This window comes from Pelmatolapia mariae, linkage group LG18, assembly GCF_036321145.2.
Source record: "Pelmatolapia mariae isolate MD_Pm_ZW linkage group LG18, Pm_UMD_F_2, whole genome shotgun sequence".
In the NCBI taxonomy this organism is placed as follows: Eukaryota; Metazoa; Chordata; class Actinopteri; order Cichliformes; family Cichlidae; genus Pelmatolapia; species Pelmatolapia mariae.
This window is the reverse complement of record NC_086243.1, coordinates 32513297-32574244: the sequence shown is the minus strand read 5'-3', so window position 1 is coordinate 32574244 and position 60948 is coordinate 32513297. Positions and strand designations below refer to the sequence as shown.

At 40.9% G+C, this 60948-nt stretch overlaps 1 protein-coding gene across 5 annotated transcripts; it reads right to left on the bottom strand.

The window, feature by feature from the left end:
* Nucleotides 1-309: 309 nt before the first annotated feature.
* On the bottom strand, nt 310-53120 carry basp1 (brain abundant, membrane attached signal protein 1). 5 transcript variants are annotated; one of them, XM_063462138.1, is made up of 2 exons: nt 52966-53120; nt 310-4522 (listed from the first exon to the last, which is right to left on the bottom strand). In XM_063462138.1, exon 2 carries the CDS (start codon nt 4504-4506, stop codon nt 3856-3858), a length of 651 nt encoding a protein of 216 aa, XP_063318208.1. In that variant the 5' UTR covers nt 4507-4522; nt 52966-53120; the 3' UTR covers nt 310-3855. The 5 variants fall into 5 exon arrangements, with proteins under 5 accessions (XP_063318208.1, XP_063318209.1, XP_063318210.1 ...); XM_063462139.1 differs by lacking the exon at nt 52966-53120 and adding an exon at nt 10111-10356; XM_063462140.1 differs by lacking the exon at nt 52966-53120 and adding an exon at nt 10141-10356.
* Nucleotides 53121-60948: the final 7828 nt, after the last annotated feature.

Here is a 60948-nt window from a genome sequence, read left to right as displayed (position 1 = left end):
AGATGTAGAATGAGTGTTACTTTGTAAGCTTGCTTGAGGATAGCTTGAGATAAGTTTAGAATCATTATTAAGATGCTCTGTCAGTCGAACAATGAAATATGGCTTAACTGACCTTTTTTTTTTTTTTTTTTTTATCACATTCACAAATGTACTTTCACTTTTTAATTTCTTCTTCTACAATAGTCCTAACGCTGCATTAAATTGTTTGTTCAAATGCTACGATGTAACAATAACGTATCAGCCTCATTGGCAGGTGTGACTCTGATGTGTCTGGAGTGCATTTGAAAAAAATTGCATTGCACAGAATCCTCAAGTCAATTTCGTACATTTTATTACTGTTGCACCATTTATACAAGTACATATAATTTTGAATGCATCAATTTCCATATCATCTTTTTGTTTGTTTGTCTGAACGTGTGGTGTGGAAGTAGCAGTGATGAAACATGGGATGAAAATATCAACTGTAGTTGCCATGGATGCAGACTGAAAAATTATTATTATTTTTTTTCCACTTGACCAAAAAGACAGGACTACAGGTTCACCCAACCACGGACATGCAAGTTACTGAGTCAAGAGAGGAAGAAAAAACTGAGCCAAGTGACAAGCGGCGCTCCTCGAGTGTTTTTTCTGCTACGGTTTGACGAGTGCTGGGAGGAAAACGCTGAACGTCACATGGATGGAACTGAAAAGTGGCAGATGGATGGCTGAGATGACTAAATATATATACATATACTTACATACATGCAAAGGTGGAAAGACGAATGTTGGTTTGAATAAGCCAAGCACAGTTTTGGGTTGCTGGTACCTTACTTGACTGTTTTGTGCAAAAGCATTTAGCTCGATAAAGTCGTACTACTTCCTCCACTGTATTCATCATGAAGTACAATCTAAAATCTGAGCTTTCTTGTCCTTCACGTTCTTCCTTCCATCTGTCCTGCTGGTTTTCTTTCACTGTCATTTCTTCCTTTTTCATCTCATATGATAATCATCAAAATGTTTCTACTGTACTATCAATGATAAAAATCCCTCTTTTGTTTTTCCTGGGCCGGTGTATTCTATTTTCACTTGTTTGCACTGAGAGTGCTGCATAACTGCACTGTGCTAAAGACACAAGCAGCATGACGCACATGCACGCAGGTTTAGTACAAGACAGAGATTTGGGTTACACTTAACCAGTGCATTTAAAAGTGATGCTATGGGGTCCTTAAACGTCCACATGTGACAAGTTAGAACTGTCTCAGTATCACCGTAAACCTGGTGCACATGTGTGAATCTGAATGGGCTGGTTTTTGCTGGTTGCTGAGAGTTTAAGGATGCTCAGCTCTGTAAAACGCTGTAATGTCACCTTAACTTTTTTACCAGGTAATTCATTAGTAGCGGAGGATGGGTGGGGTTAACATCATGCCGAACAACCGCCACGTCCTACTCGCACAAGTGATGAACACGACTGAAAAACCAAGAATGGAGTCAATACCACAACTGCTGCTTTCTGAGCATCCATCTCTGTGCAAGATTACTCCCACTAAAAACCCTTAAAGGTCTCCATACATGCAATTTGAGCCACGCTGTGCAATGTGGATCTAATACACTTGGGTAAGACGTCATATTTGATGCAAGATACTGTTGTTGGCATACCCACTGGATCACGTGCCATTTATTTCTCTTCTACTTTTTTCTATGCTACATCGTCCTCCCCTCGTCCAGCCGCAACTCAACCTAAGTCTCTCCTTTGCTGGAATCCTAACGTTTTGCTGTGGATTTTTAGTCCCAAGCTATTTTTGTTTGCAGGACTCCACTGCCATGACCAAAGATATCGTCATGATTCTTTCAAAGTCTCACACTGTTTACGGTTTTACACCAAAGTGTTTTGGCTTTTAAAAAAAGTTCCTCAAGCGGTGGAAGCTGGGTGTTTTCAAAAGTGTGCTTGGTGTTTACAGTAAAAATAAATTTGGGTGGAGACATCTATCAATATTGCTAGTTTTTAATGTATCAAAGGTGTACTTTAGTACTTTTCCTTCCACCACTGCACAGATGTACATACATGTAACCTATATTTCCAAACAGTAAAGGAAAATGCACAAATGGCGATAATGACTAAATCAGAGGCTCCCTTCCATGTGCAAGGCCTTTCCATCCAGCCTTAGAAAAATGGACCATATTACACTAAATTGGTTGCTGATGGCTCTGATCGTTTGCTGAAATCCTGCCTCCTGCCTGTTCTTCAGTGGTATCAGACTGTTAGTGGTGGAAAGCTACACTGATTCAAAACCCAGTAAATCAGACCTGGGTCAAACAGCATTGTGAGCGCTCTCGCTTAAGGTCTTTTCACTGCTTTGATACCAAAAGGGTGAGCTTTGCTCAACAGGGCAGACTGCTTTAGTGCTGTAAGGTTTTCTCTGGTAGGCCCATTAAACTTGAATATTGAATATGAAACGGCTGTACTAGTTGGATAGTGTCTTTTTTAACATAATTTGGTTTACTGACAAAGGAAATTTCCGTGTCAGGAGATTGTATGTGAGCATGTAACAATTTTATTTCAAAGTAAAAGAATCCACTGTTGACTTTTTCCTTTCAGAAACGTATTGTGCTGCTAATACTTGAATCGAAAGTGTGTCTTGCAGTCAGTTTTATGCCCTTTTACTTTCGCTAAGGAAATGATTTGTCTTCCAGACAATCACAGGATGTTTGAGTGCCAGTCTAGTCTATTTAGGTTACAAAGGCACAACTGAGCATTCACTAAATGAGCTCTACCCATGAAGGAGCAAACATCACCTTCTTGGTATTTTAAGCAGGTTCAAACAACCTCTAAGATGTGACCGTACTGTCTACTTCACCCAGGTCAGCAAAAGATATCTTTTCAAACAAACAAAAAAAAAGTATAATTTTTACTCTAATTTGTCTTCAGATTTTGCTCGAGGACGAGAGGCTTGCATTGAACTTTCTAAGAACATTTTTGAGATCTTTTCAGCGAGGCTTTGCAGATTATCTAAGCAATACAAATGTTAAAAAACCCACTTAGTTTACTAACAATATAGCTAAGGGTTTCAGTACAAAATGTAGAAGTTTATCTGAAAAATCCTACAACTGTTTAATGTCTAATGTTGTTTTTTTCTCTGCAAAGCCCACCTTTACCAACCTTGTGAAATGCCTTAGAAAGCCTGAAAATTCCCAGTCCTCACAATGAATCTCCAAGTAAAAGCTCTTCAAAGAAAGTGGGATCCTTTTAGAGAGAAAAATAGGAAGCAACACAACCCGACAATACCACACACAATCACGCACGACCACAACCACGACTCCACAGCACTGAAAAGCTGGAGGTACCAGGCCAGAGCCAAAATCACAATATTCTGACGAGGAGGATGAGAGGAAGAGGGAGAGCTGAAGAGGGGACAGATTCGACTTGAGTCCAGCTGGTAAGGTGTTTTCTTAACCTCTCCCCTTCCCTCCATCAGAACCCCAAAATTTAGACGTCCACAGATCGAATGCAGGAGCCTTCTGTGGGCTGACGTGGGAATCAGGCCAAACTTTGCGGGACTGTATGAGCGAGAGGAATGGCGGATAAATGGCGAGGCGTATGGCCAACATACACTCGTATCAAAGTTCAAATACTACAGCAGAAAAAAATAGAATAAAACGTAACAATAATAATAGCAATAATCATCTGCAGCGGTGGGAAACTTCTCCAGGTGGTTGCTTCAGTCCTCCTTGATCAACAAATCTTCATCATTACAATTATTATTATTATTGTTATTATCATAATATGGGTGGACTAGTAAATTTCTTTCTTTCTTTTTTAATCTTCATCGTTGTTGAGTTAGGTAATTTATTTCTTCATTTCCGAAAAGTGGCTGTCCATTAATCTTGAACTGCTACGGTTTGATCCTTGCTTGGTGCCTCTGTGGCGTTTGCCTCCTTGGGAGGTTCGGCGGCTGGTGTTGAACTAGGAGCAGGGGTGGCCTCCTTGGCCTCCGGGGCGGGAGCTGCCGCTGCCTCTGTAGGCTTGGGGTCAGGGGAGGCAGCGGGGGCCGCTTCGGCTTTAGCTGCTGGTGCCGCAGGGGCCTCAGTCTTTTTGGCGTCGGCCTCATCTTTGCTCTCGGATGCAGGGGTGGGTGCCGCGGCCTTAGCCTCGGCTTCCTTCGCGGCCGGGGCCGATTCTTTGGCCGGGGCAGGGGCGGCTGGTTTCTCCTCGGCCTTGGCGGGCTCTGCACTCTTGGGCGCCTCCGTTTTGGGCTCAGCGTTGGCGGCAGGTTTCTCTGCCTCCTTTGCGGCAGGAGCTGCGTTCTTTTCCTCCTCTTTGGGTGCCGCGGCATCAGCTGCTGGCGCCTCCTTGGCTGCCGTGTCATTAGCTACCTCCTTAGCATCACCGGCAGCTGGAGCCCCATCCTTGTTGTCTTTCGGTGCTTCGCTTTCCTCTGCTGAGGCCCCCTCTGCTTTGGCATCCTTGTCTTTAGCCTTGTCATCGTTTACACTGTACCCCTTCTTCTTTTTGCTGAGCTTGCCTCCCATTTTGTATCACTGGCCTCTGAAAGAGAAGAAAAAAATAAGACTTATAGTAAAAGTAGATATTATATCACAGAGAATGCATTCGGGTGAAAATGCATTAAAGCTATAGCAAAATGGATTAACAGCATGTCAAACAACCGCTATGGCATTCTGTCTGAGACGTATGTGTGTTGTGTTGGAGAGATATCGCCTTAAGTTAAAACTAGGCTGGGTTGCACTTTCATGTAATACCATGTTAAAACACTAGGAGGTGCAACGAGTCACATTTCCCAGAAATCCAAAATCATGCACACAAAGTTTTATTCAGGCTAGTCTTAGCTCAATGTTTGTGCACTAACAGGAACCACAGAACTGCAAATGGAAGAAGCATGGATCTGAGGCTGATCTGCATATATTAATGATAGGTGTGAATGGGTGGGAACCCAAACCCTAACCCTGTAGTGTTGGAAGGCATATAATCAAAGACCTGGAAGGGAAATATGAGGCGTGCAGATGCACTGATTGACCAGCCAAAGACCGGAAGTTAGATCAGATTCACATTTACTTTTTAATTGGAGTTTTTATTTTTAGCATTGAAAAATCAAATATTTAAATTTTCTGAAACTATATTTGTTTGGCATGTGGCTAAAATGCAATCTAACCTGAGTCCCAAGAGGTTTGCCAGAATCTGGTGGACATTGAGAGGTTATGAGCTAATCTTCACAAGCTATTGGCCACTGAAAGGTTGTTGTTTTGTTGCACCATCAGTCTTCACTTTTTATTTGAGACAAAAAGTGTAAAATCTGGACCGTGTAATGTGTATGCAGAACCCATGCATTTCTGGAAAACCAGCTCTCAAATTACATTTTTAATGCATTCTTTCAGCATGACCCACATGCCCCCCAGAGAGAAGTACAGCATGATATTTTCATTTCCCACATATTACAACAGAGAAAAAACTAGAAGAAGTAATAGTCATCGGAATAATTGATGTTCACTGTAAGAAAAATGCAGAAGCCTTTAAACTACAAGTCCAAAAAAGAGACCTCGCTCATGTATTCCATCATCCTGGACAACAGAGAGTAGGCACATCTAGTTTCTCAGCTTTCAGATCAGGAACATCTAATTATAAGTGCACAAAAGAGCTTTCAAAGCTCAGATGCCAGCAGTAAGAGGAAATTCAAATAAGTTACTGAGACAACACTCAAATCAAACCGTCTCTTAAGTTCCTCAAATGGCCGCCGAACATGGCTAATTAAATTCTTATCTTGGTTGATGGGAAAGACTATTTTTGCAGAGAAGTAGACATAAAAAAGATCTGTGTTCGACTGGGTAAAATAATAGTTGCTGTTTTAGTGTGCAGAATGGGATTTCTGGGGTTAAATCTTCTCAGTGCAGAGATTAGTATCCTATGGGTAGTGATAAAGCGAGAGAACCGATACCATGAGTTTCTGTAATTCTGATTAACACGAATTAGCCATACAAGTTCTGCAGTATGTCTCCCACCTGACTGAAATGTTTTCAGTCTTTAGAATGACCAATCAGTTCATTAGCCTCATAACCTTCTAGCCGCCTGAGTAAGATGTTATCATCTTAGTGGCTCCATGTTGTAGTGATTAATGCATGCACCTTACTCATGGCAGATCCCTGGTTTAAGACCAGGGAGAGACACAAACCCAGCCTCAGGGGGTCACGAGACAGTATACTCCTGGTGCTGATCCCAAGACCGGAGTAATGGAAAGGTTGTGTCGGGAAGGGCAGCCAGTGACAAATCAGACAAGTTAATCTGTCCCCTGTGCTGACTTCGGAAATAAGTGATCAGCTAAAAGTTAACTCTTTGTAGGATGTAATAATAAAAAAAGATTCTTGAAAATATAGTTTTGAAACATCCTCAATACCTGGAGAAGAAGCTGTCATCTTTTCCTAAACCCAACCAACCCAAAACCCGATGCAAGATACTGGATGTCAAACCTAATGTAACACAAGTTAAACCCAACAGACGTGCCTTGAGAAAACTATAAACGCTGCCTCATATTACAGCTCCTGCATATGAATCAAATGATAACAGCCTCAAAAGAAGGTCACCAACTACTGGTGCAGCACTTTTTTGCCCGATAACAATTCATAATGCGAATACAATATTGGTTGATAATGTATGAAATGGGTTATCTGTCCTTGATCATGTATCTCATGAAAATTAATGATAATAGAATAATAAATAGTAGGGCTGGGCCATATCATACCGTTCACGGTAATACCGGTGTAATGTTGGGCAACGATAAGAAAATGAAATATGGCGATAGAATATGGGTAAAACGCGCATGCGCAGTGCCTTTTTTTTCATACGCACATGGCGGCGACGGAGAATGAGAAGGGCGAAAGCGGATGGTTGAATGAAACGGATGAACCAGAATTGGTTTGTAAAAATGGTGCAACTTTAATGGTGTGGAACTGGTTTGGCTTTCGTCCGTCAGATACACAACAAAGCACTATTTTTAGTAGAGCATGCTAGCGGGCCGTCGTTATTACCGTGTTTTTTGAAAAATACGGTACACTTAAAATCTGAAAATCGACAGTGCCCCTTATAATCCCGTGTGCCTTATGTATGAATTCTGGTTGTGTTTACTGACCTCGAAACTATTTTATGTTCTACACGGCGCTCGAAAATCTGTCAAATGTTTTAGTACGACTTTGCTGAGCTATGAACCCGCACCGCTTCATGGATTGTCGGAGCATTATGGCTGTCGTAGGCAGGAGCCTCGCGGAGTGATATGTACTGTGCTTCAACATAATATTACCGTATTGTGTGTGTATAACCTCTTTTTAAGTTTTGTGGATATTATACATGGTTATGCTGAGGATATGTCGGCCAATTTCCACTGGAAATGCCTTTTGGTTAAACTGTCAGCAAGGAATTTGCATTTGCACTGTTACATTTTTATATAACTTTAATGCAAATAAAAAACAGCTGCTTGTTTCAGTGAAAATACATTGATGGGTTTTTTTTTTTTGCACCAACAAAGTTGTGGAGTTGTAAAGTATTTTGTCTAGTGTCAATTATATTGTCAGTTATATTGTTATCACAAATTTTCAAATGTATATCGTGATAAATATTTTTGGTCATATCGCCCTGCTCTAATAAATAGCACCTGGTAGAGAATTTATTTCCTTATTTCCTGTCATATATCTCATCCCAACAGTGGATTAATTTGAAAACATGGCCAAAACTTCAATGTAATCCTTTTTAATAAAGCCTGACCCCCTGCCACCTTTAAGATGAATCTTTGGGGCAACAAAACTGGCTGATGAACGTTTTCAAACCCAGCATTTGTACATTCAAGTTATTCATGAATAAATGAAAATCTCAAATTGTACTGCAGGAAATTCTATCATCAGGATGGAATATTTCCTTGAAATACTCAACCAGGATGTGAAGCACACAGGGAATCTATAAAAAAGGCTGGTTTGGAGCACTGTAAATCACCATTCACTAAGCAGGCAGAGAAATGTGTGTGTGCAGGCTCAGTACACACTCCCACCCCCATAGACACACACACACACACACACCTGCAGATTCCTGGCTCAGTCTTTCAGTTGAAGATTTTTTTCGTGAGTGTCACCATCTGCCTGCTTCATAGGGGAGAGGACTTCAATGCCACAATGAATCAAGCTTATTAGGAGCAAAGGATCAAAGATGGAACCGTTTCGGATAAGATCCCTCTACGCCGATGATTAAAATAGAGAAAAAGAAAGTCGTAATTTTATTAAGCTATTCTTCTTAAAGCAGTTTGAATTCATCAGTGTATGTGAAATATGCAATTCAGCTGCCTTACCAACAAGGTAACGGATAAAGATCACCATCTTAGAAACTTAAATCAAGAGGCTATGTTACGTTACGTGTGCAGACGTTTGCGTTGCCTTTAGAGTTTTACCTCCAGCAGAATGTTTTTGAATTGGCTGAGCAATAAAAAAAACAAATAATTCTTTTCTTTTTAAATTCTAAAAAAACTGCCCTCTGTTACTGAATGTCTCAAATGGGGCCATGTTGACGGACCGACTTCACAAGACCTTTTTATTATTCCTCAGTTATGTGGTTAACACCAAGGCGTCCTCTTTGTGCTGCCACTTGTAAAAGTGTGAAATCTGTCAAAACGGCTCTGAACGCAGACGTGACCTTTTCCTCCCAAACAAACCCGACCACTGAGAGATTCTGCCGGCTACTCACAAATTTGCCCTGCGAACGGGCTGAGCTGACGGTGAATCCACTCAAAATGCTAATCGCCTCGTTGCCACTGACTAAATTACTCCACTATTCACGCAATGCTCCTGCGGGCGTCCAACAGTTGGCATCTGCCAGGGCCGCCGTTCCTGCCGCAGCTTTATACGACCCACAATGCAAGTCTCTCTGCCGCATCACATCATTTGACTCCCGGCTTGCGCTGCCAGTACAATGACTCATGATCATCAGGCAAACAATGGCTATTCACACAAAAGGCACGCTTTCTCACTGCTGGGCGTGTGGTTTTAGTATTTGAAGAGCTGGGGCAGGGCTGAGACAACCAGGAGAAAAGGCCCCCAGCTGACAAAAGACTTAATTTAACCTGCACACTGCGGTCACAGAAGCACAAAAGCAAGTGTGAATGGTCCGTTATGACCTTCCAACATGGCTTTGTGTGGACAATAACGTCAGTGCTTAGGAAAGGTGGCCACTTCTATCTTAGTGGCTTGAAAGGAAGTAAAAAATGAGCAACTAGAAGGCAGAGAGCAAAGGTCCAAAAAACACTGGACAAACTTCCAAGCCACACATAAAAAGAGAATCCTTTGTTATTTTTATCAGTTCATCTTTACGCCGATTCCTTGACCTTTTATTTCACACTCTGCAAGGATTTGGAATCAAGTATCTCAATCCACTTAGACACACTTTCATTGTTACGGTTGTAAGAAGCTAATCTTCTAACTGTGGAAATCCCTGATCTCATCACTGTGAAATCGCTTCTTGTGCTCTGACCAGGGTTGATCTGCATTTCCAAATTTCATAACTGTGTTTCGAGACGAGAGAGACTTCACTGGCTTAACTGAAAATGTGTTTAATAGGTGAAACTTTAACCTTTGCGACAGACTAAAAACGCGACAGGGATTGTGAAGTGAAGGGTACTCACTACATCTGGGGACTCCTACAGTCGCTCAACAAATTGCCATCATTGGATTCTTTTATCTTTGCCCAACAGGAGTCATCCCAGGACTCTGAATAATCTGATCATCCTTTATGAGCAAGAGTGGAGAGTTAAAAACTCCTTTTTAACAGGAAGAAGCCTCATGCAGGGGACGGCCATATGCCGCAGATGGTTGGGTGAGGGGAAAGGGAAGAGTGTAATTTTACTCTCAAGTTACTGGAACTGTTCAGTCTTCGCCACAACTGTACATTTGTTTCCAGAAGATGCTGACAAACAGCAAAAAAAGGCTTTCAAGCTCAGCTAAAGTCAAATTAAAGACACTATTGAAATCCCATAAAAGACCCGCATTCAGCATGTTTAAAAAGCAGCCCGTAGAGACCTCAGCGAACGTCGATGCATCTTTCTAAGGTCCATTTATTCTTCCTGAGACTGCACACACCCAAGATTAACACACCTGCGCTTTTCTTCTTCTACTATTCCCCACCGTGTTTAGCAGTTGCCTCCTTTAGCCACAGACTCTCCAATCCCTCAGCCTCTCGAGCTGCTGAGTTAACAATACCCACGATTGATTACAGCAGTGGCGCACGGCGAAAAAGCATTTAAACATTATTAAGTGACGATCATGTCCGTGTCTGGCGAGTCAAAAAGGTGGCAGAGAGGTTTAGGATGAGCAGAAGTCCCTGAAGGAGCAGATGGCTGAGCTTCTCCAGCTCTCACCATCTCTGGCGAGTCATCTGTCACGCCCACACATCGACACCACTGCTCAGCTCTGCTCCACTTTTTCTCTGCATCATCGCTCCAGCCTCCACTTTTCTCCACATCTTTGCTCCTTTCTGCTTCAGCTACAGTCTCCACATAATGCCACCTGTATCAGACATGTATAAAATGTGGCAGTTCTAAAGAGATACTGTATTCCTATCTACTAAATATCTGAAGTCCCTCTTTTGTCCCTCTGGTCCAGCAGATGGCGGTCTCCAGGAGGTCCCAGGGTCTCCGTGAATCCCCGCCCTGAGAGCAGCAGTGAACCTGCCGACCTGGCAGGTTCTGCGTTCCTGCCATCCAAGATGACACGTTAAAGGTTAAAGCTGTCACTGTCCGACGCCCCGTCCTGCTCGGACACTCACTCTGCTGGGAAATCAGCTTGACAGCAGAAAACAGGAAGAACTGCAGGAGCACTAATGGCAGTTTGGCGTTTTTAACCTTTATTAAAGTGAAGAAAATGAACTTTTTTGTGCAGGATGAAGGACAAAAATGGCTAAGGTACAAAAGAAAGTATAGTAGTCCCCATTAAATAGATACCACTAATTCCCCTCATGTTATGGACTTGTTTCCTTGTATTCCTTCTCATTTTTATCTCTTACATTTCATTAAAAGTTCAAAGAATTCTGACAATTTCTGTTTTACATTAGTTAATTTTTGCTTTGTGATTCATTAAATGTCTTATTTATTAATTTGTTTATTATTTCATTTTTCTCCTCTGCAGTTTATTTGTAGTTCTGGCCCTCTACAGAATATTTTATTCAGTTTTTTTTAATTTAATGTACACTGAAGCTAATCAGATGATGCAAAAAAAAAAATCCTATAAATTAGATACCGTATGTGACACAAAAGGAAAAAAAACTGACTCTAAGGAGAAAAATGCATTGTAGTGATTGCATCACTTGACAAAGCTGTTTTTCCAGTGAAACTGACATTGAGGACACAGTTTTGGTTTCACAGGACACACTGACAGAGATAGCATCCTCTCCCTGAGGACAATAACAGCAGCTTCTCGTCCTATGTCACACTGACCTCCATTTTAAAACAGTTCTGCGCCATCAGACTGAACAGATCTACGAGTATGCAACAAGCTGCTGCAGCTATCTAATTCAGCCGGACTGCTGTGGATTTAGACTCTGTTACTGCTCGTTCAGTCAGACTTTTATTCCCGCCCATGCTACTTTTTTTGTGCCGACAGAAACCTTCTGTAGGGGGTCAAGGGTCGTAATTTTTACTATAATTTGTCACTGGTCCAACAAATGCCCAACAACAATTTGAGAAATGGGTGGTTTAGGTGAAGTATCGGCCATGTGTGTTCATGAATAAATTTTACACGAATGTAACACTATAATTCATAACACAGGCCTGAGCACTGCCTCCCGCTGCCATCCAGCTTGCTGATTTAAAATGACTGATTCACCAATCTGCAGCAGGAGAGTGCAGGAGGCTGAGCGGACAGGCAGAAAAACTGGAGCAGAAAATTTGGCCCAATCACACACACAGACACAAATAAATGAAAAAAAAAGCTCTCTGCGCTGAGATGGAAGAAAAAGAAGGGAGTGGAGGATGCTGGGAGTGCACAGTCAGAGGAGCCTGAGTCGAGGTATTCAAGTAGCTGAAGTGACAGATTGGAGTCCATGACGAGGGATTTAAGAGACAAAATTTTCACATTGCACCGATACGATTTTCCCACAGCACTGGGCTATTTTAAAAGCTCAGTACCCCAGATCTTGACGAGCACTTCCACATTCGAGTTAAAGATGTTGCAAAAGTATGTTCTCCCTTCACTCCCACCACACGCTCTGCTCTTTTATTTCAGCCTGAATGGACTGAATTTGCACTAGTGAGCACAACGTGTACTATCAGAGGAAATCAGAACTGGTCCCCTGTGTCAAAGCTACAGCAGGACCAGCGGCTACGGCTATTTTTGTCCAACAGTAAACACTTTTCATTTTACTGTAGCTTCCAGCTGTGTGGTTATTTTCATGTGTCTGAGGCAAAATTAAAAAATAACTTTCGAAGGTGCTACATATAGAGAATATATATGAAATATAAGGTGTGTTTATTCTAAGTTCTACGAAACTAGTCAAGTTAGCTTCGGTATACTGCTTAATGAAATATTTTTCTATATGAAGACATTAAACAATTAATAGTTTAATAGAATAGATAGAAAGACAACAGCACTCATACAAGGTACATGTTGGACTCTCCAACAACACCGTAAAGTGCATGACAGTAAAAAGTGCAATTTGATAGTCCTTTACAAAAGTGACCATGCACACTCATTTATGAGTTAAAGCAGTGCTTGAATGTCCGATGAGCAAGTATTTTAAAACTGCATTCTTTCTAATGGCCAACAGAGGGTAAGACGTCTACTTTCAAGGACTTGTGGTTGTATAAGTCTATACAGTCTCCTTTGTTCTGTGACCTCAGTAAATACTTTCCTAATGGATTTATGGGCTCAACCTGTACTATATAGCCAACATAAAGTTCACTTTGTAAACTACAGTCCTGATTGTATTACAATAAAACAGCTCTAACAATTTCAAACACCTAGATCACACTCTGAAAAACTTAGGACCAATTAGTGACATCTTTGTTTAAACAATCTATGAAAAAAACTACAGATACAGTAAAATAGTAAAATAGTAAAAGAAAAGTACAAGTCATAACCAAGGTCATCCTAGCACACTAAGACTAAAGTAATACAAGGTATAAAAAAGTTTTTGGTTAAATGAAAATAAAAGTTAAACTAGAGTTGAGATAAAACTAACTAATAGAAACAATTTTGCTTTAATTTCTTTAAAAAAAACTTGTGTAAGAACTTTCAAGCAAATATACACCTGTATGCTGATGATACTGTCATTAATACTCATGCTCACTTCGTACATGCCTTGGACATGAAATATACTGTGGCAGGTGACTTTGGGTGAAAGTCTTATTTATTCTGTAATAAACGTATTTAAGACAGACATGTATCTTATAATTCCAAATTAAAATGATAAATGCAAAACCCAATTAAAGTTTACTAAAAGAGGAATTACTGCTTATTCTAACTTCTGTAATTGAGCCACTGTTTATTTTGTCAGCAGAGAGTGAATCATTTTGGGTTTTAAACTGAGGCAGGATCCGATCTAAACAAAGTCGTCACTTTGTTCTGGAGAGCAGTTTAATTACCCAGAGTACACACAAACTGCCCACTGCTTATTCTGGCCTCAGGCTGAAGACACGCACACAAACATGTGCATTGAAACAAATGATAAACACACATGCGCAGGCATGAATAAACACACACTCACATTCAGTCCTGTTTAGACAATCAATCCTCAAATTGACAGAGCTTGAGAAAACTCCTGGGCTGGAAATGGTTATTGATCAGTGCAGTGGGACCACAGAGGGCCGCTGTGTGTTCAGCTGCTGCTTATGAGTCAGAGGACGCACTCAGCAGAGATGAAAGCCAGCGAGACGCTTTGAGACGCTTTTTACCGAGACGTTTAATACTGAATACAAAATCCATCCCGACGCTTTGTTGGCCGCGGAGGAAAGCAACGGCAGACAAAACAAAACAGAACTGAAAGCGATTATGTCCATCTCTGTGGATTAAGTGGCATTTTGCTCTGCTAAATCCTCTCCTCCTCAGATGTTCACATGACCTCCATGTCTGCAAAAGCTGGCGCAAGTTTGTGTGGAAGGGAAGCGACTCGCCACAAATTCTCTGCTTGTCACACTCCTGCACATTTCTGCATCAAACAGTTGGATTCGAATGATGACCTTGGAAACAGTCAGATGTTATTTTTCGTGAATCTACGAATGAAAATTATTCTTTTCAAAATGCATGACTGAATGTGTTCACAACACTGTACTGAGTCTCAAAGATCTTTGTATTGAACTGGAAAGATTTGAGAACCTTGATGATCCGACCATTCCCTATGAGGAAGCACCTAGCAGCAGTGAGGAGGAAGACTCCCGTTTAGTAGGAAGAGATCTCTGGCAAAACAAACCTCAGAGAACCATGGGAGAGAGGGCTGGAAGGGGTGTCAGACCTATAAAAAAAAACGGCTAACTGTTTTGTAATTTGTTTTACAAAAGTGACCCTGTCTTAACTGGTGCATCGATTACAGTATCAATCATACGAGCTGTATTTTTGGTCATTCCCTTGTGATTTACTCCTCTGTAGAAATAAAAAGGGAGCCCGGGAGAGAGAAAAGAAAAACTGCAGCTTCATTTGCTGCTGATGGAAAGAAATATCAGAAGCAGCAAATAAAATAAAGCCTGCAGGCTTGTCTTATGAGAACAATTATTTCCCTGTTTCTGATGTTTTTTGATTTCTTTTCTCATTTCACTCTAAGAAACTATAATACAGACTTGTCCTTTCTGCATGCACCGACCTGTAATAATTTTGTCATTCCATCCTGATTCACTGTGAAACGTGGCAAAGCCCCTGGCCTTGTTTCTCCTGTAAAACGTTGAAAAGATTTTACTGCTGTGTGACACATCCAGGTCAGCCTCTCAGGCTCTGTTAAGTGATGAAACAGGTGCTACCAAAGTTTCAGCGGCTCCAGCAAATTAGCCACAGCTCTGTGTAATACATACATTTACCAATCAAGACAGCTGATGTAACCACAATTTCTGTTTAGTTACTTCCTGTTTTATTTTGGAACCCAAGTGCTTGATTGCATTTGACCTTTTAATTCTTCTGCTCTTTTTCAAAGTTTGCCATTCCAGTTCATTCACCAACTGTCAGCGGTGATCCAATCAACCTCCCCCCCAGATATACTCTCCCCATTTCCCCTTGTCACTTACCAGATTGTCTGGTGTCCCTCAGAGTCAAGCTTTCAATTAACTGCCAAGTTTGCAGCCTCCTCTGTTTGGAAAGTGTTACTTTCCATGAGTTTCTAGTCACCGCTCCCTGAGAACGACCTTTTGTCTTTTTCTGGACTTTGCTCTTTCCCCAACGCTTGTCTGTACATTGACTGATAACCTGTAGGTTATTTGATTAAAGGTTTGGTTTGAATGAAAGGCTTTAGTGGCATTTAACCAAAAGCTCATGAATAATTCTGTCATTTTTTTGTTAGCCTCATACCTTTCTGATTTTTTGAATTGGTACACTCCTGCAAGATCACTGAAGTCTGTGGATCAAATGCTCCGAGCTGTCCTGAGGTCCAGATTAAAGCACAGAGGAGACCAGGCCTTTGCTGTGACTGCTCCTAAACTGGAGAACAAACTGCCCCTTCCCATCAGGACCTCCCCAATATTAGACACTTTCAAATCCAGTTTGAAAACCCACTTTTATTCCTTGGCTTTTAAACCAGAATGCGTTTGTACTTCTTTTATTTGTCTTATTTCTTACTCAAATCTTCTCATTTTATGCTTTTCTTAAATTTTTCTTCCTATGTTTTTATCTCTTTTGATTATCTCAAATGTACAGCGTCTTGGTCAACAGTTGTTGTTTTAAATGTGCTATATAAATACATTTGACTTTGACTTATTATAAAGAGTTTACCGAAACACAAGGGCATAATAAACTAGAGATGCACTGATCCAAAAACATGATGATCGACGGCACTGATCTGCTCAATTCAATTTAATATTTCTTTACTTTGCCATGCAGCAGTGAACTGGTTGGTAGTAAGAAAGCTCACAACAAAGGGTCAGCATTTTTGTAAATATTTCACACCTTTAATTCTCACAGCTTTTCTTTGTTTTTGGCTAAATTACAAACTGGTCAGGAGAGTTGATTCAAATGAAATCTTGACATAAGTACCTTAAAAAATTGTCATTTATTGTTTTTCTAATAAATTCCAGTTCAGTAAATCTATGTTCTTGGATGTGCTTTACAAAGACATCATGCTGCGTTGCAGATAAAAGAATGATTCCCACTCTTGTCCTCAAAGAGAGGAATGCAGCTAATTAATTTAACTGTGTTACTCTCTGTTAGCAGATACTTGAAGCCACAGTGTTGGAGCTGGCATAGGTTATGTCAGTGCATCCCGTAATGTGGAAACTCCATCTTTTCTAGCAGTGAGTGAGGCACAGCTTGTTGTTTGTGTCTCATCATCATCTGATTTCCCTTCGTACCCGCTTTGACCTGACTTTGATCATTTGTAAAGTTGTTGCTTTTACACTTTTCACCTCTGTCAGACGCACTGCTCTCAGTAATGATTTGTGTTGCAGTACTGCCACAGGAGGCGGACAAAATGACTCAGACACAGCTGCTGATTATAGAGTAGAAAAACAAGTCATATCGCTGCAAGAGTATGACAGGAATACTTTACAAAAATCTGTCAAGCTATCAAAAACACCAGTAGACCCAAAAGTCTACTGGTGTGAATGACAACAAAAAACAAAGCGAGTGAATGACAACAAATGTTCTTTTTTTTTGGTTTATAATGTGCAGAAAGATAAAACTACTTAAGGCGACAAAGCAGAAATGTACTGTCATAGCCTCTAGCCTGAAGATGTTATGAGGTTATTGAGTGCATAACGGCACATGAACACAGCACTGCACCTGGTTACTGAGGCTACTTGTAAAAAGAGTCAGTTCCACCAACCCTGCGGTGAGTATGACTGATTGGATTTGTCAGACGCCTTCGCTGCCTTGGCCACTTGCTCTGTTTTCACAGACAGATAAGAGACTTGAGGAGGTCCAAGGACGAAAGACAGCGCTCGTCACTGAACCCCAAGGCGTGTTTGATATTTACATGATCTCAAATCCACCACCTCAGCAGCCAGACACAGACAGTTATGTCTGACCGGTCTGCCTCAGAGGAGCTCTGCCTGAGTCATTCTCAGCCACACACAGGACTTCAGTGATTTCTGTATGAATACAAATAACTGTCTTTCCTATTTGGAATTCATTCTGGAGAAATTCATTCATTTGCTGGCATTCAAACCAAATGCTGACAATACTAAAGAGCCTCAGGTGGATCAGCCTGTGAGCTGTGATGTCCACAGGGACGTGCTTCAGTCTGCAGCCCGGTGAGGAACTGAGTGAAAAGCATGAACCGACTCCCCCCCGCATGGTTTCTGGGACACAACATGAATTAAGTCTAACTGTCACAACTTGTGGAAGATAAAGACAAGCTATACTGTTAACATAAAGAGAAAGCACGGAGAATCCTTCATCTGACCAACCTAAATGCGACTCAAATTTTATTCACTTACAAGAGTCCAATCATTACTCCAGTTTCACCAGTTTCTGCAAGGCCTTCTCATCCCTGGACATCAAATACCGATGTTATGTCAGACGAGGTCACCTTTTGCTTTTATCTGATCTATCCGAAACATTTAAAATGATAATTCAAATATTTCTGGAGTAAATTTTCTCCACATCAAATGTTTAACTTCAGGAGTTTAACTTCATATGTTGCTTATCCTTACTTTTACAGCTGAAGATTTGGGACATTTTAAACCTGTTGACGTGTAAGAAAGTCAAATCAAAGCTCCTAAATACATGATTGTTGAGTACATAAGACCTGAATGAATGACCGGATTGCTCTTGTGAGGTTGCCGCAGTATCGCATCGAGTACGTAAAGAACACGTTCTCATCCCAAGGCGCCAGATGTTGATGGTTTGGCAGAAATACATACCAGAAAGATTTTGGGACAATATTAGACGCCAAAAGATGACAATCATCTTTTTAATTCCAAAGAATTCTTAATTCGAAGTCTGGAAGTTTCACATTTTAATGACCATATCAGTGAGTTTGTTGGGTGTTCACCTTCAGTCACTGGTTAGGTTTAGAGATCAAAGAAAGCTTGATGATGTGTAAAGAAAGAGTTTTAGGCTAAGATATAGATGGATGCCAAAGGAAATGAGGATTACTTAGTTAGTTTAAATGTGACACCAATGGTTTCTTTAGGAGTTATGAGGGACACAATGGCACAAATGCCAAAGAACACCTTTCAGGTTCCAGCTACTTTAACAAACCGGCACTGTGGGAGGAAAGTCTATAATGTATGTACTGTTCAGTCAGCTCAGCTGCTATAAAGAACCTGACAGTGTGTGTCAATATAAATCTTGACACTTTCACAAGAAAAACATGTTTGGGACGAGTTTTTACAGAATGTGCATCGATTTAGCTTTCCTGCCTTGTTCAAACATCATAACATGCTAAATGGGACTTCAATGATTTAGCAGCGTGGAGAACTATGGGGGCCTACAGGAACAAAGGCGTCTTCAATACACCCTCAGAAATCCACACACAGCAAGTAGAAATATCTTTGGAGATCCTTGTGGATTGCATGAATACCGCCACTCAAACCACTATTGAACTTGAAGCACTCAACACAATCCCGATAGCTGACAAGTAGGGTGCAGTTTCAAAGGTTGTGTGGAACCATAATCAGTCTGGAAAATGTATGTATAACATTCAACCTTTGGTCTCCGGCTTTTGAGTCCAAGTCAAGAGCTCACATGTGAGACTTTAGCTCCATTAGCTCACAGCTGATCCAGATAATGTTGACTGCAAGTATGAGATAGTTAGAATGTGTAACGGGAGGTTTTGGAAAGTTTATCCATGCTTTATCCTGAACATAGCATAAAGAAATCAATCAAGGTTGCAGATTTTCCAATAAAAATGTAACTGTCAAAGTCATTTACACACAAAGTCTGGATCTTCTCAAAAGGTTAAATGCACTTGTTCTGCTTTTGCTTGTTCTCTGTCATATACATACTGTTACGATGCTTGATACCCATATTAAAAATTACCAAAGTGTATGTAAGACTGCTATGGAGTCATGCAAAACAACTCTAGCAGAATCCAACAAGAAAAATATGGATATAGCAATAAGTATAATGAATCACCTTGAGGTGACAGCTTCAAAATGAACAGCTTTATCTTCAGCTTATTTATAGAAGTCATATATAGCGGATATTCACAGTTACGAAAGTGAAACAAATAATCATCACAGTTCAGAATGACTTAGTAGGTTTTGGCTTCAGAATAGTCCGAGCAACACGAGAATCTAATGAATGCACTGCCCCTACTATATCTCAAACAGTGGTGGAGCATACTCCAACTCCACCATCTTTACTGAAGCTGGAAATGGTAGTCCTTCTCCTGGAGATCAGCTGTGAGCCTGAGGGCTACGATAAGCTATCAGAGGTGGAGAACTTGGTTCACTCAGGCTGCAGAGCGCAACAAGCTCCTCTGTTCCTAGCTGCTGTCTAAGATGGTGGCGCTGAAGTTCACCCAGTTTATAAGAGGCAGCTCTTTGTGTCACAAATAAATATTTGCAAAGGAGAAATGGCAGACATGTCATATAACTGTGAACACTTACACCCCCTTTCTTCTACCATCTCCCTTCTACCACTACAAGCAGAAATCAATTTTAAATCTGTGGGAAACAAAGTGGACTGACTTTATTGGAGCAAGTAGAAATACAGTATAAAACCACGACAGACTTAAATCATTTAAAACATTTCTGAATCTGTTGCAAGAGAACAAAACTGATCAGGAACTGAGTAAAATGGAATGGCTGCAGAGGGAAATGGTGAATTTTATTGGGAATAAAATTGCAGTGCAAGGCTGTCAGAAATGCAAGCGATAACTGTACTCCAGGTCAAACTTAGTGAGCGTACAGGGAGGGATTACAAACACAGGAGTAGGCATGAAACAGCTCCCAATCCAGGGCTTGCTTTAGACTCTGCACTCAGATGTTGGTCTTTCTAAGCATCTGAAAAGACCTTTTGCAACAATTTTTGGCAGACGTGTCCGAGGAAGACATCCTTGAATCAGGTTTTTATGGTCATGGTACCATGAAACACAATATTTCAGTTAGCACCGACAAGCAACCACTTAAACTTGCACCAGTTAAATTAGATCCTTTTTTAATGATAAGGTATCCGAGGACAGAAAGGAAAAAAAACTTTTTCACTACAAGCTGAAAAGTGTTGACTTTTAAACACGAGCTGTGCTTGATGGCTTTGTCATTGTTTACCTTCACCTGTGCTAAGTACAACATATTGTAAAGATAAGACACAGGAGAGCTGACAAACATGAATTTCAAATGCAAATATGCAGCTTATCTATATAGGCTGAAGGCTTGGTTTCAATGGCAAACACGTCAGAGTTAATGCAAGTGCCTCTTTATCGTCCACAAATATGTAGGCGAGTGATGGCACATTTCCAAAATTTCCATATTTAGTTCTTGCAGCTCATTCAGTATTAAACCTGTTTGACAAAGGTTTTTAGAAACTTTGTATTTTCATTCCACAGATAATAATAATAATGCATTGGATTTATATAGCGCTTTTCAAGGCACCCAAAGCGCTTTACAATGCCATTATTCATTCACGCTCACATTCATACACTGGTGGAGGCAAGCTACAGTTGTAGCCACAGCTGCCCTGGGGCAGACTGACAGAAGCGAGGCTGCCATATCGCGCCATCAGCCCCTCTGGCCAACACCAGTAGGGTAAAGTGTCTTGCCCAAGGACACAGCGACCAGGACAGAGAAGCCGGGAATCGAACCGGCGACCTTCCGGTTACAGGTGCCCTTCCCAACTCCCTGAGCCACGGTCACCCCAGATATCCCGAAGTCTCTTACTTTTCTTATATTTGCTCTTTCTGCATCGGCCAGAAATTTTGTCAACAATAAATAAGCGATATTCATGGCAGGCGCAATAAGAAGTATTAAAATAAAAGCCCATAATTCCAACACATGGCATAAACATCTGCTGTTTAACAAAAACCTCGTCCTAGCAATCTTTAGTTTAAGGAACTGCAGGTTAAAAAACACCAAAGTTAGAGCTGGGATAGATGTGGCTGATGGTTAAATGCTTATTACCAATAAACTTGATGAATAATTCATTAAATTATCTTCAATTCAAAGTGCTTTAAATTATACAGTCACTGAAGACGCTTTATATTGAAAGCAAAGCACCCTACAACATTAGAAAGACAACCTAAATGGTCAGATGACCCTCTGTGAGGAAGGGTGTTTCTGATGGTGGGGAGGAAGATCTCCCTTTTAACAGGAAGTCTTCTTCTAATGGTTGTCTCTTGCAAAAAACAACAGTTAAACAGCAGGTGGGTGGAGGTTCTGTACTCACAACCAGTATGATTGAGATGACCATATTGACTCTCTGACATGTGACAGAGCCAAATGTAGAAAAAAAATCTACAAACTAATTACTTACAGGAGTCCATTCAATATATATATGTGACAGAAAATGAATAAAAGAAGTTCCTTTTACAGCACATTTTTCAAACCTAGACCTCAAGATAAACTTGGATAGGACGTAAGATGTTAAGTTCATTCTTTTAATTAATGAATTAATTTTTAAAAACCTGAACCACCATTATAGAACAGAAATTGTCTCCACCCATGCAAAAAAACAGTGTCAGCAAAACTAACAACAAAAATACAGATGATTTCAATTTAGAAATCAAAATTCATAAAGACCTTTGTGTGTGTGTGTGTGTCCGTCTGTGTATGTGATAAAGACCTTAAGTGACTTAAGGAATTGCAGCTCTTGTGCTTCTGGGAGGGAAATCAGAAGGTCAGAGTGGACAGATTTCAACTTTAAACCTGGTTTCTTATGGCCATGAAGACATAATTTGACATCACTCGTGTTTGGGCCTGTATCTAACCAAACTTGAATGTATAGCGGCTTCAAATCAAAACATTTAACGTTTGCAATTACCAAAATTTGAGACGTTTTATGTCTGGTCCATAGAGAATTTAAAATTTTTCAGAGGACTTCATAAACTCCTGTTGCTTATATTTCCATAGACTTGCCAAAATGTAACCTGACTGTAAATATGCTGTGATGAACTGTACTTAGGATTAAAACTGATTATCGATGCAGCAGCTCTCACTGAAGTGCATGAACATTAAAAGTCTCCTTATTAACAAGCACAGCTGTCGAGATGATTAAACAACACGTCAAGTTTTACTCTTTAACATGCATGGCTGTTTCCAAGCATCTCAGAGGGCTTTAAATGCAACCTTGTACATTCTCATTATATTAGTGTTACATGGTTTTTTATTCTGAATGGCAAAACTCATTTCACCACCGTGTAATTCTAATATTTGTGCGTAAATCTGTGTGTGTGCAGGTGATTTGTCGAACTCTGCACACACACATACACACACAGAGTGCTGAAAAATGTGTGTGTACTGTTTACAAGTGCATTTACATATATTTATGAGCAGTACCTGCAGCTCATTGCAGATGTGGATAGAAAGACTGCAGTGCAACCAGAACATAACTGCAGTTTATTGGCAGGAAATCAGACTGCTGTATTTCCTCCGACAGGGAATGGATCCAATTTCAACACACACACACACACACACACACACACACACACACACACACACACACACACACACACACACACACACACACACACACACACACACAGCCATTCGTCGGCATGAAGGTTGCCAGAAAGAAAACAACAACCTGCAGCATAAAATGATTAACGTTAGATATTCATGAGGAATTCCCAACAGTCAAATCATAAATACACGTAACCACGACAGTTAAAAATACATTTTTATTTTAAAACCAAAGCCGAGCCGCCTCCTTCTTCTTTTTTTAACATTTTAAATTCTTGTTAGAATATTTTTGTTATCCACCCACACGTGTCCTCTCTACACTGATGACACTTACTGGCTCTATATTCCTTTTCTAGTTTTTCACTATCAGTTTTAACGTTTACCCTACAACACGTTCTGGACTGTATGCAAAAATACAGAAAAATGACACCTTTTGTGTAGACGCTTCTGGCTGTTTCCTATATGGATTGCCACAGCACGTTATGTGCCTCCACATCGCCCTAACTCTAGCACGCTTTTCTGCCACACTGTCCTCCTTCAGCACATCCATGAACCTCCTCTGAGGTCTCTCTTTCCTCCTGTTCAGCAGCTCCATCTTCAACATCCTTTGTCTAATATAGCCACTATCCCTCTATCTAACTTTATTTCCAAACCACTCAACCTGAGCTGTCCCTCTGATGTACTTATTTCTAACTCCAAGCCAGTCTCCCCAAACCACACATCACACCCAGTCTCACCACAAATACAATTTATTATTAATGCTAAAGTTGAGTGTTTAGTCCCACAAATATCAGAACTGTATATCAAAGATGTAACTGGCAATCAAGATATTACTCAGCACTGTTCCCAGAAGTAATCATATTTGGTAGAGGGGGTGGACTGTTATCAGCTAATGCTAGCTGGCTTGGTTAGCAATCTGCATTTATAGACTTGCTGTGCAAAACTCGCAGACACACAAACCTCATTTTTCTCATCTTATAAATTAGTGCATTAACTACAGAGGACATAGAGGATTCCAATTAGCAAATTTATATAGAAATTAATTTCATATTGTTGTCATAAAATGAGCTATAGAGACCACTGAAGGTGGCTGTAAATATGTTTATTTGTAATTGCATGCTAGATTTAAATTTTGTGCCCTATTTTTCTTTTCCTGTGCGTTGCAAACCCATCACAGTCCACCAGAAAATGATGCTAACACACTGAATATGAGTGAGATCCCGAGCCAGCTTAATGCATTGCTTTCCAGAATTGCGGTGTGCTCCAGCCACAACATCTGCATGTAAACAGAGTATCCCCGAGACGCCCGTTAAAATTTAAATACAACTTCACAGTTTAGCTATGGCTATTGTAACCATTTACTTTTTTGATGCAGACAGGTTTAATTTGAGGCAATAAGGGGCTGCTGTTTGGCAGGCATCCATTTCCTGGGTGGCCTGATGGAAAAGCTGCTTATGCCAAAACCATAAACATAATAAATACTGTACAAACAAAGAAAAATTAAACTGAAAGGTTTCCAAGAAATTAAGATCAGATGCCAATCCGTTCACACATAACGAGAACAGCGATGCACAAACAGCTGATGTTTGGGGCATGTGTGGTTTTTGTAGTGCTAATCTGTTACTGGCTTTTTTTAAATGTATTTTTAAATGACATTTTAATGTAAAACGCCATTATAACATGTCAACACAATTCAGTCACAGGATATTTGTTCCCACCCTGTTTAAACAGAATAAATTATGCTTGACTTTTCATGGGAAAATGAGATCTAATACAAGTCATTTAATAACCAATCTCAAAACAACCATGATGACTAAGGACTTTAAATCCCAGATTTCAGCAGCGTGCTGCAAACTGGGAGGCCTGCTGGGTCCAAGATGGCCCTCATTTAACCTAAGCATCAGAGATTTTTTTTTATTATATATTATTTAGACAGAAAAACAAGTTTTTAAATCATCTAATGCATCTCATTAAATAAGAACAGCTCAAAGAGTCAGAAATACAAAGATGTGAAAAAAGGGAAACCAGAACTTCCTCTTTTCTAAAGCAGCTGTAAGTTGTTGAGGTGATTACTTATGGTAACTGATTATTCAGCCAGCTCTAACAGGCAAAACAACAACAACTATGTGTTTGGGTGCACTGACACAAACTGTTCTGCATCTTTATCAGCACGACTTTTTTGTAGTAGGACGCAGGGATTGTGTCTGCAGCCCTGTGCTGTTGTGTCTTCAATGAGGATGCATCATCATGGAAACCAAGAAAATGGAGCTTTGAAACAAGTGGGTTAAAATACAACAGCTGTTCGAGATGAACCCAAACTGTTCACCAGGACCTGACTGTGACAGTGCTGCATACGTAAATATATGGAAAGTTTCAGGGATTCAGAAATTCTATTAGTGTGACAGAGTGTGAGTCTGCACAAGGCCACAGCACTGACGCATGTACTGAGACACACACACACACGCGCTGTAGCAGCACAACTTATATGTGCGTAGATAAACAACACTCAGTGTTTATCAATGAGCTTTGTGGACGTTATGTCTGAGAAATATGTGACTTCTGACCAGCCCGCAGCTTTTCTAAAACACACACACACACACACACACACACACACACACACACACACACACACACACACACACACACACACACACACAAGGCCATCCGTCAGCATGAAGGCTGCCATAAAGAAAACAAGAAGGGGCCCTCCTTTACAAAATGTAAGCTTAACTAAACGTTCACATTCAGAGAGATAGCTCTGCATCGAGTTTGGATGTTTTTCAGCAAGTCAGCGATAAAGGCAGAAAAATGTAGATGTTTAAAGAGACAGAAACCCCGGACGATAGAGGCCAAACACAGACTGGGTGCTTCCTCAAAATGTGCCCACCTTCTGTCACCTGATAAGGAGATTAAACCCAGCAAGATAAATAAAATATGTAAATTAAAATTTCAAACAGAATAAATCACAAAGAATGTACATCATAAAGAAATGAGAGTCGTGCACGAGGGTGAAAATAAGACTTACAGTGTGTTACCTTAAAGATAAATTATTCAAAGTCATACCCGCTACATGTTAAATTAAATTATCACCAGAAACAAACCACAAGCCAAATAAATCCTGATCTGAATCACTGAGTTCTGACTTTAAACGCGGGAGGGTGAATTTAGGCTGTGATGCTAAACCTGTTGACATTTCTCAGCTTCGGGCTGCTCTGAGTCATCGGTTGTTTATGACAAAACATGCGATGTAGAATATGCTCAACTAGACACCACAGGGTGGGAGTTAAAGAGTTTTATTCCTCCCTTTTTGTGCTGTTTGCGGTGCACTGGGTCACCGGTGACCTTGTTTTAAAGCCGTGAATATTTCACAGAGAGGATGCTCTGTATATTTAAGAAACCTCATTTGAAGTCATCCAGCTCCTAGCCATAAGTCAAGGGCGCTTCCTGCGTAAAACAGAAGTTACTTTTCCTCTTCCCCGCCTCTCTCTCCTCCAGCGCGGGCCCAGGGTCACGCCATATTTGGTGTTTGCTTTGAGCGGTACCAGATGGGCGGCGTTTACTGCATCGGTGAGGTTCAGATGGTGTCGAGCAAGCTGTCAATCGCAAAATAAGGTCACAAAGTCACCCACCTCGTACTGTTCAAATGGCGCAAACCGCACAACTACCACCTGAGCCGGATACCACAAACCATGAATCAGAATTTATCAGGAAGCTCATAAAAAGACTAAATCATCTGCTCGTGAGACTCCTTCAGGAAGGGTTTAAAGGAGTGATTTACTTACTAAGATGATAACAGATCGTAATGTCCTGGGAAAGAGTTGTCAACAGTAAAGCTCAGCAGTTTACGGGCAAATGAATCTGTCTATTTGCAGATACTAAAAGATGGAATCTGTAGTTCATCACAGATGGTTTGAGCCCAAGAATGCTTAGGGCTAATATTTACACAGTTAATAATTATGATGTTATCGTTGTTTTTTTCAAGTTACTGCTGCACTGATGACGACATCGCAAGTAGAGAAAAAGTATACTTTTAATAAAGGTATATTTTAATTGTGAACAAACTGTGACATTGACAGATTGAGTATGAACATATCACATCATTAAACAACATGTGAAACTACACAGTACCAGGCTGGACAAAGATACAGGATGACCCGTGACTATCACCTACTCAACGGAGACCTATGATGTGAGAATAGATGGTGGTTCACCTCTAACCAGTTACATGCTTACAGTGCACACTGGGAGCATATACAAAACCAGCAACCTACTGACCAATAGATTTTCTGGAAAACAGCATCACCCTTCATGGAAGATCCCGTGGACCTGAGTGTGCATACAACAACACTGTCTTACATCACACATGAATGCATGAAAAAAACACATTAACAAAATATATCATTATAATTATTTTTGACTCTACCTTTGCCTTAACAAGCTGTGATGCTGAGAAGTCTGTTTGCTTATCTTATTGAATCATACTTGTTATTAACCTCTGTCTCTCTTCCACAGCATGTCTCTATCCTGTCTTCCTTCTCTCACCCCACCCAGTCGCAGCAGATGGTCCCGCCCCTCCCTGAGCCTGGTTCTGCTGGAGGTTTCTTCCTGTTAAAAGGGAGTTTTTCCTTCCCACTGTCACCAAAGTGCTTGCTCATAGGGGGTCATATGATTTTGGGGGTTTTTCTCTAATATTGTAGGGTCTACCTTACAATATAAAGCGCATTGAGGCAACTGTTGTTCTGATTTGGGGCTGTATAAATAAAATTGAATTGTCATTGGTCAAATAAATGATCTTTGTGTGATTGAGTCTGATTGTCCATGTTGGTTTGAGTCAGGTAAGAAAAAGACATCCTGGATATGTTGAACTTTCTTTATAGTACAAGGAGGTTTTGGTCAGGCAATCGATTTAATAACTCCCTGTTGTTGTTGTTTTTTAAAGAAAGGACCAAAACAAAAGCTTGACTTCTTCCTGAGCAAAAACTCACGGCTGAATAAAGTCTGGTGTTACATTAGTATAAACCTTTTCCTTTCGTGAAAACAGGTGCGCACAATGCCGAAACTTCCAGTGATCTAGCCGTGGCTGAACCAATCTTAAGGTTATAATTTGTTTACATGGATGTTATAATTATTTGGTGCAGCTTTCAGCTTTTTAAGACACTTTATCTGCTTATCTGCTCTTGTCGTCCTCTCTTTGTCTCTGAAATGGTTTTAAGTGGTCCTCCCCACCAGGATATTCTGCATCCATGTCACCTGGTAAATGTCATGTTGTGACCTCATCATATCAGCACCACCTTCTACATTTAGGCTTTTAGCTGTTGCCCTTCAAAATCCAGACACTGATTGAGGATAGTTTTGTCTGTGAGCGGCATTACAGAATGTAGAGGTCAGAGCGGTAGCACCTTTGCAATAAAACACTGTGTAAAGTGACTATAAAAGAATGAAAGACCTTGAAAGAAGAAAATAAGTCAAAGTGAGAAAGTCCTCCATTTCTCACCAAGTAAAAGTCCTTTCGTATTTTCATTTCGTTGTTTCTTTCTTTTCTGATTTTGCTTCCCACACATTCACTCGCCAAATCTCAGTCAAACTGACAGAAGTTCAATTTAAATTCCTGTCGGCAGTTTCCCAAAGATAAGACGCATCACGCTGAACTGCGGGGAAATCTACAGACGATGTTTTGATGGAAACCTCCTGGGTTTGAAACTTTCGATCAAGGTAAGAGCGAAATCATTTCAATGAAGTGCCGTAATGGACAGAATAAAGAATAAATGGCTAAAAATAAAGTCAGACTGAGGGAAATGTCTGATATTTCTCCTCTATGTGATTATAACGTTTTGTGACCCAGCGTTTTGAGTCTGTATTTTTGAGTTTCTTATGTTAAGTTTGTGATTGTGAGTTCTTGTGTTATTATTAGTTAGGATTTAACTGAGGTTTATTCTGGTTTTTGTTACATCCATGTCTTGGTTTCTGTGTTATGTTTCCTGTCCAGTCTGTGTTTCATGTCTGTGTTGTGTCCACGTTGTCAAACTCGTGAATCATGTCTACGTCCCTCCATGTTTCCTGTTTTATTTTGAAGAGTCTAGTGTTTCCATGTTCAGTGTGTTGTGTTTTGCTTCCCCCTGTGGCGTCATGTTCATTTGTGTCAGCTGTGTCTCCCCAGGTGTTTCTACTTCCCTGATTACCCTCCTGTGTATTTAAGTCCTCTGTCTTCTTCTGTTCTTTGTCAGGTCATCTGTTGTCATCATGTCAAGTCTTGTCAGGTTTTACTCATGTTCATGTTTCACGTCATTGTTTCGCATGCTCCTGTCCAGGCTCTTGTTCATATTTTTGACACAGCTTTCATAGTTAATCTTAGTTTATCCCAGTATAGGTTTCAGTTTAGTTTTTCCCTCGTTTCGCCGTGTTTCTTGTTTAATATATTGAGCCGCATTAAAGGCTCGCTCTATGTTATACTTCATTTTTCTCCTGTGTCGGCATATTGGGTCCACTTCATAAACACACAGGTGTGTCCCGCCGTGACAAAGATGGACATTGCGTCTGTGTGTGAAATGTGAAATCAGAACACAAGTGCCTCAAACCTGTATTCTTTCTCACGTACAGCAGGGGGCATCACCTCTGGTTGAAACTAATTCAGTCTATAGGAAAATAACCCTTTGTCCTATTTGATTTATGACCTCAGTGGATAATTTCGAGTTTATATTTAAAAAGTTAGATTCAAGCCAAATGAACCCAACACGATTTTCATGTTGTATCATATTAGTCCAATGACCCCAATTAATGGGAAAAGGGATGACAGGCAGGGTGTTCACATTAGGGCGGATGTATTGTGTGTGAAAGACAAAAGTGTTTCCTATTAGCCTAAATGTTGCAGTCTGACTGATGGCCGCAGTGACAATAACAATGCTTAATAACGAATAAAAGGTCAAGGCCGCTGGTGTTAAATGTCAAATGGAATTGGAAATTAGGAAGATAAACTGTAACCATGTGATGTGTTTGTGGAAGTTGGCTTCCTTCTTCATTTGTCTTTATATACAAAGTGGAAGCTGGACACAAACTTGAAGAAGAAGCTGCTGGGCCGTCTCGTAAGTTTGCTTTCTTGCTTCCTTGTTTGGTTTAAGCGATTTCCATCATTTATCCTGGACTCCTGCCCACAGATTTTCACAACACTTATTTTCCTTCCCTGTTCATGTTGTTGTGAACTTTGTGAACCTGTCAGTGTTGGCATTGGAAATAGAAACTCTAGTAACTCTCACATCGAGTCCTCGTGAAAATGAAGCTGAAACGTTAATGAGCGCTGGTGGACTCTGGAGCGAGAGAGCGGTAAATAATCTCACGTCCTTCTTAGTGGAGTTAGTTCTAATTAATGCAAAAAAATAGAAAGAGAAATGTTTCAATTAGTGTCCTCTGACTCATTAAAGCTGAAGAGCAACTAAAAAGGGAAAAACCCACTTATTTGGCATTTATTCGTGTTTTTATGAAAATTAAACTTAAGTGGATGTTCCCAAATTGTTTTTCCAAAAATAGCAGCAAAGTCCTCACAGGCCTCTCATCCTCTGGGAAATCATGGGTCTCTGGGAATAGAAAGTGGAGCGTGTCCACACAAAACAGAACATTTCCTCCTGCCAACACTATCATTAGCTGCAATTATTTCAAGTGAGATTTTTCATCAGGAAAAACAAAATGCTGAATTGGTTTATGGAACTCATTCTCAAGAATAATGTGGTGGATGAAACAGCAAATATTAAAACGGCTCAGCTGACCCGTTTTGTTCATGACAAGCCTTAATGTGTATAATAAAAATGCCATAGGAACTGGAAACCCCCTATTCTGACTTTAACATGTATTTCCTTCCCATCAAACATGTTCTCCTGGAACAGCTGAAGGCTGAGTTCAGGTTATTCACTTTGCTTCTTCAATGATTTTTCCGTCACCACTAAAACTTCATAGAAATTTCATGACCTCTGCATGGTTGCCATTTTGCTGCAAGTCTTTCTGTGCATATTCCCCTTAAGTAGCCCAAACCACATGGGTCAATCTGTTTAACTGTGATTCTAATGACCACATTTTCTTTAAACCCCGATGCAGTAACACGACCTGAGAGGACCCGGGGTGTCTCCTGTCTCACAGGAAAATGGCACGGCTAAATGCTGATCTGCTAAGTAATTATCTCAAAAGGCCAAGGGGATGTAGCACTCTCACCTATAGAAGCTTTTAGCAGGAATATTTTATACAACAGGAAGACACCAGCGCTATTTTTTAAACGTGTTAGTTTCATGCTTATATTTCATCACCACACTAGAGACAGGATAACTCATCTTTTAAAAATAAAGAAAAGGGTAATGCTGGTTTTCTATCAGAGGAAACCGCTAAGTGATAAGTAAGTCCTATGTGAATAGTTTTTATATTATGTGCTGCTTCCTTATGCTCTATCTATGCTTTACTGAATTTATCAGTGAAAGAATAACAATCATTGTCTCAATATAAGCAAAAATAATCATAGAATCAATACAAGGGCTCAAAAATGTCTGCAAATTCCTGGAGGGAGATTGTAGAAAGTATTGGAAAACAGTGGAGTGGAAAATTTAGAGAAACAAACATGTTTCCCCTGAAAAAACACAAACAAAACAAAAACAACCCCACAAAGGCAGTACTGATTTACTCTGTTATGCAGATGACACACAACTATAACTAGTAATAACAGAGAGATATAGAGATACTTTAAAGAAGACATCTTTTTTTTAAAGGTCTATATATAAGCTATATAAATTGAGGTTATTATTAATATTATTGGTGGTTTGGTTAGGTTTGCCTTTTTAAATTATTAGATAATTATTAAATTATCAGATAATTGTTTTTTACCCCCCCCCCCCCCCCCCCCCCCCCAATAACATTACATTTTTAGCTAGTGCTAAGTGGCAATACCTACATCTAAATATTAATTTCATATAGTTAGCAATATGTGTAGACATGTTTAAGTCTGGCTATGAAATCTAGCTAGCTTACCTATGCTAATATTTGCTAATGCTAATGTTACAGATCTGCAGCATGTCTTGGCACGACCAGCTGGTAAAATTAGGGTGCACAGACACTCACCACACATTTAATTTTGTTTGAAAAGGAAACACATAAGTCTGTAAGAAACATGTATTTTTATTTCAGTGAGACACTGATCAATATTTCTGAGTAGAGCAAGTCACTGTGTCTTTAAAGAGTGGCGACATTCTAAGAGCACACAGCAAACACACAGACCACAGGGAGATAAAGTTGGTTGTGGGTTTAACACTGATGAGTCTTTCACACACACACACAGACACACACAGACATTGCAGACAAATAGATGTGACACCGTCGCCTGAGCACAGACAGACATCAAGACATTCGTTCTGGTTGGTTGTTCGGCCTGTCAGAGTGACAAAGAGTCTGATGAGGTTCCTGAGTTTCACTGCTTTCTGACATTACAGCGACAGGAGTGAAACACAGATAACAACTTCCTATATACAGCCTCATGACTCATCTTTAGGGGGAAGCCAGATAGATATCCTTATAAAGGAATTAAACAGATAAACAAGCATACAAAGAAACAACAATCATCTGCGGCCAGGTTATTGCACATTTTCAGCTCAGCAACATTTTACCTTAAGAACACTTAAACTGTTTTAATCATAAATTCTTTTCTTTTAAATTTAGAAATTAGAGCTCATACTAAACTAATAACTGCAAACAGCACATCAACATAGCCACCGTGATGCTAAGTCTGCTTTGAAGCATCGATTTGAACATGTTGATTGCTGCCGCATTATTTATTGTAACCACGTGAACCTTATCTTGCCCAAAGGGTAGTGAGCTACAGCTGCTTGTTGCTCAAAGCAGCAAAGCCCTAATAATGCGTAACAAGAAGTCTTAATTTAATAAGTTACACAAACATGTATCACCAGTACAGCTGTCATAATGGAGGAAAATAGCTGCAGAGAAAATGTGTTGGGTGTTTTTAGCATGTGAGTCTCTGGGGATTGATGCACTTTTGGAGGAAAGGGGCCGTTTGAGGAACTGCAGCTTTCAACACTTCTGTTTTGGCTTCTTTCTTCAGTCCTGGTGGTTACTGCTAGAAAAAAGCCTCAAATTTTCACGCAATTAAATACAAATGGCACCACAACTAAACATATTCTAGGGGTTTCACTTCATTGCCACCTCAGAACTTCATGTACATGTTTGGGTTTTTTTGTCTGATATGTGAATTTAAATTCAGCTCTTTTGATTTTGTAAACGTGATGTTTAAAGCACTGAGATAGGAACTCACAGTATAAAGCAGACTGCCAGTTTGTGTCCTGATCGGAGCTTTATATTTTTATTTTGCCTTTCACGTTCTCTCAAATATGCACCTGAAGGCTCTTCAACATGGCTGCAATGGCTGCTTTGGTTCGGACCATAAAAACCACTTGATGTAGTCCAGAAAATATACGCTATTTACATGAAAATACACACATCCAGTGTGTACCGCTGTGTGTACTTCTGAGACACATGGCGTTTTGGCAATGCGAACAGCTCAAAAGTGCTGCTTTCACTGGCCTACTGAACGTTGCACTCATAATATTTGATGTTACAAAAAGCGAATTTCCAGCAGTACTCCTAAATACCATTTTTAAAAATGCCCTTTTAAAGAGAAACAAAAAATCAATAATTCAGCAAAAACCCAGCGTGCTTACAATGCAGAATTCCTCCACATGAGCCATTATGGCCTTCACAAATCAGAAATTCCACAGCTGCATCCCCTTCAATAACGTATCAGTGTGAACATAGTGCACGAAGACAGTGATAATTGAAGCGCTGAGCTACCCGCTGCCTTTTCCTTTGAGTGGAGCTCTGGATGCTGCCAACTCTCTGAATGTTTTCAGTCTGGCATGCTGCCCCTCCATCTACTAAATCATGCAATGCACTGCAGTCCACTCAATCTGTCAAAGGCACTGAATCCTCTCAATTAGGAGAGCTACAAAGTGTAGCCAAAACACCCCGGTGTTTTCATACCAGTGAATCTGCCAAAGCAATTTATTTATAATACCAATTTATTAATATTGTCTCTTGGTTTCAAAGGAGAACCACGCAAGCTAAGGAGCGAATCCCCAGGGCCTGTGCTGCCTCTGGGAGCTGCAAACATTCCAGTCTAGAGGAAATAAAAGTCATCATTTTATTTTGCTTGGTATGAATCTGGACAGCAACGGATATTCATCGTGTAGAAAAAGCTACAGAATAATAAAGAGCAGTCGGTACATCAGAATGCAAATCAGCTGGTGTAACTGCAGAATATTAATGATTATGTGTCCTTTCCCATAAACTATTCATATAAGCAGTTCTTTGTAGCAGTGTGAAGGACTCCATATGGGAGAAAGAAATCTAGAGTTTCAACTGTAATGGAATCAGGTCCACAAGAACCAGATCTTCAGGTGTAATATGGAATCAAACGTGCAGTTATTTTGAGCACGACTGTTCATGTTTCTTAACGCTCACACCTCTGCAAAGATCTATTTAGAAATGTGTGAATGTTTTACAGCACTTGCATTCACTTGTAACCATTTTTTCACACGCTGAATTGTTTAAACAAGACAAATGAGTTTTAAAAGATCTCCGATTCCACGTCTGCCTTCATGTTTGTCAGCGTGTTATTCGTCTTACAGCTACTTCCCTCTTTACGTTGAAGGTTAGTGTTCTCGTGTTTCTTTATCTGTTTTCACTTCCTACCTTTGTTCCGCTTCCCTCCTTTCCCTCCCATCTGTTCTTGACTTTCCCTCTGTCTTTGTTGGATTGTCCTCCTTCTGTTTTTTTCTCTAGTCTTCGGTGTCTGTTCCCTTCTTTTTGACTTTTCCGTGTCAACTTTTGTCAGACTATCCCGCAGTCTGCCTGTGCCTCCTTTGGTTTCTTCACCAAAGCAGTGCATTAAAATCTCTTGTTTTACGCCCCGCCTGTCTGCATTTGTGTTTGTTTGAGAATTCCAACTTTACAATTAAATAAGTCCATCTCTATTGTAATGTTTATTGTTGTGGGACCTCTAATAAATTACCTCCAAACTACGTTAAAAACCTACACCTTCTACAGAGGGTCTGTAAGATGGCTGACTGACTGTCTTGGTCAGTACAAACTGTTCTCACTTCCTACCAGAGCGCTGTCTGCTCCCTCCATGATTTATGGAAAATAGTCTGCACCAACACAATGACTGGTCTTGTATTACTCTTACAGAGACGTGGTGTGTGTGTATTTGTGTGTGTGTGTGTCAGGGATCAGCTGTTCTCTGTTGTCTTTGTTGATGTAAATGTTTGACGGCTTTCAGCTAACATAATGCAGCTTGTGGCAGCCATATTGGATGTTCTCAGTCTTTCATAATGACACAGAACAGCTGAGTGTTTATTCTGCATTATTATTCCTCTACTTTACTGGACAATGCCAGTTTGTGGCGACTCTGACTCGTGAGGGAGACTGTGTCGTCTACCAATAGAAAAGTTGGTGGTTTGCTTCCTGGGAGAACCTCAAGTCTGCTTTTCAAAGTGTCCTTGGGCGAGATAATGAACCCTGAGTGGCCCCGGTGTGTCCATCAGTGTGAGTGTCAATGTTAGACAAGGTAAGAGAAAAGCACTTGGACGAATCTGTGTGTGATTGGGCTACTGAGGCTTGTAGTAAAAAGCTCTATATAACGGTGGGCTTAAAGAAATGACAGATGTACAGCCCAACATTGTTGCTTTGTAACCAGTTTCTCTATAAAGGTGACAGTGGGAAAGAAAAACTCCCTTTTAACAGGAAGAAACCTCCAGCAGAACCAGGCTCAGGGAGGGAGCCGTGCTGTAAATGTATATACATGTGTATGTACAGTATAATAATTGAGAGGGGAGCTCCCACATGTGTCGTGAGCTCAGACGCTCCCTCACCTGCAGTTAAAATATTCTGTTCACGAGGGGCAGCCAATCAGGAGGAAGTTTGCTTAAAGGCAGGAAGAACCTACTGTAGTAGAGTCTGCTTTCATTTATCCTGGCTTAATATGGAATAATGGTCCCTGGTTATTAGTCTAGACGTAAATTGAAACAGCATCTGATTCAACGACGTCGTCAGGAAGCTTGACGGGTCGATTGAACTCAGTCGTTAATGGTGTGCAAACAGAAAACAACTTCCAACTGCACTGCTTTGACCTTGTGTCACAGTGGAACAGACCGGCTACAAGGGCATGAAAATATGAATTAATGAGTGAACGCGTTGGAGGAATATTAACGACTGAAGTCATTCATCTCCATAAATATAGTCCGTTCTCTCCTGGGCTTGTCCCAAAGAAATTATTATCGAGTCAGACTCAGAAATATCAATGACTTTGTTCAGTTTTATACAAACTTTGTTTCTCATTTCTGGCTGAGCTGGATGAGATACACTTCAAATGGTCATTGTTTTCTATCTATGGAATATTGTTGCATTAGAGCCCCTCACTGAAGGCCATCCATCCTCTCTGACAGTCCAAATGGCAGCCATTTTAAGCAGGCATGAACATCGTACACGTTCAATAAGCTGCAAAGTGCACATCATAAACCACAAAACCAAAATGGACCTTTAGCAGTGCTGGAGATGGTGCAGGGTGGATGTGTTAGTCCTCTCTGTCATTTCAAAAGAACAGTTCCCAAACTGTTGTGACAGCCGGCTCTATCTTCCACTCCATCACAGGCTCCTGCCAATAATCCTTCCTCCCAACGCACACCGCCGTCGCCGCCCGGCCTCAGATACACGCTGTTTAGAAAGGAGACTTCAAGAGCTGCAATGTCCTCGGTTTGTGCGGATATTCAAAGGAATCGTGATCTCGTCTCTGCATCTTTCATCATCACTGCTGCCTCTGAATTTAAATGAGACAGCCCGCCTGCCTGGCAGGCTGGGAAGTTTTCTGACTCAAGCCTGGAAGAAAAGTGCAACTCACCAGCCATATACTTTGATTACTTGTCCATCTGTGGCCTGACATACCTGTGGTGAGGTCTACACGGAGAAAACACTTCACAAATAACAGGAATCATGAATATTCAGTTTTCACATTGAAAACTCATTCAAATAAGTCCATAAACTCCATGTCATAACCATTGTTTGTGATATTTCGTAACGAGTAATAAAAACTTTGTGTTCCCAGCTGTGTTTGCATTTTATGTTCATATACTGCGGCTTTGTTCTGTGGTTATTTGAATGCCTTCCCCTTTCTGTATTTTGTTACGCACACATAAAGAACAATAGAATACCTGAAAATCCTGAACAGGTGTTACACACACACACACACACACACACACACACACACACACACACACACACACACACACAGAATCCCAGTAATCGCAGAATAAAAGTTGCTTCTTTGTGAATTTGATGTTAGTATGACACAATTTTACATGGTTCCTTATACACAGCACACCATGTATGACTTTCATCCATCATGCAAACTAATTCTTCAAATCAGTCATCAGACTTCGTTGTGAATACCAGTAATTACGAGACATTTGATCATGAACTTGTGTGCACTTGGCTGCTCTTGGTGGTACCGCAACAACTAAGAGACAATTAGAGGCATTAACATTCCCACTGATGTTGTGTCCCTGGTCAAAACTGGTAGTGGAGTGCTGGCAAAGATTGTCTCATGCTAATAAGGTGCATGGCCAGAGGTTCCAATGTAAAAATGTTGAAATACTGATTATATTATTGCAATCAATCATTGCAAAATAGCTGTGTCTGATTCTGTTCCTGCTGTCTCGGCTTACACCGTGTTGTATTTTTTAGATTGAGAACTGACCATATTTGGAAAAGACTGCTAAGATATATCTATAAAGCATATAATAGTCTGCAGAGGTGCAAGGAAACAATACACATACCTTCTAATTAGTGTTAAGTAAAAACGCTTGAAAGGCATGAATGTCATGTTTAGGCATTAGCTGAGGAGAGGTCACCTATCAGCTACAGCTGCCTGTGTCACCGTCGACCTGTCAAAGTGATAACACCCTTAACTTTAAACCTTAAAAAAATCAAACAGGAGCGCTACAAAGTAGTAACTGTACAGGTATTATTAGCTAAAGAAAACAGCGTTTTGCACCAAGCTGTAAACAAGCTAACATCATGACTCGTGCACATTTTAACCTGGTGATCTCTGGGGACCGACACACCCAAGTGTCCATTAGAGGAAGTGCAACATTTAGCACAAAAGTTCTTGTAATCAAGACTTTACAAGTCACTGAGTTATGTCCGGCTGATGTTCACGAAGCAGTTGGCCAGATGACATCGTGGACACTGGCACAAGTTTCACTTATTTTTTTATTTTTAAATATAGCCAAACTAAACAGGAATGCTTGGATCCACGGATTCAGACACATCACATACACCATGAACCAGGAAAAATGGAAATCTGGAAGCCCGAAGTTCCATCTCACCGCAGGCACAGCTAAAGGTTACGTTAACCGATGCCACAATTGCTCTTGATTGCTTTGAGATTTGTGCTGATTGAGTTCCCAAATTGAGTAATTACATTCACATATCAAGTTTAGCTGACACTGAGCAACTCGCAGTGAACGTGACATTTTCCAAATTTCCTTTATTTATTTATTTTTTGTTCCACATGTTTTTATTTTATTTGAAGAAAGATTTCTTGACTGCTTTTCTCCCTTATTGGTAAGTGACACAACTTCAATTATAAACTTCACTTCCCATGTGTGCTTGCATGACAGAGCACAGGTGGGCTTTATTTGATCTCAATAAAGGCTCTGAGACAAACATTTGCAATGATGAAGATTTATTTACTGAAAGCATGACTGAATTCACTGGAATTAAACAGGAAGCAATAACAAAAGTGCCCCGGCTCTTTAATGAACAACAGTGAGTAGAAACTGACCAATAATGTAACCTTAATGTTAAAAATTTCAGACACACAGCTGGATTGCAGTATTATTCTGTAAAGAGGTAAGATGCTGGATAAGGCTAATTGCTGCTTATCTGTTTCCTGTGACACTTCCAGCTCCAGAGAGACTACAGCAAACATTCTGCTCCTATCACATCTGTACAGAGGCTCCATCTGGCTACCAAAGCTACCCGGGGATTGTTTCGTAGCAGAATATTTCTTTGTCTTGCTTTCAGCCCAGCATTAGAGAGCTCCATCTCTGGTGTCAATCAATACAACTGCAGCTCTAAGCCCACCACTAGCAGCTCTGCTGTCCCTGTGTCCCACACCATCTTCCTTTCCATCTGTCTGCACAGATCCCTGAGGCCCCTCCTGGCTTCCAGACGGAGCCAGACATGGTCCAACATCAATCAATATTTCTGCAGGGCTGTGCTGATGAGCAGAGCTCAGAGGTTTGGGTTTTTTTTTACATCGGATCAGAGCCAGGTGACATTTCTGAGAAATTTCTGGGAATGGAATGAAAACTCCTAATGGGAAATGGCTTTTAAAATAGTATCAGTTGTTTTGCATGTTTCAGCTCATTAGCTGCTAATTGGAGACATACTCTTTTTAGTGAGTGACTATCATTAGATTTTACTTTAGCTTCTTATCTTTTAAGCCCTAATTGTTTCCCATGTATTTAAGCAGGATAAAATTTGGGTTGTAAAGATTACAAAGTTACCTGACAGCTTTAATTCAGTGAATAAGATTTCACCCAGCGATAATCTGACTAAGATATCTCAATAAATATATGATGAAATGTTTACATTCCTTTGATATTTGACCTGAATCTGACCTCAGTCATGAGTGCCAAGCCTTACAGAGCAAAACAGAGAATTTACTGATGGATTCTTAAATTGGCGCCTTCAGGGGTTTTGTGCAAGGAAGTCAAAGTTTTGTGTCTCTTCGGTCACATTACAAGACTTAGAGGGCAGCTCAGTCCATCAGGAGTGAGGACAGAAGCTGTCTGATATAAAAATCCTTTCAATGCTTTACCCCTCCTGCCTCTGCACCCAGAATCAAGGGTAATAACTCCTCGCTGCTTTCTGGAGACTTTTCTGTGATGTTTATGATCCCCTTTACCAGCTAGGCCTGAGTGCACAGGAAAAGCATAAAGCAAACCTTCTCCAGAATTAGCTTTAATATCTTGCCGTAAATATGACGCACAAAGAGAGAGGAAGATTCCCCGAGACGTTTAAAGGAGGCAGTGAGTTCACAAGCAAAAGATGAACATAAAAAACAGCTTTTATCGAGTGCCGCTGCTGCCCACGTAGACCAAGCATGAAGCAGCCACACTCCATTTTGCACTTCCCTCTGTCAGAATATCTGTCCTTTAGTTCCTGCTACCAGCGTGTCGAACGCTGTTAAAACTGTAATCCCAACATCCGACTGCATGAAAGGCAGGTTTCTGTTTGGTTTGCAAAATGATGAAAAATACAGCCTACATTCCCCCCTTCTCCCTCTTCACCACACAGTCTGCCTGTGTATATATAGCGTCTGTGGCATCAAACCAACAGATCATTTTTGACAATCAACAAAAGTGTAAAAAATAATGGCTGTTGGCAACAAAAATGCTATTTAGCGATTAAAAAAGTAGTCTGATTATATTTTTTATTGGCTAAATATAATTGTGAAGCATATTCTGAGCACATCTGTAGCTAAAATAGAACCAGGCCAATAGTTTGTGGCCCAGTCTTAGTGATGAGGGGCATTTGCTGAGGTTGGTTATGGAAATGGGTGACAGATAACGCATGACTGATAACTGTTTTATATTCCCTAGTCAGCCATAATGGATGGAAACTGACTTCAGACTAACATGTCACGGAAACCTTGAAGTCAGCAAATATGATTGAGCGAGGAGCTGCGTGTAGTCGGTCGCGTCTTTGTCACGATAACTCAAGATTTTCCATCTATCCATTTTGTTTTACTTATCCAATTCAGCATCTGTGGGGTGGGGGGTGGGGGGGGACCACTTGCACTTGCACTAACTTCACACATCTAACACCGAAGACACAGCGAGTTTTCCCGTGAGGCAACAGTGCTAACCGCAATGCCACAAGTCAAGACTTTATTACTCTGTAATTACCTTATCTGATACTGTGACCATTGTAACCAACAAAAACATGTTGGCATTGGTGCCTTTTCAACACTAGCCAAAATCTCGTCAGGTTAAAGAATCGCATGATGCATATGTTTCTGTAGTGAAAGCAAACTCATGGTGGACAGAATCTGCTCACTGTTAGTCTTCAGTACATTTCTTTCCGTATTCCCTCCCACAGCCACAGATCTCGATGATTTCATCTTCTGGGTTCAAGAAATTTGGTGGCACCAGACCCAGTTTCTCACCACCAGCTTTTTTCTGTCACTTGAAGTACTTGCATCAAGTAACAGCACATCGCCACATGTGGGTCATGTGACTTTGGTGAACAATCTCCCGCCTGGCTTCCACCAGAGCTCGAACTGTAAAAAAGGAAACTGTGGTTGTGACCTTAAAATGGCCTCAGAAACAGGACTCTCTGAGTAGCAGTAAAAGCAGCTTCGGGCTGATCTCGAACAACAACTGCATCCATTTCTAACACTCATAGCAGAGCTGCAGACTCAGACATCCACCCCAGCCTTGTTTTTCTCCGTCTGTCTGTCTGTCTGGCTGTCCAGCTCGGCTAAACTGACCCGCTCAGCTTTGGATCTAAGTGACCCCTGTCACCGGCGTGTCTGCGGCTCGCAGCCAAACGCCAGTGGAGTGAAATTTGACGTGGCGGGCGTTTGCTGTCTTCAGCCACAACAGTGAGACAGCGAGAGTGAGAGAGAGGGAGGGGGCAGCCCTGGAGTGAGTGGTGCTGGGTGCCAGGCTAGACATGGAGACAGGACAAAGTTGACTCTCAACTCCAGCTAACCCCGAGAAGAGCCACGGGGGGTGGGGGTGAGAGCACCAGCGAGGATACGTGTGTGTGGGGGGGCACCCATAGTCTGGATGGGGTCTGCTTAAAGTTTCTAGAATAAGAGCCAAATTATTTAATCACAACGAAGCTCGTTATAGGTTCCAGTTGAAGGCAATAATGAATTAAAGACACAATCACGCAACATCATTACAAATACATTTTAATTAGATTAGTTATAATCAGGCTGAGTTTATTTGATGGTTGTTGTTAAAGCTATATCTAGTATATGATTACATTACATTGTATTAATTAATTATTTTTGAATAAAACACTAAAAAAACAAAGCAGAATACTTTATTTAATCTAATATTTAACTGAATTCCTTTATATTTTATTCTTTTTTGCAAAATAAGTTCATAGTTACATGCATGTAATCCAACACATGGCAAAATATGCAAGTAAATTCAATAAACTTTCATATTTATAAAAATAAAATTAAGTCAGCAAGTGTGTTATTTGTTGATGATTTAGCAATACCAGGAAAATATTGGGAAATAAACAATAAATTATTTAATAAATGTAAATAAATTGTGAATAAACTATATTTCTGCTTTAAAAGCTTCAGATGTGGTCAGAGAAACCACAAATATGTACAGTGCTGTAAAAATTCTTCACTTTCACCTTGCATGCATTAAAAACACACACATCTCCACCAGCTTACCGACGTCTCACACATCCCACACATTTTCAGACAGGCCTTTGATTACGTCTCGCACTTCAGGAAAAAAAAATCCGGCGAGAGATATTCTTGTAATTTTCTTCTCGTCATCAGTTTCTCTCTCGATGATGGGAGCTGACAGAACTGGGACCGCGGCGCTCGCGCGAACAGGCCAAACACCTCCGAGTCTTCACTCTGTTGTACCGTCTCATTCTTTTCAGACTCCGTCCCTCGACTGTTTAAGATTCACGCGAGGAACGGCGTTTGGTTCGGTTTCCAAGACTCGGCGGGCCTTAAAGGTTTAAAGGAAAAAAGAGAGCGACGGGGAGGAAGGAGGGAAATGCTGACGGCCTGTGACGGCTGCTTGTCATCCACAGTTCTGAATAAAGTTGGTACTTTGATATCTCAGGTTTCCTGCGAATGTCAGTCAGTTAGTCTGTGTGCTTCCTTTATTTCTCCTTTGTTTCTCTAATAACTGCCTGTTATTTAAATGCATCACACAGTGTTCGTTAATGCTACTTTCAACAGAAATTTCAATTCAAACAGTCTCCATGTTAACATCACTATGCTAACATGCCTTAAATGCACCAGCATGCCTCTGCTTACTGTGTTCAGCATCATCGATAAGAAGAAGGATCCGTTTCATTTTGCTGCAGAAACTGTAAGACACACGAAAAACATCAACAGTGAGGATCTGCTGGGGCCCGGTCAGTGAGCAATCTTAGATTTTCTGGTTTCCGTCAGATAAACACAACTCTGACTGCAGACACATTTGAGCCAGTTGTAGATGCATCACAGTTAAACGATCTCAGTTACTGGCTGATAATAGCTTGAGATGCTAACAGTTGGTGCTTAAAGGTACTGCTTTATGAGCTGTAATTTTTTTAAAGAGCATTCAGGAGAAGAATGAACATCATCAGAATCCTTAAGTTTATTTTTAATTAACGAGGCAGACGTGTCCTCATCTGGCTGTAGAACAGTTTTCTTATTTTTTTTCTTAGTTTATCACCTCTGAAAACACACAGAAGCAGCTGTGGTATTATCACAACTTCAGTTCTGGAGAGACGCACGTGCAGCAACCAGACATCAGTGGGCTGAATCCTCCTTTGGTTTCTTTGATGGCTGGGTGCTGAGGCAGGAAGCCAATTTATAGGTGAGGGACACATGAAACTAACGTGCACATCAAACACCTTTCAGCTGGTTCTTTTTTAGGGAGTGGCCATTTTTAGTAGGCAGTTGTCAAGTTTTTCCTGGCTTATAGATTTTTAGCCATCAGAGCGGCAGCGTTTCTTAAAAACAGCTGTACCTTTGTGAAGAGCTGGTGTCACACTCTTCTCTTTTGCAGTCTGACATGAATGAAATGCCAGATTATTTTTTACCTTATCACACTACACAGCAGATTGTGCTCAGTTGCACTTGTGGGCTAAAACAAGATGGCTGCTGCAGACAGAGCTGTGAATGTCTATTACCGAGTTCACACTGGCCTATAAGTCACACTGAATATCTGAATCTGGAAATTCCTGCAGTTAATAACTGACTCTTGCATAGAAAATCAGAAATGCTTCTGATATCAGTCACAGTCTTTAAATCAGGAATGTGACACTTTTTGATTTCCCCGGGATTTGCTGTTCTGTGTCTGTTGTTTACAAACCTGAAGCCAGAGAGGGAAAAAATTACTTCCTTTCAATGGCAGAGTTATTATATAACAAAGCGATATCTCTATAAAAATGTGCCCATTTGGCTGATACAGGTGTTAATAGAGCTGAAAATACCTTCACAATGCACTGCCCCTCTTTCATAGCAATTACTTAACAATAACAGGTGCCGCTTTTCTAGCCAAGCCTAAAGTGAAATTGTTGGGCTATTAAAATCCCATAGCTCTGAAAATGTTATCGCCGTCTGCTCCACTTTTAGAATGAACTCGGTCTGCTCTACAGATAAGAGGACAGGTCGTTGGAAGAAATATGGCCGCACTGGTCCTTTATCTGCCCTCGCCAAATGATTCTACATCCACAAGGACGCCCGAGTGAGTGAGAGAGTGGATTTGGGATTCAGCAGAGAGCGAGCCGAGACGGCCGAGTTCATTCCTGCCCCGTCGGGGTACATATCAGATAACGTTGTCGCTTTCGGTTTGATCTGTAATTTCCTGGAAGACGAGGAGCGATGTGACAGATGGCGCTCACGGTGAAAGAGCTGCCGAGGACGAGGACATGTTGGGGTGCCGTCAAACCTCCAGCGAGACTGGAGAGCGGGCAGGGACACGAGGAGGGGCCGGCCGTCGCTTCTACTTCTTTTTTCCCACATTTTCGCTGCAAAAAATCCCCTGAATGCAAGACAAGAAGACCCCGGAGGTCAAAGAGTTTAGCATTTGTTGAATCACATTAATGTATATTTTGGAGCCTCGCTCCTGCCAGCTCACATCAGATGTGATGTTTCTGCTGCTTTCTTTAATAATCAATTAAAGGAACATGCAGTTTTTGTAAGAAAGACCTAAAAATCACAGATTTATCCCCAGCTCTCTGTTGGTGCTTTAAAACTGGTAGCACTTTATATTAAGGTAAACCTACTCACCATCAACTCTTTGTCTGTTTGCAGATTAATCACATGTTATTAGCTTTTCATTTGTCATGTATTACTCCCTTTTTTGCGCAACCCTGTTCTACGAGAAGCAGGCCATTAACTTAAGCATTTCCCCTCTAGTTTCTTATAATTACTGTGTAATGTTACCAAGTTAGGAAACTGCTGAACATGAATCACAATCATAATGTGTTACTTGCTGTGGGGTTTGTGAGGTCAGGATGGTGGGAGGGCTCGAGCCAATCCCAGCTGTGATAGAGGCAGCGTGCACCGTGGACAGGCTGCCAATCTGCTGCTGGGCTAAGACCGAGAGGCAGACGAACATTCACACCAACAGCCAAGTCAGAATCACCAATCACCATTTACACTTAGCAAGTTAGCACTTTCATATGATTTCAGTCAATATTACTATAAAATCATCTGAGCTGATAAATGCAGTGTGCACAGAATCCATCAGAAAAAAATTCGACTTCCTTTTTCATTTCTGACTTGTGTCTAATCTTTTCATCTACACTACTCCGTTTTACTGTATGAGGTTTTATCTGCAGCTAACCCTAGCATTATCTGATGTTTTTACTGAAACTGCACCAACTAAAAAAATAATAACGCAATGTTAAATGTCAACAAAAATTAAATGTGAAAAGAGTCATCCATAGACCAGAAGTCTAAAAATACAGTGAGCAGCATAAAAGTAATTTTCATCTACAATTATGACGATTTCATTCCCAACCAAGCAGATAAAACACACAGATGACATGACAGATGTGTCAGCAGTGGGGCGTAGCAGAGCTACGAGTCACTTCTTCTCATCACAACATCTTTTGCAAAACCACCGCGTCCAACTGCTGTGCTGCACTTCAGCAGCATAAATAAATGGCACCAAAATAAACTTTAAGCACAAGTTTACAGTCATTTGATACACAGTCATGTTTCCTTTAACAGGAAATTGAAACATCTGACTTCCTCATTCCTGACAGGCCAGAGGACCACACTGACGGACATCGAGCGCCTATCGAATGGAGGCAGCGCGGCCACACGAAGAGTCTCCTCAAGTTCAAAAGTTCCTACTGTGAGGAAGCAACTATTTCTGCTTTCAGTGCAGCTCGTGGACTCGTTATGGAGTCAAACTCTCAGCCAACACTTAACATTTATACCTCCACACAGCTGTGAGCTGGTCTGTCAAACAACATAAAAAACTGGCTGTTAATGGTGGCTGCTGTCCAAGAAATCCACTTCTCTGTTTTGCACTCTTACAAAAGAAAAACTATGAGCTGTCATCTGCAACAGCTGTTCTAGTGTTATAAATAGAAAACAGAGCATTTAGCATTTCTTTTGTAATTATAACACAGTGGCATTAAACTAAGAGTTCACAAACACTAGCACACTAATGAAGTCCGCAGCAGTGCTGTAATAAATGTTAACTCTGTGCCATTTGCCTTTTATTTATTTATAGGCTTGAATAGAGAATTGGACAGGATATGCCGGGCCAAACGGAGTGAGGCGCTTGAACAAGTGGCCTAAAATATGCACTGGTGACACTGCAGTTACATTTTGTCAATGTCAAATTCCTTTTATGGTGATTTCTGGGGTTTTAACAGGTGGCATTGGGCTGTATTGTACGGTTGTCTTGCAGATGAAAGAAACCACAAATGAATGCTTCAATGGAAAAGATTAAAGATTAGCAGTGGTGGGGCTAGCAGCAGAAATAGTAGCAGTCAGGGTGTGATCTCATCACTGCCCAACAGGAAACGCTCAATATAACATCGAGTGGGAGTGATTATGGTTAACTGGGTGATGGGTTAGGGGAAATGTTTAAAATACTGTATGCAGCAGGTGTCAGTTTAGATTTCAGGTGAGCTGTAAAAGCAGGACCTTGATGTTTTAGGTAGACTACCTTGATCAAAGGGGGATGGGATACAGCACAGGATGCAGATAAAAAACGTGAGAGAAGCAGCTGACTCAAGCTGACTGCCTGAACTCTTGATCACTTTAAAAAAAAATATTTGTGAACTGCGTGAATACTGACACAGGCTTTCAAATCACATGGGACTCTATGGGGGAGTTGCTTTCTTCTTTTAGAGTCAGCCTCAAGTGGACATTAGTGGAACTGCACCTTTTGGTACTTCCGTCCGCAGGCTGCTGTAAGGATAAGCCACAAAACCCACCACAGTAATGCAATTAAATGCAAATGATATCACACGCAACTAAATATATCCTCGAGGTTTCAGTTCACTGTAGTCACGGTAACTAAAACATACTTCCAACCTGCAAAGAAGTTATCATCTTGCACTTCTTTAAAAATGTAACCCAAGCTGCATTCAAACATTGACACACAGTGTTGTGCAACACGTAACCAAATGTTTTCATCTTATTTTGAGTCCTAAAATCACATTTTTGTTAAGCTGGGTTAATGTAATTACACCATCTTTTCTGATTGTCTGCTAACGCTAAAGGTCTGTGAAGGTTCTCAGTCATCCAGGTCATTGTAGTCAAAGGAGTTAGCAAAGAAAAGCGTCTGGACTTCTTAAAGTTGCTTGAAGACGTTTCACCTCTCATCCGAGAAGCTTCTTCAGTTCTAAGGTCAAATGGCCGAGAGTCCCAGATTTAAACCCAGTGGGAGTATCCCCCCCAAAGAGGAACAAAGGACCCCCTGGTGATCCTCTAATCACATGAGCCAAGGTGTGAAAGTGGGTGTGGGACCTAATCAGCCAGGGTTTCGAGTGAGCTCATTGTGAAACCTGGCCCCACCTTGTCGTGTGAATTCCTGAGGTCAGATGGCCCAGGATGTGAGTGGGCATTAAGGCGTCTGGGGAGGGAACTCAAAACTGGATTATAGATGGCAGACAGTTGGTGTCGTAAACCACCGCCTCTGTTCAAAGATGGTCGCTCACAGTGGACATAGATGGCCTCTTTCACTCCTCTTTCAAACCATCTGTCCTCTCTGTCCAAAATGTGAACATTGGCATCCTCGAAAGAGTGACCTTTGACCTTTAGATGCAGATGGACTGCTGAGTCTTGTCCTGTGGAGGTGGCTCTTCTATGTTGTGTCATGCGCTTGTGAAGTGGCTGTTTGGTCTCTCCAATGTAGAGGTCTGGGCATTCCTCGCTGCACTGTACAGCATACACCACGTTGTTAAGTTTGTGTTTTGGAGTTTTGTCTTTCGGGTGAACAAGTTTCTGTCTGAGTGTGTTGCTGGGTCTGAAGTACACTGGGATGTCGTGCTTGGAGAAAACTCTCCTGAGTGTCTCTGATACACCGGCTACATAGGGGATGACAATGTTGTTGCGTCTGTCTTTCTTATCCTCCCTCGCTGGTGTCTGATCTTCTTTTCTGTGCCTCTTTGCGGGGTTTAAATCTGGGACTCTCGGCCATTTGACCTTAGAACTGAAGAAGCTTCTCGGATGAGAGGTGAAACGTCTTCAAGCAACTTTAAGAAGTCCAGACGCTTTTCTTTGCTAACTCCTTTGGCTAACGCTAAAGCAGACGTTACTCTTATTCTGTCGTGTTTAGAGATGCAGAGAACGAAAACATGGGCCCAGTGTGTTTTTACCTCTCAGACCCAGCTGTGTTAAAATGTTTTTCTTTCCTTCTTTGCAGTACGAGCAGTAGTGACAGTAGTATCAGCAGTGGAGACTCAACCTGCAGCTGTACCCATTACACACCTTCTCGTACACACACACAGTTGTTCATGTGTGCTACACAGCTGCAGCCTCCCATTGTTCTGCTTTATCTCCGCTCCCTTAAGTTAACCAGCCTGTTTCTCCATTACACACAGCATGATGCCTTAATTAAGACTGATGCAGGATTGTGTGAAAGTGATCCTGTTGATCACATGACCAAACAATGAAATAAAAAATAAATAAAAATCATATAAAGAGAGACGGACCCTCTAAGACCTGCAAATTCATGTAGACAAAATGTCCCTCACCCCCTCATTATCAGTCCCTTAGTCCGTCAGGTACACTGCAAGTATGTGGACACACACTGATAATCACCTATGACTCATCATCCGCTTACTTTTGCATGAGTACACGATGTGTGTAACACAGACAGGGGTGGGTGAGGTATCATTGCTACGTGTCTGCTCTCCTGTCCGTAACGTATTCACAGTCACACACTGAGCAGCAGACAGCAGCGGTAACGGATGAGTCACCATCCTAACTTCTCATCAGGTTGCCGTTTGTCTCCATCCGGCAAAGATGAATGAACAGAGTCGGGGATGAATTTATGTCAGCCAATCAACAGCCAGACAGAGAACACGCATTACTACAAGACCCCCATTACCATGGTGATCCTGCAACACCACTCATGAGGAGGTTGCAGTAGCAACACAAAACGAGGAGTGCATAGCTATGAGTATTCAGAATATTTTTACCGGTGCAAATTACTGGAAATCTTTACATTTAAATTAGCTGTAAATGGGACTTTCATATGTTCATAGGGAGGGGGGGTCTTCTTACAGGGAACCTGCTGTAGTGGGCTGCCGTGTTTTCACATGAGTCCAGATGAGCCAAGGCAGTGTCCAGAATACCAGAATATGATGGAAAACACAGCAGGATTAAACGTGCCTCAGGTCTAGATTTTTTCATGTTAAACTGATGACCAACATCTCATTCAGGCTTGGAAAGGTAGAAGTAAAGGAGGAGGAGTCAGTCAGTTTCAATCACTGCTAGATGTCACAAAGTCTTACATACTTGTCCTTTAAGCACTGATCACCAATTATTGGGAAAATTACAGAAACCAACCTCGTGTCTGAGATGTTTTCTGTGAATCCAATCTGATTGTAAATCTTAATAAAGGTAATATTTCTCTCAAAAACACCCTCACCTGTAATAAGAGTCATTCAAAGGACTAGAAGTATCCCCAGTCACATTTCAACCAATCAAAATGCTCCATATATCATTTTTTTTTATTCAATTCGATTCTATTCAGTTTTATTTATAGAGCGCCAAATCACAACAACAGTCACCTCAAAGAGCTTTATATTGTAAGGTAGACCCAACAATCACATGACCCCCTATGAGCAAGCACTTTGGCAACAGTGGGAAGGACTCCCTTTTAACAGGAAGAAATAGCATTCTCCTATTTAAATATCTTTAAATGTTTTGTTTTATCTGCTTAACATTGTTTTATTACATTGCTGGTGCAACATCAGCCACACATGAAAGCTCATTGTTGAGTGTCACAGACAGAAACATAACACGAGAGTGTAATGAAGACAGATCAAACCAAACATAAAGCAGTGTCTGGGTCACTGTGTAGGACTGTATAGCTGAAATGCACATCTGTATTAAGAGTTTCTACATCACCTGACGTGGTCAGGGTCTCCTTTTACTTGTACTGTCAGATGGAGGCACTTTTAACAGCACATCTACAACACAAGCAAACACATCACCTAGGTGATGCTGGTCCAGCTCTCTTTTCGTGTAGAGGAAGTGATGATTTGTTTCCAAGTGCCTTGGTCGTACATTAGCACTCTGGCCGAGGGCTAACATCCTCAGCCAAAAACAAACACTTCCCAGAGCTTGTCTGCTGACATTTTAAGCAAACTGTCAGCTTAGGTAACTATTCATGGTGTGTTCCACACACAAAAGCAATCAGAGCATTTAACGTGTCACCCTGTAATAAATCCCACCATCCTGCCACTATAATATCAGAATCGATGGGATTCATTTTGAAAAAGGCGTTTTAAACCATCTATCCCTCATCACAAATTTTATTGTTGTCTGTTTGAATTTATACTGAAGCTGTGTTTGCAAACGTGCAGAAATAATTAATGATGAGATGAAAACAAATGCTATAAAATCTCTATATGTTAATGATGGAATATCAGTGGATATGATGTGAACATGCTCATCCATATTCTTAAATTCTAATCTCACGCAGAGTTTCGTAAACCCACTCTGATGATTAACCCCAACCGCCCACCGACCAAGATCAATTACACTCACTCCCTATCTGCTATCGCCTTTGAAGCATCAAACTGTATCCCATCATTGGGCAAGAGTGGAAAAGACAGTGAGTCAGTTAAGAAATGGAAATCGCCTCTGCATTCATCAGTGATTTCCTACAAACTGCTGCTACAGTAAACTGTTGTTTGATTACGGCAACAATTACAATCACAGTTATTTTGGCCACGGCTGAGATCACAGTTAACGGGACTGTTTGTGGACTGACTGGGTTTATTGAACGCATCTCTTTAACTGTTGCGATGTACCCTTGAAATTTGATTGTAATTCATCTGAAATAGGAATGGAAATAAAGAACGCAAGAAAGAAATGAAGTAAACATGCCACAGCCCGGCGGGACCAACGGGGTCAGAGCACTGTTACGAAACGCAGAGCAGCACAGTGCGAACGTTATCTTCGTTATCTTCCTTTAATAATTGTTAAAGGAGGAAAATGTAAATGAAATCTGAATTGGACTAATTTCACAACCCTAGGTGTGACGCGCCCTCGCTGCACACCTTTACTTGCTGTGTCAGCTACAAGGTTGATTTCAGCAGTAAGTCAACACAAGCAAAAAACTCCCACAGACTGCAGATTCCTGTATGTTGACTTCAGCTGTCGGTGGGCTCAGAGCTGTAAGACTGAATGTCTATGAATGTCCTAACTATCCGTTGCTACAGTGCATGAACTGTGCAGGTGACAGTTTGCCAGAAAATCATTATAATTGTCCAACAAAACCTTCTTTAAGCAAATAAAGCTGTTTGTCATTTCTGCATTGGTTTCATTGTGATTTCAGGTGAAGTAATTATCATAATTAATCATTACAGTACCCGATTAATCAGTTATTTCAGCACATCGCTGCAGCACAGTCCAATTCCGATACAGCACCACCACAACTGAGGCGCCATTCACACACAAACCGTCATCCGCACACACAATCCACAGCGTCACATCACCGAGAAACGGAGGAGGAAGAAAAACACACAGACAACGCAAAGTACACGCGCACAGACACACAACACCTCCTCATCACATTTTAATCGTTTATTGTCATTTTTTTCACGCAAATAAACAACTAAACCAAAACCCGAAAGACTGTCCTCCTCCTCTCCATCCTATTGATACGCAAGGTGGCATCTCTCCCATCCACACCCTACACCTAATGCGCATGCGTGCCGCGGCAAACAAAGGACCAGGCAATTAACCGGCGGGGTACGGCTAATAAAGTTTGACTCGCCGCGTAAGCAAACAGATAAATTCGAGCAGCGGCAGAAACAAGAAGACGAGTGAAAAGATGAACTCTGTGTTTGTGCGGGAGAGAATGCAGCTTAGATTCTCCATCAACCACCCCCCACCCTCCTCCTTCTCCTCCTCATCATCAACATCATCCCACAGAGGCTCCTCACCCCCCCCCCCCCCCCCCCATCCCTCCTCCATACTCCTGCTGAGTGCAATAAAACGAGAATATGAGATCAATAATTCATCTGAATCATGACACGGACTGATGTGGTTAGAGAGTGCATGTGATAAGAGTCACTGAGTGCGTGCGTGTGTGCGCGTGCGTGTCGCATTCAGGCAGAACGGTGTCACACCTCCACAAAGACAAAGAGGTGGGGAGAGCAGAAGAGCACTCTTCTTATTTCTGGATGTTCAACTGTTTACTGGCTGCAAATTATGAGGGGGGGCACCCCCACCCCACCCCCCGAGCCCCAAATCCCCCCCTCCCCTCTGCGGTGCGGAGCAGTCTGTGGAAATTATATAATCATAAACGATATCAAAGCAATCAATAAATAATAAAGAGCACGCTACTCGATCGCACTTTGAGCGCAGTCGAGGTGATTTTTGCTTTTTTCCCTCAATAAAAGTGAGAAAAGCGAGACCGTGTCTGAGCGCGTGCTCTCCCAGACTGTACACACCCCTTTTTAAACTCGTGCACATTTTGTCGCCTGGAAAAGAAAAAGAGAAAAAAAAGAGCACAGAAGAAAACAGAATTTTACAGTTTTCTAATTTCCCCCTTTTTAAAAAATATTTGATTTCCTTCTTTTTTCACGACATCTCCACGTCCTTTGTCTCATCCCCTGCACTCGCTCCGCGCGGCTGTCCAAACGGAGAGATGGGAAAAGACAAAAGGAATAAAGAAAATAAAAGAGCCACGAGCATGTGAGCGGCTCCGTGGGGCAGTAAAAGAGGAGAGTGGGGCGATGGAGCAGCTCTTACCGTGTACACTGAAGTTCCGACACGTTCTCTGCGCTCCTGGCAGCTTCAAGTAGCGGCTGCTGGATTTTTTTGCGGCTTCTCCTGCGCGCCCAGCGGCTTGTGCCTGCTACACGGTACGGCTCCGCGGCGATCCTCCGCCTGCGCGCACACGCATCCGAACGCACGTGCACGCGCGAGCGGTGTGCACTCAGAGCAGAAGCGTGAAGAAAACGTACCTGTTCCTAACGACTCGCTTTATTAAAGCTCTGTGGTGCACGCGTCTTTATTTCCATTTATTTCTCTAGGATCATAAAACACTTAATGCTGCTTTATGATCATTTTATCACTGCTGTGCTGCTGCATATGTGAGACCGAGCAGTGTCTCCAAACGTGAAGCTCATTTTTTTCTTTTCTGAGTTCAATCCTTCACACAAAATGATTCATTTTATTTTATTTATGTATTTAGTAAAAAAAAAAATTACTCTGATATTGTTAGGAACGGAAATTTCTCTCTGCGCTTCTTTTAGTTGCAATACTTCATTCTTGCGCTCCGTCTTTCGTCAGTCGTTACTTTAGAGCGCCCCCTGCTGTTCACTTTACTCACGTGTTTCCGAGGACTTGTTGGTAGGCGGGACGCACTTGTTGATTCACAGACTGAAGTAACTGTCATCTGTTTATTGGACCAGATTTTACAAAATAAAAATGAAAAAAAAAAAACTCAACTTGTTTCACATTTTAGGAAAAACTGTTGACTCCAAAAAATGTTTACCCGCTTCTCAATGCTCTACTGTTTATGTTTTAATGTTTAATCTGTGAGGGCTTCAGAAATAGTAAGTCATTGTGTTTATCTGTATGCGTTTACATCTGTTTAAGTACAGCAGAAAGGTTTGGTGAATGTGTAATAACCATATTTTCTGTGCTGCATTACCTAAAGTTTGACACTAGATGGCAATGTTTGCAAAGAGTTGATGCTTTACATTGTTCCACATAAAACCAGAGCTAAAAAGTTAGTTCATGTCAAAAAAAGGAGAGGGACGTTTATTTTGCAAAGCTATTAGTTTCTCTTCAGAGACTTTCAGGGACTTGCTCTCCTGTCTGTCACAGGGGAATCTCGTCCTTCTCAGTGTAGACAGCAGGGCTGTCGGTCACGTCACAGTGTTTGCAGGTGAACTTATGAGCTTTAACAAAAGGCTTTGAAAAGTTTTAGTTTTTGACTCCTTGAATCATTTGAATTCAGGATTTTCATGTGAACTGTTCAAAGTAATCCTTCATAAAAAAAAATAATTAAAGAATAATAATAATTAGTGGTTGTAACATTCGCCTTATCTGTGAAAGATCACAGATTCAAGAGTGGTCACAAGCTTCTTTACTTGTAAGGCAGCAGCTAAAAGTATGTTTCTATTAAAGAAAAACTCTCATTTATTGTATAATTGGCCTTGGTGCAGCTCCTCAGTTCATTGTTCTTCTGTGACCAACAGGCTTTTAGTGCTTCTCTCTGTAAGCCAACTTTTCTCTGATTGGCTGCTTCTCATAAGCAGAGGGTCAGAGTTGTTTGCCCGAGAAGATCATATTAAGCAGATCACATGTCACTGGCATCATACCGAGTGTTTGGCTCACAAGGATTACTTGCCTTTATTCTGACCTAATTTATTTGACAGTAGTTGTGATGGTTAATGTGAGCGTCCATCACTGAACTGTATAAATATCACAGAGAAAAAGGAAAACCACAATAAGTCCACTTTAAGTAAATTTTCATATGCACAACTTAAATGTGTTGTTGTTGCCTCTGCAATGTCACACTGAGACTCAGCAGTTTGTTATCAACATTTCAGCTCCTCCAGAGGGATTCCCATGGTGAAGACCAACAAAGTGCAGCCCCCTCCCCTCCCTCTGGCAGGAAGTGTATTGGGATTAGGGAGAGGTCAGTTTGTTCTGGGAGATGCAGTGACCTGACTTACCCGGCTGTACCTGACCCCTGCACAGAGCTGCTGATAAATCTTGCATGTTCTCAGATGATCCCACTGCCTATGAACTACAAGTGACCCTTCACATCCCATAGTCCTTCTTTTCTTTCCCAACATTTAGTGCTAAACCTGAGCACACTCAGCACATACCACCAACAGGAGGGCAGTTTTAAGGTGGCCTGCACCTTTTGTACATGTAGGAACTCTTTCAGTGTCTTTTGTGAGGAATAAAAGAGTATCTATCCTGAGCATCCTTTAAAAAACAACTGGGTCCAGCCAACACTGAGTGCAAGACAAAGAGTGCCAGACTGAAACGTCGCCAGCAGCAAAGCCAAATTCATCAGGGTCAGGTCCACAAAGGTAAAGGTAGTTGCATCTAGGCATCACGGTTTTTCACTCCTGACTTTAAAGTTAATGTGAATGCCACATGGCTACTGTCTGCTGCTCCTGTGCCACAAGGGGTCACCACAGCAGGTAGGTAGGAATTGTGTTTCTGACAGGAATCGAACCAGCAACCTTTCATGTATGACATAAAGCATGTTTAGCAAATGGCTAAAATCCTACCCAACCCTAAACCTACGCCTAAACAATTTCCTGGCAACTTGGTGAATGTCAGGAGGTTAAAACTCTTTATTTGCATCATTTTATTTTAATCTCCTCGGTTATAAAATTACCGCACATGTAAACAACTCGAGAACAGACCTGCAGTTCATAACGATGCATTTGATGATGAGAGGACCAATAAACAGCAGTTTGACAGTATTTGGCTTCCTGTGCAAGTTTTTTCATTTGCAGATGAATCATTCGCTTGAGTGCACTTCCACACCTTATCATCTGCGGCCGAGCAGCTGCTCATTGGTGCACAGTGAACTGGAAGATTAACTGAAGTAAAGATATGGCCTGAGGTTAGAAGGAGAAACGCTTTCAAACATCAGAGTCGAGTTCAAAAGGAGCTTTGAAGCATTTGGTTTTGATGATGTGGTGAAGATGAGTCACGACAGACAAACCACAGTTAACAGCATTATTTAAGCATTAATTATACCGCACACAGTTTCCTGAATGTTGTTTAAAAACATGATAGAAAATGCTACACGAACTCCTTTTGCTTTCTCAACCCAAATAACAACTGGGGAATATTAAATTCACCCAAACAAGCACTGAGCTTTATGTGATTTATAAGAGTCCACTTCTTCAGTTTCAGTGAAGCTAACATAGAACTTCTGAGAAAGACTCATTAAAGAACCTAGAGGAAAATTTGTGATTATGTTTTACACTGAAATGTGGAGACTGAAATAGTCGTTTTGTCCACATATTTAGGGTTCGAACAGATTAAAACAAAGCCATCAAATCCAACATTTTCAGCCTGTTATGGCTACAGCAAATCTTTAAGTTACAAAATAGTGGGGGAAAATTAATTTGCAATCTCTGCTTTTGAAAAGGGCACCGTCTTTAAAACAAACCTGCCAAAGAACTCTTACTGTTTCAAAGCGTTTGCGGGACCTCTGCCTCTTTATAAGGGCTTAATGGTAATAATCAGGCTCGTCACGACCTGCCCGGACTGAAAGAGTTTGCTGCATCATAATTTGCTGGTAAGCAGTTAAGATTAGATTTAGCCTTCGGTATAATCACGAGGAGGTGGAGACAAGCTTGACTGAAAGTAATTATCAAATCCTGTGTCTTTTTCTCCTCCTTTCTCCTTTCTTATTTACTCTCAAGTCCTTCAGAAGTTTCAGGAATCCTTGAAGGAGACTAGTGGTTCTTAAGGCGGTTCCATGTCTGTCTGATGAGGCTTTATGGTTATTAATGGGGGGGATTAGGAGTTACTGAGGCTAGTTTAATAAGATCGAACCTTTTTTTGATTAACCAAGGCAAAGTGGTCCTTCACATAATACAGCAGTTTGTGTTTTGTGGCCTAAAGTGTGTAAAAGTAAGAATATTGATGAAGGTTGGGATTAAAAATTTCATAAATAAAACTGTGTTTACTAAAGATTTTCTCAAAGCACCTTGTACCGTATGTGTGATCGTACCAGGTCAGATAAAAGTTAACCCGGCAACGCCAAGTGCATCGTATTTGTCTTTTTTGTGAGTTTTTTTTAAAACTCTACATCGTCAGTGTTTTTTTTCCCTGAAAAACTTCAAGGAAAGAAAAACATTGTGATTGTGCTTTGTGAGCTTTTGCAGCATTTTTCTATTTGCTGACGTTTTTTGAAGATTCAGTGCATTTGATTTCCCCACCACCGTATTATATGGTTGTTTACTGGTTTTCATTAAAAAAAAATTATTTTTTTTTATTATTTTGAAATTTGTTAAAGTTTGTTGTTGGTTTACTTTTTTGCTTTTTTGGGTTATTCACAAGTTTTATTTGTAGGTTAATACTTGTTTCATTGTTTTGTTTTGTTTTGTTTTGTTTTGTTTTGTTTTGTTTTGTTTTGTTTTGTTTTGTTTTGTTGTTTATCTTGTTAAGTCAGTCAGGAAGAACTGTAGGGCCATTTTTCTATAAATAAAGAGACTGGTATGGGACCAGCATGCACTGGGGTGGGCCTATGTTTTTTTTCCCCCAGAGCAGGAGAAACAGCAGGAAGCAACAAAAATGGATCTTTGTTATTGCTCGCCAAACTGGATGAATAAACCATAAAACGCAACTTTCAAGTTTGGACAGTGGACTTCTTTTGCCTGCGTACAAAATGTTACCTCAGTGCAGCAGTGGCTTGTAGATTTTAAATTTTGCTGGATGTTTGTTTGGTTAAACAAAAGGAATCGCCGCTAGATATATTTTTCCAAAATTGTCACTGGTTAAGTCAGAGGAATGAGTCAAACTATAAGAGAACACAGAAGCAAAAGAGCTCTAATTCATTTGACTTCATTTTAAATTAAATGTTTTTTATTCCACCTTAATAATTTAGCAAACCTTACATTAAAAATTTAGATGCTTTTTATTGGTTAGAGCAGTTCACACAATATTTTTATGCGTTGAGTGAAAAAAAAATCAGTTTTCCTGATTTGTGTGCGCAGTTATAGGAACACTGGTTTTATTATTACACAGACAACAACAGGGTGCATAAACACACAAACACATCACAAAATTGATAAGAATTAGAGCGCAAAACAACAAAAGTGAATCAATGATCACAAAACTACTAAATTCTGGATTTGAAGGCAAACACTGTGCAGACTGTTTCCTACTTTAAATCTGAAATTACTTAATGAAACAAGTTTGCACAACTACCCATCTCAACATGCAGGTAAAAAAAAAGTACAAATAAAAATAAATGATAAATAAAAGTAACGTTAAAAAGCTGTGCACATATTTAGAGCACTGTTTGCATTTACAGTATTTAGGACTTTCTCAAATGGCCGGAGTTACCTGAGTTTCCTGCTCCTCGTCTCTTCCAGTGTTTTATTTTGCCACAGTCAGTCTTCTGCTCTCTCTGTCTTCCTCGCAGCATGATACCGGTTGGAGGATGTCTGTTTTGGCTTCACCACTGACACAGTCATGGAAGAAAATAATTCCCAGTCCGGTTATCTTACATCTTTAGGAGAAGTCTAAAAGAGTCACAGGAAATGTTTGTCTTCCTCATCCTGTTTTGGGCACTTGGAAATTTCAAGATGCTGGCAAAGAATCAAACAACAAGAGAAAAAACTGACTCTTATAATCCTGCAGTATTGGTAAACCAAGAGATGATCAGTTCCAGATTTCAGACACATTTCTTTATTTCCTCAGTCAACATCCAACATTGTCTTCTAACTTGTCTCTTAATAAGTTGATTCTCTAACACTAAACACATTTTTCATATGATTTATTATTGATTTGGTCCCCTTGTCACATAAACTACATTGTCAAATCCAAATCCAGATCATAATGTGAACAGAGGTCACATTCACATGATGAAAGGATTACAACAATGCACACAGAGAGAATCGCTTCTCTGTTTTACACGAACATCTGCAAATTCTGGCCCATGGCTTCTTCAGCAGCTGGTATTTAAATGCTGTGTAACCTTTGATTTCCACTAATGTCCGACTGAGGTTTCGTTCCTATGAGTTTTAAAATCAATCACAGAAAAACAAAAACAACAACCTGCAGGGCTGAAAAATGAAGTCAACACAAAAACACCAAAAACTGCAGATCCAGGTTCTCGTCGGTCTCTGTGGCGTGTTACAATGATTAGGTTTACAGCAGAAATGTGCATATTTTTAACATGGTTTATTTATTTTCTCTATATGTAACTCATGTCAGCTGTTAGCCCTGGCATAGACTAGCCATTAGCCTCTTTTCCAGTGACATCTGGGACAGCCTCCAACCCAACCGCGACACAGAATTGGATAAAGGAAGAAAATGCATGGATTCTGCTGGGCTCCACCTCTGCTACTAAACTGGACCTCTCAACCATAGTTGTTGCTCCTTTTGGAGGATTTTTTAATGGAAATATCAGAAAAATAACAAAGCTTTTTTTGTGTGGTCAATGATCCAATTGTGATCAAGTGGCAGGTATCTGTGTGATGCACAAACACGGTAGGCAGATGCACCTTGCTTTCAAAGATAGATGGTGTGGACTAAAACTTTGCTTTCCTCCCTCTGAAATTTGTGTAGCGCTGTCAACATGTATAGTGTACACTACAGTGTACACTAGGTATCCCACAATGCCCTGCAAATACCAGTGTACACATCAAGCACTGGGTTGACAATGATGGATGAGCTCATCATGATAGCATCACAACATAAACGATCGACACACAATTAATAAACAAGTGCTGTCCGAGAAAGTCCAACATTTACACCTGAAGTTCTAAAACAGGTAAGTGTGAGAGTGTATTAGTGAACGGGCTGACACATGTAGAGATTACACCGCTAAGTGCAGCAGCAGCTTCTCGTCAGTCAAGAGAAGGATCAGTCTTTCACTCATAATCAGCACCCACATATCAAATCTCACAAATTCCTGACACAAAGGGTCAAGACCAGAAGTCGAGGCATGTTCAGGTTAGTGTGAATTTGCAGAGGTGGGCTGAGCTCAGTGCTCCCATTAAATCTAGTTTGACCCTGACTGTGAAATCCTCAGGAGCTTAAAGACCATCGCTACAGGGAACGAGCGTTACTTAACCTCTGACACCACCGCAAATTAGAGGGCAAGGGTTGCTGAGATGACAGAGTCCAGACAGGTGACCGGCACCGGCGTATCTGAGAAAAATACGAGCGAGAAGGAAGTGAATGAAGAGTGTAGAGCTTGAGGTATGAGAGGGAAAACTAATCCCTGTTGCTCCACAGTCTCAGTTGATTTCTTGAAAATCCTCCATCACTGTTCTACATTAACACAGAGAAAACTACCTGAAGGCAACAGCGCAGTTTTAAGTGCTGCCCTGCTTCCATTTACTGCTCTTTGGACTCATTCAGACACGAATTACTGAAAAAAGTTTTTGTATGTTTTATTTCTAAGTAAGCACTGATTTGATGAAATGGGAGAATAAAAACTTTATTGTAAAAGAAATTTAAGCTGATGTACATTGCATTGAATTAGGACTTGCCATTACTAATGACAAATAAGAGGGTTAAAGTTTGGATGATCAGAGTTGGAAGTAATAGTTTTTTGATTGATGAAACCACATTATTAGCACTATTTCCCTGTTTGTTCCCAGAGGAAATTTTTACCAGAAGCCTCGGAAAAGCAGCAAGAGATGTTAATCGTTCGAGGGTTCGAGCAGCTCTGACTTAGAGGCCTTTTTAAACCCCTTAACTTCTGGAACTTTGTGCAGTACAGCTGTTCATCAATCCACCAACACTCTCTCACAACTGAGTCTGACACAACAGACAGACGCGTTAATAGCATTTTACTCTTTTCAGCTACCCAGAATTAAAAAATACTGTATCCTAGTACCCCAAAGCTCTTGGTCCAGCATTGGCCTAAATTCATCATGCCTGGCGTTTGTGAAACAGAGCTTCATTTGTTCCAAAGCTTACATTGGCTGGATCTGCAGTAACTCTCAGCCCAGATCAGTGTATGAGTCAGAAACCTTAAAATTTCCCAAATCTGGCAGCTTTGCATGA

Bases quoted from the DNA above. Each gene is read 5' to 3' on its own strand.
- basp1 (XM_063462138.1), bottom strand. From the start codon at position 4,506: ATGGGAGGCAAGCTCAGCAAAAAGAAGAAGGGGTACAGTGTAAACGAT.